Source organism: Acipenser ruthenus, chromosome 2, assembly GCF_902713425.1.
Source record: "Acipenser ruthenus chromosome 2, fAciRut3.2 maternal haplotype, whole genome shotgun sequence".
Lineage (NCBI taxonomy): Eukaryota > Metazoa > Chordata > Actinopteri > Acipenseriformes > Acipenseridae > Acipenser > Acipenser ruthenus.
This window is the reverse complement of record NC_081190.1, coordinates 1382777-1454865: the sequence shown is the minus strand read 5'-3', so window position 1 is coordinate 1454865 and position 72089 is coordinate 1382777.

The window sequence follows — 72089 nt, the reverse complement described above, 5'->3', positions numbered from 1 at the left end:
AATACCCGCATGCGCGTCAAATAATTGTATTATACTAAGAATGAATTGCAGCCAGTCACTATTTTTTTCTGTTTGTTAAAATTCAATCGCCCATATTATTCTGCAAATACAATCAAAGCATCATCATCTCGTTGCTGTATCGATAGATTAACTATTCGTTCATTAAGATCTGATCAGAAGCAGCTGATCAGTGTGAATTGTTTGCTGCGCACAAGCAATTCCACCACAGCAGGATTAATCTCAGCAAAGGTGGAGCTCATTTATACATGAATTACTTTCAGTTTAGGGGGAATTTTGAAATCCCAGTCTGTCTCAAAGCATCCGGTTAATTTGGAGCCATATGGTAACCCTATTATTTATTTCTTAGCAGACGCCCTTATCCAGGGCGACTTACAATTGTTACAAGATCTCACATTATTTTTACATACAATTACCCATTTAAACAGTTGGGTTTTTACTGGAGCAATTTAGGTAAAGTACCTTGCTAAAGGGTACAGCAGCAGTGTCCCCTTCCAGGGATTGAACCCACAACCCTCCGGTCAAGAGTCCAGAGCCCTAACCACTACTCCACACTGCTGCCCCTGCACGTATGTAACGTGTCATATTACCTCATAATTGACAAAAGTAATATTATGACAGTAACCTCTTAAGAAATGAGTTACCTGAATTCTGTTAATGGTTCATCAACATGGGGGCAGTTACAGAATAAATTAACTAGGGAGTACATGAAGTTTAAAGTCCTGATGATGTGTGTCCTTTTTCAAATTACTGATACACTTTCTATAGCCTTCAACTCTGCATGAGCTTTAAGTGTCTACTTCCTACATTTGTACCATATTCAGCTCTTCCTAACACATGCCCTAAAGTACTTCTGCACTATTAAAAAGGAGATTTTAAACACATGAATGTAGGACAGAGATCGAGCTTATCTTTTTTTCTTTCATCAGACTTCAATCATCTGTTCCAATGCACACTCGTGTACCGCAGTGTGTGGTTAGCGAGATTGGGAGTGGTTGTGGAGAGTTACTGATAAGGAGAATGGATCTTATTGGTTCCCTTTGATGTTAATCTGTCTGGGTTGACAATTCATCACATCATTCCGATGAGTGTTGTATGCTTATCTGCATCCGGCTAACGTTGCTTAGACATGACTCTGAGGAGCGTCAATGGAAACGTCCTTGCTGAGGACATTAGTGCTTATCTCTGGGAGCCTGTTCTGATCTAGCCGGGGAGCTGAAAGTTATCAACGGAAATGCATCTCCTTACTGTGGGTGCTGGAACTGGTTTCTACAGTTTTCATGTAGTAAGAAGACAAACAGTTTGAGTCAGTATTGAAACAAAAGCACTAAAACTTAGCGAAATCTTTGACTAACCTTTTGACAAGAAAACGTGAATGTTGACCTGAATTAACCCAAGTCACTACTGGAAATTTAGCACAGAGAGTAGAATGGAAGAGCATAAAAGGAAGTAAGTTTTACATGGATGTAAATAGACAAAAATGACTGGATCTTAAATACTAGGAACATTTAAAAAAACAGTTTGATTCTGTCCTAATAAATTACATGGATCAATTTTAATAACAACAGCTCTAACCTGGAAATAAAATTATCTAAATGTAAAAACTTGATAAGGTAGACAAAATAAATAAGACATAGAAGCACAAAAACAAAATCAGGGCTAAACATGACATTCTTCTAAGTGGTATCTCCACTCCAGTTTCTTCAGCAGAAAGCAGAAGAAACCTATTTACAAAATTATGCTCGCTAATCATAGTTCAGGAGGAGAGACATCCACAGTGCTTTGTCACTACCCTCAGAATACATTTCCCAGTATTCCAGTCAGCCTACAGCTCTCATGCTAGCCTCAGCATCCCTCATCCTTCCTCTTCTCCACCTCTCCAGCTGCCCCCAGGCTTATAAATGTGGGGGTCTCCAATCGCACTTAAATATCTATTGGGTGATCCAGCGGGCAGGAGGCCAGCTCTTGTAACAATACCATAAATTGACATTTGCATCACAGACATAAACAGGCACGCAGAATATTCTATAGTGTACTGATAATTGACAGAGACTATTTTGGGGTTTTAGATAACTTCCCTTACAAAGATCAAAAAGCAATCTGAAGGCTGAGAAGCTTGACGTTGCACTTCTTATTTACAGCCCAGTAGCTCTGTAATCCCTCTGACTAGTCGCATATCACCATAGTAATTAAAGTAACAGTGTACCCCCCATGATAGTTTGTTACAAGATTGTTGAGATTTAACTTGTCATTTTATATACTTCATTCCTGGACGCCGCCATTTTCCATTTCCCTTTCAGCCTTTGAGTGACTTCAGTAAATGTCACAGTGACCACCACACATTTTGTGGTAACTTTTGGACTTACATACTGTGGGGTACGAAGATTTGTTTGCAGAGCAAAATATTTTTACTTCTGTTAGAAGAACTCACATTGCAGTTATGATGCATAACATTGGCTGGATTTTGAAGGACACTACGTTAGTCAGTCTGTTATTAGCCACTGAAGGACCGTTTGCCAGTCAGTCGGTCTATTATTATTAGCTATTGAATTAGTGAGAAAATGAATTGCATGATGAACTCTGCCACAGGGTAAAGGTTATCCAGAATGGTTTTTTTTCTTTTTTCAGAAAAAGAAAAAAAAGCCACATTCAATGGATTATTGGCAATCAAATCCACTCAATTTCAATCAAACTGAAAATGTCTGGGCTCTCCTTGGAAATGACATTTGTAAGATAAAGCAAAGCAATTAGAAAGTACTTACTGGGTCAATAGACATGACTTAGAATACTGGTATTTTAAAGTGGAAACTATTCAGGAAATGATAGGGAGTGTGCTGACGGACATTTATGGATTCACGACAAGAACTGTCATTGTAACTGACAACGAGTTCTGATGTGCTCTAGTGTGGCTTAAAAATTCTACAGCATAATATTGAAATCCAAACTGAATAATAACACTTTAGTTTAAAGAGCCATTATAAACAATCATCAATGTGTCCAGAAATGTGTTATAAATTAATAGAAGACAGTTATTAATAATACTGAGAGTAAACAAGTAGCAAAGGCATTTATAATAGGCCATATACTGTATGCCTTACACTAGTACTGTGTCTCTGAAATGTTATTGTGATGAACGTGTATTCCTTGTTAATAGCCATCAAAACATTTAATAATACAGGTAAAGATGTTTTCTAAATGTATTATTAAACTTGTGTCTGTGTACAAATTTGTATAATAATTGGTAAATGTTGTAACTACAGGTGCTCACTTGCTCTACAGCATAAGGCCATATTAATACAGCTGTATTTATTAAACTGTTAAGGTGTTTTTTATAAACTACACCTTTCCGGGATGAAGTACGAAATGTCACTGGGAGAAACCACAGCATTGCAATAAATGTCATAAACACAGAATTTATTTAGGTTTTTAATAATGTACATTTTCCTTTGGAATTATGTATAAACACACTGCAGTCATGCTTTTAAATGTCAATAGTCAACTTGTTCCAGCACTTCCTAGAATCTTGCTCATTCTCCAGGTATTAACTGAATGTATCCTAGCAACAGCTTGTGAATAAGCTCAACACCACTGATCAATAGATGGGCCTGTGTAAGTAGTTCAGCTTGAACTGGTGCAGGGGAAGGTCAGGCTATTTACATGCTTGTTTCTAAGGTCAGACCTCCCCTTGTGAATGAGAGATGGGTATTTTACTGCACAATGGGCTTCAGCATTTAGAAATCATTCCACTCAGAAAAGTAAATACGGGCTGGATCAACAGAGCAGGGGCTGAGATGTGGGGTCAATTGAGGTGGACATCCGAGTATGAAACCAGCAACAACATCAACAGCAACACTGCACTTACAAAGTGCTTTCCACTGACCACATCCGAGTGTGAAACCAGCAACAACATCAACAGCAACACTGCACTTACAAAGTGCTTTCCACTGACCACATCCGAGTATGAAACCAGAAACAACATCAACAGCAACACTGCACTTACAAAGTGCTTTCCACTGACCACATCCGAGTGTGAAACCAGCAACAACATCAACAGCAACACTACACTTACAAAGTGCTTTCCACTGACCACATCCGAGTGTGAAACCAGCAACAACATCAACAGCAACACTGCACTTACAAAGTGCTTTCTACTGACCACATCCGAGTGTGAAACCAGCAACAACATCAACAGCAACACTACACTTACAAAGTGCTTTCCACTGACCACATCCGAGTGTGAAACCAGCAACAACATCAACAGCAACACTGCACTTACAAAGTGCTTTCCACTGACCACATCCGAGTGTGAAACCAGCAACAACATCAACAGCAACACTGCACTTACAAAGTGCTTTCCACTGACCACATCCGAGTGTGAAACCAGCAACATCAACAGCAACACTGCACTTACAAAGTGCTTTCCACTGACCACATCCGAGTGTGAAACCAGCAACAACATCAACAGCAACACTGCACTTACAAAGTGCTTTCCACTGACCACATCCGAGTGTGAAACCAGCAACAACATCAACAGCAACACTGCACTTACAAAGTGCTTTCCACTGACCACATCCGAGTGTGAAACCAGCAACAACATCAACAGCAACACTACACTTACAAAGTGCTTTCCACTGACCACATCCGAGTGTGAAACCAGCAACAACATCAACAGCAACACTGCACTTACAAAGTGCTTTCCACTGACCACATCCGAGTGTGAAACCAGCAACAACATCAACAGCAACACTGCACTTACAAAGTGCTTTCCACTGACCACATCCGAGTATGAAACCAGAAACAACATCAACAGCAACACTGCACTTACAAAGTGCTTTCCACTGACCACATCCGAGTGTGAAACCAGCAACAACATCAACAGCAACACTACACTTACAAAGTGCTTTCCACTGACCACATCCGAGTGTGAAACCAGCAACAACATCAACAGCAACACTGCACTTACAAAGTGCTTTCTACTGACCACATCCGAGTGTGAAACCAGCAACAACATCAACAGCAACACTACACTTACAAAGTGCTTTCCACTGACCACATCCGAGTGTGAAACCAGCAACAACATCAACAGCAACACTGCACTTACAAAGTGCTTTCCACTGACCACATCCGAGTGTGAAACCAGCAACAACATCAACAGCAACACTGCACTTACAAAGTGCTTTCCACTGACCACATCCGAGTGTGAAACCAGCAACATCAACAGCAACACTGCACTTACAAAGTGCTTTCCACTGACCACATCCGAGTGTGAAACCAGCAACAACATCAACAGCAACACTGCACTTACAAAGTGCTTTCCACTGACCACATCCGAGTGTGAAACCAGCAACAACATCAACAGCAACACTACACTTACAAAGTGCTTTCCACTGACCACATCCGAGTGTGAAACCAGCAACAACATCAACAGCAACACTGCACTTACAAAGTGCTTTCCACTGACCACATCCGAGTGTGAAACCAGCAACAACATCAACAGCTACACTACACTTACAAAGTGCTTTCCACTGACCACATCCGAGTATGTAACCAGCAACAACATCAACAGCAACACTGCACTTACAAAGTGCTTTCCACTGACCACATCCGAGTGTGAAACCAGCAACAACATCAACAGCAACACTGCACTTACAAAGTGCTTTCCACTGACCACATCCGAGTGTGAAACCAGCAACAACATCAACAGCAACACTGCACTTACAAAGTGCTTTCCACTGACCACATCCGAGTGTGAAACCAGCAACAACATCAACAGCAACACTGCACTTACAAAGTGCTTTCCACTGACCACATCCGAGTGTGAAACCAGCAACAACATCAACAGCAACACTGCACTTACAAAGTGCTTTCCACTGACCACATCCGAGTGTGAAACCAGCAACAACATCAACAGCAACACTACACTTACAAAGTGCTTTCCACTGACCACATCCGAGTGTGAAACCAGCAACAACATCAACAGCAACACTGCACTTACAAAGTGCTTTCCACTGACCACATCCGAGTGTGAAACCAGCAACAACATCAACAGCTACACTACACTTACAAAGTGCTTTCCACTGACCACATCCGAGTATGTAACCAGCAACAACATCAACAGCAACACTGCACTTACAAAGTGCTTTCCACTGACCACATCCGAGTGTGAAACCAGCAACAACATCAACAGCAACACTGCACTTACAAAGTGCTTTCCACTGACCACATCCGAGTGTGAAACCAGCAACAACATCAACAGCTACACTACACTTACAAAGTGCTTTCCACTGACCACATCCGAGTATGTAACCAGCAACAACATCAACAGCAACACTGCACTTACAAAGTGCTTTCCACTGACCACATCCGAGTGTGAAACCAGCAACAACATCAACAGCAACACTACACTTACAAAGTGCTTTCCACTGACCACATCCGAGTATGAAACCAGCAACAACATCAACAGCAACACTACACTTACAAAGTGCTTTCCACTGACCACATCCGAGTGTGAAACCAGCAACAACATCAACAGCAACACTGCACTTACAAAGTGCTTTCCACTGACCACATCCGAGTGTGAAACCAGCAACAACATCAACAGCAACACTGCACTTACAAAGTGCTTTCCACTGACCACATCCGAGTGTGAAACCAGCAACAACATCAACAGCAACACTGCACTTACAAAGTGCTTTCCACTGACCACATCCGAGTGTGAAACCAGCAACAACATCAACAGCAACACTGCACTTACAAAGTGCTTTCCACTGACCACATCCGAGTGTGAAACCAGCAACAACATCAACAGCAACACTACACTTACAAAGTGCTTTCCACTGACCACATCCGAGTGTGAAACCAGCAACAACATCAACAGCAACACTGCACTTACAAAGTGCTTTCCACTGACCACATCCGAGTGTGAAACCAGCAACAACATCAACAGCAACACTGCACTTACAAAGTGCTTTCCACTGACCACATCCGAGTGTGAAACCAGCAACAACATCAACAGCAACACTGCACTTACAAAGTGCTTTCCACTGACCACATCCGAGTGTGAAACCAGCAACAACATCAACAGCAACACTGCACTTACAAAGTGCTTTCCACTGACCACATCCGAGTGTGAAACCAGCAACAACATCAACAGCAACACTGCACTTACAAAGTGCTTTCCACTGACCACATCCGAGTGTGAAACCAGCAACAACATCAACAGCAACACTGCACTTACAAAGTGCTTTCCACTGACCACATCCGAGTGTGAAACCAGCAACAACATCAACAGCAACACTGCACTTACAAAGTGCTTTCCACTGACCACATCCGAGTGTGAAACCAGCAACAACATCAACAGCAACACTACACTTACAAAGTGCTTTCCACTGACCACATCCGAGTGTGAAACCAGCAACAACATCAACAGCAACACTGCACTTACAAAGTGCTTTCCACTGACCACATCCGAGTATGAAACCAGAAACAACATCAACAGCAACACTACACTTACAAAGTGCTTTCCACTGACCACATCCGAGTGTGAAACCAGCAACAACAACAACAGCAACACTGCACTTACAAAGTGCTTTCCACTGACCACATCCAAATATGAAACCAGCAACAACATCAACAGCAACACTGCAATTACAAAGTGCTTTCCATTGCAAAGGCACAGCACTTAACAAACCAGAAACTGCATTTCTTTAAAAACAAAATGTAAGCATTAAAATATAGAGAGAATAATATATGGGTCAGAATATATTACCACACAGTAACATGTCTCCAGTTAGTTTTAGTTTAGTTCTATCTAGGCTTGTGAAGAAGCCATCAACAGGTTTTGAAATGAATCCGCGTCGAAGCACAGTCTGATGACAATGAAAGTAAAGATCTGTCAGGTAAAATAATCCCTGAATTAATCGAGTTAATATAAAAAATATACACATTTTATTGCTATTTATTAAAAATATATACTTGTGGTATAAACAGCATGATGGTTTGTGGTATATGGTTTTTATTCCCCTTAGGAGTATGTCTTTACATAAACCACTCGCCTTTGTCGTGGCTCGTGATTTACTGGGACATCCTCCTGCAGTGAATAAAGACCGTATACCACGAACGGCCATTCTGTACCCTCTCTCTCTCTCTCTCTCTCTCTCTCTCTATATATATATATATATATATATATATATATATATATATATATATATATATATATATATATATATACAGTATATATACAGTGCCTTGCGAAAGTATTCGGCCCCCTTGAACTTTGCGACCTTTTGCCACATTTCAGGCTTCAAACATAAAGATATGAAACTGTAATTTTTTGTGAAGAATCAACAACAAGTGGGACACAATCATGAAGTGGAACGAAATTTATTGGATATTTCAAACTTTTTTAACAAATAAAAAACTGAAAAATTGGGTGTGCAAAATTATTCAGCCCCTTTACTTTCAGTGCAGCAAACTCTCTCCAGAAGTTCAGTGAGGATCTCTGAATGATCCAATGTTGACCTAAATGACTAATGATGATAAATAGAATCCACCTGTGTGTAATCAAGTCTCCGTATAAATGCACCTGCACTGTGATAGTCTCAGAGGTCCGTTTAAAGCGCAGAGAGCATCATGAAGAACAAGGAACACACCAGGCAGGTCCGAGATACTGTTGTGGAGAAGTTTAAAGCCGGATTTGGATACAAAAAGATTTCCCAAGCTTTAAACATCCCAAGGAGCACTGTGCAAGCGATAATATTGAAATGGAAGGAGTATCAGACCACTGCAAATCTACCAAGACCTGGCCGTCCCTCTAAACTTTCAGCTCATACAAGGAGAAGACTGATCAGAGATGCAGCCAAGAGGCCCATGATCACTCTGGATGAACTGCAGAGATCTACAGCTGAGGTGGGAGACTCTGTCCATAGGACAACAATCAGTCGTATACTGCACAAATCTGGCCTTTATGGAAGAGTGGCAAGAAGAAAGCCATTTCTTAAAGATATCCATAAAAAGTGTTGTTTACAGTTTGCCACAAGCCACCTGGGAGACACACCAAACATGTGGGAGAAGGTGCTCTGGTCAGATGAAACCAAAATCGAACTTTTTGGCAACAATGCAAAACGTTATGTTTGGCGTAAAAGCAACACAGCTCATCACCCTGAACACACCATCCCCACTGTCAAACATGGTGGTGGCAGCATCATGGTTTGGGCCTGCTTTTCTTCAGCAGGGACAGGGAAGATGGTTAAAATTGATGGGAAGATGGATGGAGCCAAATACAGGACCATTCTGGAAGAAAACCTGATGGAGTCTGCAAAAGACCTGAGACTGGGACGGAGATTTGTCTTCCAACAAGACAATGATCCAAAACATAAAGCAAAATCTACAATGGAATGGTTCACAAATAAACATATCCAGGTGTTAGAATGGCCAAGTCAAAGTCCAGACCTGAATCCAATCGAGAATCTGTGGAAAGAACTGAAAACTGCTGTTCACAAATGCTCTCCATCCAACCTCACTGAGCTCGAGCTGTTTTGCAAGGAGGAATGGGCAAAAATTTCAGTCTCTCGATGTGCAAAACTGATAGAGACATACCCCAAGCGACTTACAGCTGTAATCGCAGCAAAAGGTGGCGCTACAAAGTATTAACTTAAGGGGGCTGAATAATTTTGCACGCCCAATTCTTCAGTTTTTTATTTGTTAAAAAAGTTTGAAATATCCAATAAATTTCGTTCCACTTCATGATTGTGTCCCACTTGTTGTTGATTCTTCACAAAAAATTACAGTTTCATATCTTTATGTTTGAAGCCTGAAATGTGGCAAAAGGTCGCAAAGTTCAAGGGGGCCGAATACTTTCGCAAGGCACTGTATATTTATATACAGTATATACTGGCACATATTCGTCGACATGATGTGGAAATTATGAGTTACTTTGATGGTATTTCAACACATATGACAGTAAAGCATACATACCAGGCTTATCCAGTTCCTTCGAAATGGACTCCCATATATTATCTTTCATCTCTATCTTTATAATTGTGATGATCTTTGTCAAAAAGCTCTGGGTATTTTTCCACGGCCAGTATTATTTATATATATATATAATATATATATATATATATATATATATATATATATATATATATATATATATATATATATGATGATGAAGGAACCAGCTGGCCATTAGTATTCGAGCGGAAGCCCATCTGCAGATACTTTTAAGTCCTGAGTTGGGCATGTTTTGGCTTCTGTTATATTTACATTTTCTCACTTTACAAAAAAATACTGAAGCAGCTGCTTGCACATTATTCCTGGCTACAGGACTCCTTCTTTCTGCAATGATATACCTACCCTCTTACAGGTCATCACATCTAGTGATCTTGGGTATATAGCCAAACCCTGGGAACCAGTAACAAGCCTAAAGCTAATGCTGGGAGGACATTTCTAAAGTCGAAGATAGCTGAATCTCAAGAGCACCCAGGACCAGATAGCTTTTAAAAGCACGATAATGATCCGATTCTCTTCAGAGCTGAGCTGTAGGAATGTCTTTTGCTCACACGTTTTAATGTCAGGAATACACGGTGAGATGACAGAGACAGCAAAGTCAGGGTTTAAACAGCTTATTTAACAGGAAGGGATGCTCTGCCGGCACACCACAGATTCTGAAGGTTAAAACGTTACAAGCTCTTTACCTGCTTGTGCAAACTAGCCTGACTCTTGTGCAGCGGTCAAGTTATTCACTTGGGCAGTCTGTAGACATCAGTCTCCAGCCTTCCATTAAATCAGCAACAAACACCAGCAACAATGAAGCCAATGAAAACCACTTGTGCAGTGCACCATTGTAGAACAGTTAACCTACATATTGATTCATTTCTTCCAAAACCACTTGTGCTGTGGTTGTTATTTAATGTTAGGTATGATTCTGTATTTATCTGAAGACAATTAAGCATGATTAAGCAAGATGAAGTCCAATTGAAAGGGTAATTTATCCAGGTCACTGGGGGCGGGGGGGCGGGGGGGGGGGGGGGGGGGGGGCTCATGTGAAGGATGGCGCAGTGTCCAGTATATCACCTCTTACATACTTCATTTTCTGCGTTTGCTGTTTATTCCGAATTTTACAGAAAAATTACAGGATTTTTTTTTTTAAAACTGGATTTCAGTTTTTACTGATTTATACCTGATTTTTGTGTATTATTCAATATTTTCCGGGTACTATTTTCTAGGAATTACACAATATTTTGATTAAAATGCTGTTTTATTTTGACCGATATTGTAATAAGCAGCCCTACACTGTATCCTAGGATACAGCAGACGTTTAGAAGTCAGAGGATCAAATAACATTCAAACATGGTTCTCTGTCACTTCACAAACACATTATCACCTGATTACGTTGGCCAATCAGAGTGTGATTATTGTGGCAATTGCTGGGCGCAGTAACTAACTAGCTTGATCAAAAACTAAATTGAAATACTTACACGAAAATATAATATTTTTAGAGGATGAGGAATGGGGAGAAAACATAAATCGGTTTATGAATATTCAAAAGAAAATGAATGTTTAGAAGTATACAAAAAGCAAAAATAGCAGAAGTGGGTCAGATGAGGTAGAGGATGCGTAGCGCTGCAAATACTAATGCATTGAGGCAGATGTTCACGCTGACAATAAAAGAACATACTGAAAAATAAGCGACACATTAAACTAAAACAAGAAAGTGAACTGAGAGACAAGCAATATATTAACATTTTATAATGGGGGGGTTTGTAATTAGAATGTAATAACATATGAACAAGCACATCCATTAATATTACATTCAATTGAAGCAAACAATAATGTATACATATCCTAAAATGAATCAGGAATATGCAGCTTTTTTAGATATCACCAATATGAGTAAGTAGTACTGATTATGTTCACACTTGATATGAACTGAATAGGAATTACCAGTTTAATACATTAAAAGAAGGAAATCTATGAGATCCAGGTCACAGCACCAGTGTAACATGACAGAGGCTGGGCGTGAAGCGACAGCCACCATGGTTATAGAGCTTTTAAAGCCGGGTCCACACCTGAGCGATCAGTTGCACAACTTAGTTGCATGCAGCCGAGTCGCTTATACGTGGACGTCCCTCCAGCCAGTTGCGAGCAGTTGCGCAACCAGTTGCTTGAAGTAGAGCCGGGCTCTACTTTCCAAGCAACCAGCTGAGCGACTTCTGTAGACACAGGCGATCATGTGGCAACTCACCTACTCTGATTGGTTCTTATAATGCTGACTGCACGGCTTGCACATCCTGTCATAAAGAAGCGCTCATTTTCTTTTTCAATTAAAGGTTTTACTAAGTTTAGTAGTGTTTCAAATGATTGGGTGTCCATCCGTAAAAAGTTTTGGTACTTTTCTGTGTCTTCAAGCCTCATTCCCTCAACAAGGGCATGATATGCCCCATGTTTCTCCGACGCCTCAGCCACGGTTTCGTGCAGCTTTTACGTGGCTTTGTTTTTTCTTGTAGCAGGGAAACCATTCACTTATACTCGTGAAGGTGTCCCTCTCACACAGATGTTCACCATTCACTTGTACTTGTGAAGGTGTCCCTCTCACACAGATGTTCACCATTCGCTTGTACTCGTGAAGGTGTCCCTCTCACACAGATGTTCACCATTCGCTTGTACTCGTGAAGGTGTCCCTCTCACACAGATGTTCACAATTCACTTGTACTTGTGAAGGTGTCCCTCTCACACAGATGTTCACCATTCGCTTGTACTCGTGAAGGTGTCCCTCTCACACAGATGTTCACCATTCGCTTGTACTCGTGAAGGTGTCCCTCTCACACAGATGTTCACCATTCGCTTGTACTCGTGAAGGTGTCCCTCTCACACAGATGTTCACCATTCGCTTGTACTCGTGAAGGTGTCCCTCTCACACAGATGTTCACAATTCACTTGTACTTGTGAAGGTGTCCCTCTCACACAGATGTTCACCATTCGCTTGTACTCGTGAAGGTGTCCCTCTCACACAGATGTTCACCATTCGCTTGTACTCGTGAAGGTGTCCCTCTCACACAGATGTTCACCATTCGCTTGTACTCGTGAAGGTGTCCCTCTCACACAGATGTTCACCATTCGCTTGTACTCGTGAAGGTGTCCCTCTCACACAGATGTTCACAATTCACTTGTACTTGTGAAGGTGTCCCTCTCACACAGATGTTCTGTAACCCTATCGCTGGTTTATTTAACCACATGTACAGATGTAAGCCAGTCAGATGAAGAGGCTGGGGATTTATTGTCCGTGGGGTCATTATGAACACGATGCAGGTTTGTTTGGATTGGGTGTTTCACGTTGGTTGTTTAATATTCAGGGCTGGAATTTTGTCTCTGAATTATCTCTGAAAAGTTACAGCAGAGGGAAAAAAAGTAAAAGATAATTCCAAATTGTTTTAGACGTGATTCAATTAAAGGCTGCATAAAATAATTAGCAACAAATTACAATGTACTGCGGGCTATTTAAACCGACACGCTTTGTTTTAAAAGTTTCTTTCAATTACGGCTCTTTTCAGCAAAGAATTTTAAAAAATGCATAACACAGGGCTTCTGCTGATCTTCTTGTAGCAATTTAATAACTGCATTCTGTGTTTCAAGCTTCAGAATGTTTTAATAACTGCATTCTGTGTTTCAAGCTTCAGAATGTTTTAATAACTGCATTCTGTGTTTCAAGCTTCAGAATGTTTTAATAACTGCATTCTGTGTTTCAAGCTTCAGAATGTTTTAATAACTGCATTCTGTGTTTCAAGCTTCAGAATGTTTTAATAACTGCATTCTGTGTTTCAAGCTTCAGAATGTTTTAATAACTGCATTCTGTGTTTCAAGCTTCAGAATGTTTTAATAACTGCATTCTGTGCTTCAAGCTTCAGAATGTTTTTTAAGAACACATAAAACATAGTTTTGCACAATGCACATATATTTGAAGTTAGTTTTAGGTGCCATAAGACCTCAAAGTACAGCAAACAAGTGCACCTGAAGTCCAAGCTGAGACCTCCTGAGCTGGATTCGAACCCGAGCCTCCAGAGATGCAAAGCTTGTGAGTAAACCTGCTGCTGCTGTTATTTTAACAAAGCATATTAGAAACCTTACCAAACGTGTGGTTACTGGGACCTGGTTTGGTCTGACCCTACAGTGAATCTTCTGTAACAAAATGAGGATGCCTTGGTAGATGCCTTGTGCCAGTATCACATGCTGTAAAGAAGTGTTGGAACCAGCTCAAGAAACAACTCTCTTTCTCGATTTTTTTTTTTACTGTGCATACATCAATATACATATAGCATCACTTTTAATACTGTTTGTCCAGATTTGTTATTGACCTAGGGTAGCAGTTTCTGCTTCTTGAAGAAATCGGGGTTCAGAAGCAAACAGGAAAAATAATCTTAGTAGTCTTGTGTTTCTGTGAATGTGCAATATTGGTAATAGTTATTTTCTGTTAGGGGAAATGGAGTGAATTTTGGCTAGAAGAAATAAAGAACTATAATCAGGCCTATTATTTATTTTAAGCCTAATGTGAATATGCATGAATAATTTAATTAGAACATGTTGTTTTATACATGCACCAAGTTTTCCAAAAGTAACTGAAACACTGATTGTTCACAGATTGGATCCCTTTAGGCTTCTGCTGTTGATGCATCAAATGTTGTTTACTTTTGCACCAATGAGGAAATAAACTTTATTTTTGAGGAACAATATCACGGTGCAAGCACTATGATACAGACTAGGTCAAATACCAAGGAGCAAGCTTCGAATCACGGTTTTTATTGCGATTAGAAACATATACATTTAAAACTCAATTAAAACCTTAATGATTATCTTTTCTTTCTGTTTGACTTTTTTAAAGCCAGACATTTTTATCTGAGATCTCCGCAGACAGCCACTGTAGTAGTGCCCTGTAGTGGAGTTTCCTGATTGGTGAGTGTGGTCGAGCAGCTGTTGAGTGGCGTGTGTGGGGACATCACGGACCAGGAAGTAACCGAAACAAAACAATGGATAGGCGGCTGAAGCTGAACGCAACGGCGCTCAGCATTTTATTAACTAAATAAACCAAAACAAAAGATTTAAACAACATAACAAAAAGGTGATTTGGCCAAACAAACAGAAACAAGTATATTTAAATATAGAATTGTTTTTAATCTGTTTTCTCTCTCCTCGCTCTCTCCGCTCCCCGTACTCTCCTCTGTACACTCTCCTCCGAGCACGGACAGCTGCAAGTTTAGTAACAATGCGTGACTGTCAGCTAGTTAAATAATCAGTAGCAGATCAGCCACGCATCCTCACAAGGTTTTTAAAATATAAATACAAAATAATAACAAATACGCTGCGCTTTGACCTGCGCCGCAAACAAAAATACAAATAATAATACAAATATATATATATAGGCGGGACACTCCGCTGCAGTGAGTGAAAGTGCTCAGGTTTCTAATTGGAAAGACAACTCATGAGACCAGTAGTGTGTCTGCCTGTGAAGCATCATCCCTTTTCTAACTGCTCGGGGCACTATCATGATGACAGAGCCCTTATTCACAGGTCCAGAAAGGTCAGGTTTAACTGGGTTAAAATAACACAGCAAGAATTTCATATACCCCATCTTTTGACCTGTCCAATTACCAGATCTCTGTCCAGATGAGGCCCCAGGGAATGAACTTCAGTGACGTCGTCATCAGCAAGAAAGCTAAGTTTATAAATGACGGCATGCTGTCGAAGGGCTTGTCAGGTTTATTCAAGATTATTTCTCATGCATGCTGTTTCATGCACAGCTCTGTCTGTAGCCTCAGGGAGCTTCTCTTTTCACTTCCTATCTTTCTAGTTCAGTACTTCCACCTCCACTGTATTACTCTGTAGCACCCACACGACACCGCTATCTGAGGGTGCCAGGCTGCACCTGTATATATAAATAAAAAGCACTTCGGGAGGTAACAGTACAGTGGGCCACGCGGCTGCTGTTGGTCGATCATATGAATATTCAGGATTGCACTCAAAAGCAGGATTTTTTTAATGTTTAATTAATGTGGCCTACCAAAAAGGATTTCAATAAGCAAGATGTATCACAGGTGCAGTGGAATCCCCAATTCGTATCCATTTACTACCATTGCACTCCCAAAACATTCATTTTGCACCAGACTGTAGTCTGCATTGTCCATCACCATTCACAAGAGCTGCATTCAAACAGCATGGGAACTGTGTGACAACCACAAAATAATGTTTACTATACAAGCTGATTCCCCTTTAATGGAACAGTTTTTTTTATTACTTTGCATCCATTTTTTATGAGAGGAGCGCCATATTTAAACATCATCATGTACTATCTATTGGATCTCGTATTTCTAAATAGCATATAGATTACTGGAGTTGTTTAAAGATGTCGCTTTCACATTAAAAAATTAAACAATATACAAAAAACAAAATTGGGTGACCTACACAGGATTCAATATAAAAATAATACATACATTTTTGCAAGTACACACTATGGTAGTTCGATTGAAACAACTTCTATTGTAAATATTTAATTTTGGCTATTACTTGTAGGCAAAACTCTCATGTTATAGAGCCGGGATCGGAAAGCGAGGGCCCCTGGGTCACCAGCGGCCTACATGCTTTTTGTGATGGTCCAGAGCACTGTTAATTTGTTTTATTGTTTCTGTTCTGGCACTCGTACCGTCCTGACTCACTTGTTGCTGGGCAGATTTTGCACAGCAAGCACGAAATGGTTGCTAGGCAGCAGTATGCATAAGCTCAGGTAGCCAACGAACACATCACAGCAGTTTACAATTGGTTAACGTGGCAGGAATTTAAGAAGATAAGAAACTGAATTTTCTGTGTTGGAAAATGATGCTGGGCTGAGAGACCTTTACTTTCTGACAGAGATCACAGGACACTTGAATGAAGTGAATTTGTCATTGCAAGGGCGTGACAAAACAATTGCTCATTTGGCCAAACTTGTCTGCCAGTTTCGATAGAAACTGAATTTGTTTATCGACCAAATGACAGAGTCTGATTTCACTCATGTCCAGTTGTTGAGGGGTCGTGGCACTTTTGAAAATGGGTGCTATGTTACCTGGCTGACAGAACTGCAGATTACATTCTCTCATCGAGTCCAGGATTGCATCTGCCATTCTCATTTCCAAAAGATCCTTTCTCTTTTGCAGTCAGAAATGTGAAAGTTGGAAGAACTGTTATCACTGAATTGACAGCAATTTGAAAGGCACTTAGTTTCTCTGCAAGTCTCAGGTGACGTTGCTCAGTCAGACATTCTGAGAACCTGGCCTGATATACTTCAATCGGAAGATTATGCTGAAGTCAAATCTGTTGGCGCCAGGCTGTTGTCTATGTTCTGATCAACTTACCTCTGCGAAGCCACGTTTTCAACAGTGAAAGTCCTCAAATCAAAGTTTAGGAGCAGACTTAGTGAAGTCAGTCTGGAAGCACAGCTGTGCTGTGCACTGATCTACTGGCTGACTCCCAGTTTCCAGTTATTGGTGCAGAATAAGAACTCTCAGGTTTCACAGGGATAGTATACAGTGATAGAACTTCATTTCCCAGACACTGGAAACGTTTTGTTTTTCATAATGTACAATGTCTTGTACACTTTTAGCACTGTGTTTATATGTGTGTGTGTGTGTGTGTGTGTGTGTGTGTGTGTGTGTGTATATATATATATATATCTTTTTTATATATATTAGCTCAAAGAGCCAGCTGCCAGATAGTTCACTATCCACCCAACAAAGACACGAGTGTGTCGAAATGCATTGTGGCGTACAGCTATCTGTTTGTGTGCTGCTTTTGTTTTTAACAATAAAATGAAATAATTTTTAATAAGTAATTTGCAGTGGTCATGTTCTTATAAATAGAAGTTATATGATGAGTAACCAAGACGTCTCTACAAGGTCTACTATCAAGCTACAAGCCTTTGCCAACAACGATAAAAGCATCTGGATCTTTATTGACTTTTTTTTTTTCAATATATATATATATACTTTAATTCATTAATATATGTTTGGAAATGCATTCATAAAGTTAACAGCAGTAAAAATGTCTGGTGGCAGCCCATGCACCTTTTGGCGGGACGCCCTAGTGGCCCGTGGTCACATTTCAGTTCGTGACCACTATTATAGACCCTTGACCTTTTAAAAGTGATCAAAAATGACCTTGTCATGACCTTGTCATGTACAAATACAAATTGTCAAACCCAGGCTGACAAGTGTCTGTGAGGATTTATTGGTGAGAGAAACCTAATAAACAGAAAGCGAAAGTGCTGGAGCCCTGTCTGTAATGAGTTACTGTAACTGAGAGTGATGCAGCGTTTCCTTAGCGGACCTGTGCAGGAAGGATAACACTTTCACTGGGGCCACTTAGATATCAGTTTAATGATACAAGCATGACAAAAGTAATTGATAGAATCCTCCCATGAAAAAATGATGCTTGTGCAGTGAAATGGATTGAGACGAGATGCATGAGTTATACCTGAAGGAGAGCTCGGCAGCTTACTCTTACACTGCCTGAGGTCAGGAACAGTATTAGGAGCACAGTGCTGAGATAAGAAACTCCCAAAATGCGAAAATGTATTTCTACTCAAAGAGTACCATCTATTTTTTTCCTAAATGGATGACCTCTCTGAGTTGTCGGAGTGCACACATTTATAACGACTCTAGTATTAAACTCGTAGTCTTTTATTTATTTATTTTTTGCTGCCACACTGTATTACAGTACAGCCCAGAACTGGTAACAGTTGCAACGGTGCAATTCATAATTCACTGCAGTTCCAGTGTCATTGTAAATGTAGTTGAACCTGGGCACACCTGTGTAATTGTAACTGTCTTTATACCATTCTAACTGATCGATTACAGCTCAGTTGCGCATTTATTTGTCATTTGATCAGTGTCAAATAACCCTATTTGTTTGAAAAAAAAAATAGTTATATAGTATGTTGTTGTATTTGTACCTGTGACAGTGGCTTTGCTATTTAGAATAGAGTACCTGTGATAATGGCTTTGCTGTTTAGAATAGAGTACCTGTGATAATGGCTTTGCTGTTTAGAATAGAGTACCTGTGACAGTGGCTTTGCTGTTTAGAATAGAGTACCTGTGATAATGGCTTTGCTGTTTAGAATAGAGTACCTGTGATAATGGCTTTGCTGTTTAGAATAGAGTACCTGTGATAATGGCTTTGCTGTTTAGAATAGAGTACCTGTGATAATGGCTTTGCTGTTTAGAATAGAGTACCTGTGATAATGGCTTTGCTGTTTAGAATAGAGTACCTGTGATAATGGCTTTGCTGTTTAGAATAGAGTACCTGTGATAATGGCTTTGCTGTTTAGAATAGAGTACCTGTGATAATGGCTTTGCTGTTTAGAATAGAGTACCTGTGATAATGGCTTTGCTGTTTAGAATAGAGTGCACATGTTAATGTGTGGAGTTGTTTGTTACTTTATAGTGTTACTGTAATTATAATTGAAATTACTGTTGCCCAAATGTAACTGTAATCGAACACAATAGCATTGTAATTGTTATTATAAACCTGATACAATCTGAGATATTTATACAACGCAATCCTGCAGATCAACTATCTATCTGTTTATATCTATCTATCTTTCTATAAATCAGTGCTCAAAAATTCTGACATGTGATTGGTTAAAACCTCATCACATTACCAAAAATAACTATTGCTCCATGACGCTGTTTTCGGTCAATAGTTTTTTTCTCCTCCTCTCCACACGCAACAAATGTCAGACAAAACCGCATCTGGACATCGATTTTGTGACATAACATAAAATTAATTACAAAATATATTGCAAAACAAAGACACGGCAAACACTGCGGCTTCAGGCATTATAGTCCCCTGTCAGTAACTATAGTTCTTCCCTCGGGGGCTATAGTTTCCCACAATGAACCTCCTCTCCAGTCTATGTCTATATCTATATCTGTATCTATCTATCTATCTATATATATATATATATATATATATATATATATATATATATATACACTGTATACCTGTAAAGGTTGAGACATTAGCCTCTTTAAAAACCACACACTGCATCTACCTGGCATCTTTGAGTGCCATGATCTCCTTCAATGCGCAAGGTAACTGCAATGGCTCACCTGAGGATTATTTTCCAGTGATATACTGAAGAAGCGCTTGTAATGAATCTCCTCCTAGCAGGTGATGGGTTAATAATGTCTCTTGACTGCAGGGCTTTGCTCTTTAGTTGAATGGTAAGACGTTTGTCTTTGAACCGCCTGGTTTAGGGTTTGTTTCAAGACCTTGACCCTCCATTCAATTCAGTGGGCTCAGATGAAAATTTCTTGCACACTGTTTCTGAAGCCGACAACACACAGTCATAAACTAGCCATTTGCTAGAGATTTCTAATTTCTCGTCCATATTTATATGTCATCACTGCACTGGAGTGTTTCTTCTTCGCTTATCTTTTTTTTTTTTAAATGATGTTCGGTGTTTGTAAAACATTTTTTAAAAGACACATCCTGAACTCAAAACCTTCTTGCATGTTTGCATGGCAGTAGAAAGGTTGGGCACTGTCAGGAGTACCAAAAGATCTCTGCTTTTATTAGGCATGCCTGCTTCGTGTGAAGTACAAATCTATTGCACATAATAGCACACTTACTCTCTTTGAATAGAAGTATTAACTATATCAATTGATCTCAATAAACAATTCACAATCTCATTTTACTTAACACTGAAAAAAGTAAAGGAATGCCAGAAAGTAAGAGATTACAAAAGTTAGGAAGTTATAAAGCCTTCCAAAACAAAATTATTTATTGCAAAGAAGACATCAGACATCAGAACTTGGTTCATTTATTTTTAATTATCATAATTCATTTAAAGAAAGTAATTTTAATCAACCTTAAGGGCAACAATTTAAAGTTTCATCAACTGACAGTTTGACAATAACAGGAAGATATATACCAAACAAATGACTTGAGGCTATCAATCCTGCATCTATTATAATACATTAGGAACCTCAGAACTTTCATCCACCAATCAGGAATATGCATCGCAGGGCACTACCACAGATAACTTTCAGATAGAATGTCTATCTTTAAAATAAAGAAAGTAAAAGGAAATGTGCATTGGAAATGTCAAATATTTACAATGACAATAGTCTGTTTACCAGTTTTTAATAGCAATACAAGCTTCATTGTCTAGCATTACCTTTGCAGAGTATGTGGTTTGAATTTGTCTCTGCTACAGTGAATGACTTTCCTCATCACCAATGGACAGAGGTTAGTTTCTCAAAACCATCACACAATTTTTAAAAATAGGTCGTGTCTGCTTCAGAGAGGCACAGAGTGTTCAGGTCACAATTGAGATATACTTGCAGTGCTGTGAAATACAAAGAAGAAAAGAAGAATAAAATCGAAGTAAAATATATAGAGGCTACACCATGGGTGTCCATTGAGTAGTGTAAGCATTCCACGAATGAGGAGAGCCGAAGAACCCGGATGAGCACGGACATCAGTGTGGAGTAGTGGTTAGGACTCTGGATTCTTGACCAGAGGGTTGTGGGTTCAATCACTGGTAGGGGACACTGCTGCTGTACCCTTGCGCAAGGTACTTTACCTAAATTGCTCCAGTAAAAACCCAACTGTATAAATGGGTAATTGTATGTAAAAATAATGTGATATCTTGTAACAATTGTAAGTCGCCCTGGATAAGGGCGTCTGCTAAGAAATAAATAATAATAATAATAATAATGAGACCCCAAGGGTTGAGTAGTTGTTTATGGTATACTCCAGAGTGAAACAACCACAGGACTGAACATTCACAGAGTGTTCTCTATTCAAAATGTCACAGGTGTAAAAGCTATTCGTATGGTCACAGCTGTAAAAGCACACTGCCATATTCTGCTTGTCTCTAATTGCATACGTGTTTAATATCTTTATCTTTGGTTTATGTTGGGTTTGGATTCGCTGGGGATGGTGGAGGAGTGTGCTTAACTGGTACCTCTGTGCATCTTGTATAACTTGTTCTCAGTAAATACACAAGAAGCATTCTGACGAGAAGCATGGCTTAGTGGAACCATGTTTCTATTGGAGGACCAGGCAGGCTGTAAGGCTGTACGGGGCGAGAGCAGGTCAGAAAAAAAAGAAAAGAAAAGTTAAAGTACCCAACCCAAGCTGTGAGGAAGCTGCAGCCGCAAACCTTTTCCTCGGGAGACACACTTCCACCATTGAAAAGGAGTGTTTAGCCATTAAATGGGCTCTGGACTCTGGACAAAATATTAAATATTAGTAGATAAAATATTATCTACTAGGAAGATGGTTTTACTTAAAACTGATCATCGGGCCTTGCAGTGGTTGGGGACGATGCAAGACTCCAATTCTAGGATCACGCGCTGGTACCTAGCCATGCAGCCGTACCAGTTCACAGTGAAATACCGAGCAGGACGTCAAAATATTAGTGCTGATTTCCTTTCTCGCATAGCAGATGAAGGGAGAAGTTAAGGAGGGAGAGCGGATGTGAGGAAGCTGCTCCCGAACTTCATCACAACATAATAAAAATAACCACAGACTTTTGCTTTGCCATTTCCATTAATAATAACCCTCACAGACAGCTTGCAAATAAACATTATTGCAACATTAGCATGTTCCTGTTAAAATCCTAATTGGTACAGTTGTTTTGTTAAAGAATGTCATTAATTTAATTACCTGGTCTGGCTGTTGTGGGCGGTGGGTTTTATCCTGGGCTGGAGCGGTGAAGACTTGAAAAAGGGAAAAAAGAGGTTACTTGTTTATGTTAAAAAGCGAGTTATTTTTGGAATAAGGTGCACATCATTTCGAGAGTAATAACGGGGCAGATCATCTTTAAGCAAATATACCTGTGAAGGACGGAAAGGGTTTTGTTACTGTATAGCTAAAGCCAGAGTGATGAGTGAAGGCATGTTTGGGGGGGGGCTGAAATAGAAGGGATCGTGCCCAATGTTAGTATATAGAGGGGGGAATCACAGCATGGAGATGTTTTGAGGTAACAGTCATATTTTAAAAGGTATGATGTTCATTGTATGTACATGTGACAGGGATGGCTGAGTGCTGACATCAGGCCAGATGCAGGAACAAAACAAGGTACTGCGATGCAAAAGGTACTGCGACGCTGTTTATTTTTAAACAAAAATAAATAACATATTTTAACAAAAAAAACACTGCTCACAGAGCGAAAATAAATATTCAAACAAAACAAAATCACAAACACTAAACAATACAGGTCAGGCTGGGCAATCGCCTTCACTGTTCCTAGATGTAGTTTTACTTTCAGATTCTCTCCTCTGGTTCTTACTCTCTCCAAAATACTCCACTATTCTCCACTCCGAGCAGGGAAAACAGCAGGGAGATGGGCACCTTCTGCACAGGGTTTTCATGTGGATGGGGCTTCCCATCCACTCTGCCAAACTATAATAAAATTCATGGCTTCCACCGTCATACATATATATATAAATAAATCATAACACAAAATAATACAAAATAATAAAGTACACAGGGGCGGAGGGGTACCCCGTTCTAAATAAATAAACAATACTTTATATCAGCAGGGCTTTGCCCTGCCCCCTTTCATGTGCAGGGCTCCTCGCCCTGTCACAGTATATCAATGGGGTATGTTATCAGTGATGCAGGTTAAGAAGCTTCACTCATTAAATATCATTCTTTTAGTATTAGTTTACTCCAAGGGGGAGGGGTCATAGCCAGGTGGAGTATAAACAAGGGGGAGGGGGGGGTCATAGCCAGGTGGAGTATAAACAAGGGGGAGGGGTCATAGCCAGGTGGAGTATAAACAAGGGGGAGGGGTCATAGCCGGGTGGAGTATAAACAAGGGGGAGGGGTCATAGCTGGGTGGAGTATAAACAAGGGGGAGGGGTCATAGCCAGGTGGAGTATAAACAAGGGGGAGGGGTCATAGCTGGGTGGAGTATAAACAAGGGGGAGGGGTCATAGCTGGGTGGAGTATAAACAAGGGGGAGGGGTCATAGCCAGGTGGAGTATAAACAAGGGGGAGGGGTCATAGCTGGGTGGAGTATAAACAAGGGGGAGGGGTCATAGCCAGGTGGAGTATAAACAAGGGGGAGGGGTCATAGCCGGGTGGAGTATAAACAAGGGGGAGGGGTCATAGCCAGGTGGAGTATAAACAAGGGGGAGGGGTCATAGCCAGGTGGAGTATAAACGAGGGGGAGGGGTCATAGCCAGGTGGAGTATAAACAAGGGGGAGGGGTCATAGCCGGGTGGAGTATAAACAAGGGGGAGGGGTCATAGCCAGGTGGAGTATAAACAAGGGGGAGGGGTCATAGCCAGGTGGAGTATAAACAAGGGGGAGGGGTCATAGCCGGGTGGAGTATAAACAAGGGGGAGGGGTCATAGCCGGGTGAAGGGTTCAATCCCCAGTGGGGGACACTGCTGTTGTACCCTTGAGCAAGGTACTTTACCTAGATTGCTCCAGTAAAAACCCAACTGTATAAATGGGTAATTGTATGTAAAATAATGTGATATCTGTATAATGTGAAATAATGTATAATGTGATATCTTGTAACAATTGTAAGTCGCCCTGGATAAGGGCGTCTGCTAAGAAATAAATAATAATAATAATAATAAGTATAAACAAGGGGGAGGGGTCATAGCCAGGTGGAGTATAAACAAGGGGGAGGGGGGGTCATAGCCGGGTGGAGTATAAGCAAGGGGGAGGGGTCATAGCCGGGTGGAGTATAAAACCTCTCAAGAGATCATTGTGGGCTGGCTAGTGTGAGAGATGGTATCCTTGTTGTGAGGGAGCTCATTATAGCTGCATTATTAGTTTTGTTTGAGTAGCCGTGTACTCCAGAGATCTTTAATATTTTTGCTTAGTGTTATCTAGAGTTTTGTTTTTATGTTCCTGTATATAGTTTCTTCATCCTTCTATTTTTGGCTACCAAAATAAACTATTTGTTCATTTATCAACATACTGTTTCCACTATTTGCCTGATGACCTCAACAACTACCCTTTGGTTATGCATTATTTTAAACAAGTAGAGAGAGTCTTCTCATTCCTGCCCTCCTGGGGGGAGCCAATCCTGGGTCGCCCGAGATATTCAGTGTGAGTGTACTCTGATCCCGCTGTGGGGGACAAACAGGAAGCTGTTGTGGGGAAGTTCATGCTCTTTTTAATACAGTTTTTCTACAGTTTGGTGATGACTCGATGCAAAGTGACACAGGCAGAAAAGAAAATGTAACAATTTTCACGAGTGAGAAGACATCATCTGTGGCGACCCTTTTGTGAAGCCAGTACGTGGAACAACCCTGCTCGCTGTGTGAACTGAAAGCACTCTTGAAGGATGACAAGCTTGTTCCCTGGAGAATTGCACATTCCCCATTTCCAGACAGATTGCCTTTTAATGTAAACCTAGAACATTAATGAGTGAACACAAAAGGGCAATAAGCACCTCTCTCCCCCTCCACCTCTTAAAAGTATTCAAATCTTGTATCACATCAGTAATTTGTAGACTGCTTAGACTTATGTTAGGGTTGAGAAATTAAGATCCAGAAAATAACAAACAGGACCTATGGACCAGACCTTTTAAAGCATTGTGACCCAACGCAAATGGTCATGTTTGGTGTTGGGCGACAGTGTGTGATTGACAAGTGTCAATGCAGAAAGGGCACTGGGATGATGTTAAGGAAGCAATGAGAAGAATTGGGTTCCATTTCTTTAGACAGACCAGACACCATACAGAGACTTCTCAGAAACGCCATTCCAGCAGGTTGTTTGAAAGCCTATTTGGGGATCTTGTATAAAATGTTCTTTTAGCTTTCTTGTTCAGTGTTTTATGTGTAATTCCCCCCAAAAGACAAAGAGTTACATCGCTTAATTTTCAAATGTGTTCTCTGGTCTTTGGTCTCTGTGCTGCACTTGACGTGGCTGGGTTAACTTGATCAAGTCCTTTTAAGATTTTTAAAACTTCATTTAACACCCCCCTCCAAATCCTGTGTGTTTAGGCTAAATATCTCATTCCTGTAAGCCCTGGGATTACTCTGCTTGCTGTTCGCTGCACTCTCTGCAAGGCCACCATATCATTTTTGTATTGTGGGGAATAGGTTTGAACAATCAAAGTGAGGACCCCAGGGTTAGTCTGCCATTTGTACATGATTGGGGTCAGCAGCCAGACGGGCAGAGACCAGAACCTTCCTGCTTGCTCTAAACTTTAACATTACAAAACTATCCTCATATATTTGCAAGGTTACATACTGCACAGCCATGCCTCATTATCAGGGAATTGGTAAGCAATTAGTCTCAATTGGTCTCAAATGCATTTTATTGTTTTGTTGTGCTTTTTTTCTCTTTCCCATACCTATTTATGATCTATGCAATCAGGTGGTTCCGAGTTGCTCCAATATTTACCAACATGTTCTCCAAATTCTCCTTGGCTAGTAAGGGAGTAAGTTGATTGGATTCAGCACACAACATACACTCCTGATCACCACAACGTGATACAATAATGTCACCTGTGACAAATGCTATCAATAGGTGCTTGAATTGTCTATTGCACTTAATTGTTGGATGAATTGAATTATTGCACTGTATAATGAAGCGGTTGTATGTTCACTTATTATTATGATTTGATATTTGTTTTTGTTGTTAAGTGCGTGTTATGTGTATGTTTGTAACGCTGCGCTCTATTATAATTTTCTGTTTGGATTATGTTTAAACAGGGCTTTTGTTTTTGGCATGTAATGTGATAGCTTGCATTGGATTCCCAAGGAGCCAATTTACACCATTAACCACCAGGTTAATTACATCATTGCCTGTTAAGCAATTTCATTTCACCCAGGTTATAAATGGAGTAGATAGGAAGCAGAAAGAAATGGGACATGTAGGAGAACAAACGCAGGAAAGAAATGTGGAGGAGAGACGCAGAGAGAGCATTGGGGAGAAAAGGATCAAAGGAGCAGCCAGCTGTAAACACAGCAGTGGTTTTACACAGTGGATGCGGGCAACTATGGACGTTTTGCAAGTAGTAAAGGAGAAGTACTGTTTGAATCATTATGGTTACGAACGGAATCTTTTTTTCGATTGTTTGACTGTGGGGTTCAGTATGAAATGAAATATCCATACTGAGGGGAGTAAGGTGGTATTTTGTTCAAGGAAGAAGAAAGAAACCTGAATCATAGTACTATAATAATGTTTAACAAAGTGACTGTGTGCTGTTGACTCTATTACCTTTTATGATTGGAGTGCTGCTTGATCCCTCCTGCAAAGTACTGTGACCAGGGTCAGGCCAGAGTAGGTAGCACGGATAGGCCGATCCCAGTAGTGGGACCAACTTTAAGTGCTTGACCTGGGATAGAGGGGTGGGGTGGGGTGGGGTGGGGTGGGGTGGGGTGGGGTGGGGTGGGGTGGGGTGGGGTGGGGTGGGGTGGGGTCAAGAGCCAGCGGGTACTCAGATGCATTTTATTTTGTGTCTTTCCCTCCGCTGGAGCAGAAGAGGACGAGCAGCAGTGGTGCGGGAGGTTTGCGTGTGTTCCCCAGCTTTGACCAGGAGGAAACTACAGTGCGCAGGACCAGGACTGCGGGTGGTCAGGTCCGGATTAACCCATCATTGGGGCCTAGGCAAGCTCTACCCCTGAACAAACAGTCACACACACATATGCATACAAACATACACACAATGTGAACGCTTGATGTTTCAGAACAGTATTTACATGTAATACAATGAAAATGTGTTTTTAAAAGAAATGGTTGTATAAGGTTACTTTAATCAAGGGTTTGGTGTATTGAGCAACGCAGGAGGCTGAACGTACTGTATATCTAGAAAATCAGTGGTGTTAAATGTGCTGTTTTATTTTGCCACATAATTAGTTTTGTCTTGTTTACAAAATGTGTTGCAAGCTGCAGCAGAACTCAATGGAGAACACAACGGGGCTCGGGTACAGAAATATCGCGCGTGCACGTCCAGCGATCTTTTAAAAACTGCACCTGCACAAGCATGGAATAATGTGGGGATACACAATTCTATGGGGTAATGTTACAGAAATCTGTGTAACACCTGTCAGAACAATTTGATTTTGAAATGCATGCATGCAAACTAGTTTGAAGTCTGGTGAAGTGGAGCCAGAGTACAGTACATTGCGTCCCTCCTATTACTGATGCTAGTATTGTGTTTCTTGTATTATTGCTGCTAGTACCACGTGACTATCCAATTGCTTGTATAATCATGTCTCCCATATTATTGCTGCTATTATCGTGGTTCTTATACTACTGATGCTATTACTGTGTGTCTGCAATCACAATGTCTTTCAGATAGTATTGTTATAGTTATGCTTGTATAGTGGTACTATGATTTTTATTTAAGAGTCGGTGCTACTGTACGTTGCCTTAGGAGGGGGGCTGGTAATAGAGACATTGCTGGTAAAGAGTAGCACATTGGGGCAGTGAGATATTGCTCGTGAAGTGGGGTGGCTAGGTTTTGAGGGTGTCTGCTTACATGCTGTGAATCTAGAAGATAAATTGATCTTATTATAACTGGGTTGTTATGCAATATTGGTCTATGTAAACTGTGTTCATTATTTTATACTGTGTATTTAAATAATTTAACATTACCTGTCTGGTGGTTCCTGTTCATCTGGGTGTGGTTTGTGGTGCTCCAAGGAAAGGAGAAAGAAAACCAGGTTGACAGTATATTACAATATACTTACCAGGGCTTCCCTGTAGTCCTACATAAGAGTAGTGGTGACAATAACATAGAAACTGTAGAACCTTTTCGTGACTGTGTTATGTAGGAAAACACAGGGGCAAACAACAGTTTTCTACATGCACAGAGAAGTTAAAAGTCATTAAGGTAAGTCTGTGACTTAAAGGTGTGCTTATCACGAATGACTTGTTATTGGCTTTATTAACATAACCTAGAACCTAGGCAGTTGATTGCATTTCTGGTGTCAATTACCACTGATTTACAGAAGTCTAATCAAGTTGAAAATGAAGACCTGCTGCTCTTGACTAATATTCAGCAAGGAAATTGCATTAATTTAAATGAAAACCGGGTTAATGCAACTTTCATTAAAGACAAGACAGCATCATCTGTGTTGCTGGGAAGTTATCATAGACCCTCATTAAAAATAAAATATTAGATATCTGCAGATAGATAAACGACCACTCATTAAACGGAAGGCTTCATTTCATTTGCAGAGTCGAGTGTCAATCCCTGGTGGAAATTAGCTGCCATCTTGTATATGCAGTCACTGACTCAAAGGGAATTAGAGAAATTATTTAAAGTCACACATTAATTCTAGAAGATTATTTATCAACTCCTGCCAACTCCCGTTATAATTGCTTTGTCAAAACAGACAGTTCATTAGACCATACTTCAAATGCTTTTCTGTGATAATAATGATTTCATGTCAAACTCATCTCCTCTTTTTCCATTTGTTTTTGGATGTTACTGGAGGTACACAAAACCTTCAAAGTATCTGGTTTAGCTGGTTTAGCTATGTGGTTGATCAAATCACTGGATAAGGTAATTGCCTGCCCGACCACTGACCTGTGTAATTTTTCATTGTTCACAGATATTTTTTCTACAACCTGGGGAAGTGATAATAGCCTTACAAGTTCATGGAAGAGGGGACTTTCTTAGGAATAGAACTAGCCTATATCTGCTATCGATCTTCGCTGACATCTTTTTTGAAAAAAAAAACCAAAAAACTCCTCAACGTTAAGTACAATAAATGATGTCATTATCAGTTTTAGATAAAGTCCAGGTGGACTGTCCTGTTGGACCTCCTTAATCTTGCTTGCGACCCACGTGGGCAGAAGGGAGTTGTTCACTGGAATGTTTGTCGATCTGGCCATGGTGTTAGACCTTGCAGATCACAGTTTAGTTTCTGAGAAGCTTTCTATAATACTGCAGCGATGCACTGGGCTTTAGAAGAAATCCCAGCAACTACTTTTTCTATTGACCAGAAATTGCTTGCAGCCTTGATAAGATTTATTTTTCGGGCTGAATCATAATGCGTAATCGTCAGAAAGTTTGGAATTATTACAGTGGGACTGCTATCGGTTCGCTGGGGCTAGATAGTGTAACTGCTGTGACACTAAATCCTTGTTACTGATGAAGAAGAGGATGATGCTGGGGCATCTTCTATTCAACTGCTGAGCCATGTTGTTGATGCTGAATCATTGTGATCCTTTAAGACATGCCTTGACAAACTTTTGGAATCTATCAGCTTCTTGGAGCCAGACTAGTATTGAAGGTGCAGGTTGTGTCGGGTACATTGACCAGTCTGTCCAGTTTTCAACATTAACAGAACAGAATGCATGCTGAAAAACAAAAGATTGCACATTTATGTATTTTGTTTATCTCAAGCGAACCCCATTAAGAGATAGGAATCTGTTTTCACCAGTGCTTTACAGTACAATCTAAATAATTAAAGTAGATCATGCATCAAAATATCAACAACATGATTTATACATTTTGGTTCAACATCTGCATAACTAGTATTATTTTCACAGTATACTTTATAGTATTTAAATACCTGTCGTAGCCCATGCAAGTTTGTATGTGCAGACATTAAAAGCTTTAAGGGATCAGTCAAGTAAAAGGCAGTATTTTATTTTTAAATCTGAATGTTGTACTGGCAACCCTTATTTTTATTAAAGACGGGATGAAAACACTCTTTCATCCGAACTATACAAATGCAGCAGGGCAGAGATTTAGAGGGTTAACAAGCAAACACTGCTGCGTACAGCACCACACCTTTTCTAACAATGTAGCCGCAGTTGTTTTTGTATAGGCCACTTTTTTATTTCTCAATCTAAATGTTAATGATCCAATATAAAAGACTGGATTCCTTGTGCCTCAGAAAAGCTCAGTTTAATTTTGAGGGCAGAAGAAAAATAGTATTGAATGGCCCCTTGGTCAAAGAAGGCATTTTCTTTTGGGATTCCAGGCGTTGAGATAAATTAGGTACATTCTGGATCAATAACTGTTTTTCTCTTCATAGCTCAAGATGGGATTTGTCAAAATAGGAACCAAGTGCGTCTATTGAGTTCAGTGTCTAAATCCTTTTAGGACTCCAGCTGTAATTTCAAGGAAGCTAAGAGACAATTGTGCTGGAGGAAATCGAGGAGGGAGGGGGGACACTCAGCTGATCAGGATGCAGGGCTGAAGGGCTTCATCTGCCACCCTCTTCTTCTGCAGCAAGGCTGGGTGATGAGGGGATTTCTAAAATGCACCATGAAAAAAATTAAAAGATTACTAAATTAAAATTAGCACTACAGCAATGTTCAGAATATTACATGCATATTTTAGTCTTTTCCTTCCAATACACCTTATAAAAGTTGCCTATCAAAGCAAACTATAGTAAAAACAGGAAAAGCACAGGTGGAACATATTAAAGACAGTAGACAAACCAAAGTAAACTATATCCATGGGGAAATTATGATGAAATTAGTGTATCATAAATGATATTATACCCATAAATGATTCATGAATTAGTTTATGTTCAATCAAATTATTTCATGATGATTTCGGCTGGGCTTCATTACTGTATGTTGTAAGTCTGTGGAATACAGAACTGCTGTGACTTCCACTACTACTACTGCTGCTGCTGCTTGCTGTTCTTGTTTTTCCTCTGTTGAGCGAAGGTCCACACTTGATAACCATTGTCCAGAATGGCATTTCAGATGAGCATGCTGAACAGTGCAGCAAGCAGGAAGGTTCAGGGCTCATGAAGAAAGCATTCCCCCAGAGATCGCTGACACACTGGTAAAGGGCTGAACAGTGCAGCAAGCAGGAAGGTTCAGGGCTCATGAAGAAAGCATTCCCCCAGAGATCACTGACACACTGGTAAAGGGCTGAACAGTGCAGCAAGCAGGAAGGTTCAGGGCTCATGAAGAAAGCATTCCTCCAGAGATCGCTGACACACTGGTAAAGGGCTGAACAGTGCAGCAAGCAGGAAGGTTCAGGGCTCATGAAGAAAGCATTCCCCCAGAGATCACTGACACACTGGTAAAGGGCTGAACAGTGCAGCAAGCAGGAAGGTTCAGGGCTCATGAAGAAAGCATTCCTCCAGAGATCGTTGACACACTGGTAAAGGGCTGCAGGGATGAGGCAGGTCAGTGAAGACTCACCTGGCAGACTTTTTTCATAAACATAGTGCAGTACTTATTTACAGGGCAAGCTTCTTCAACGTGGAAGCAAAGGACTGCAGTAGATACAGCAACAGAGAATGCGCCTTATTAAAGTTTACTGCAGCACACCACAGTAAAGCCATAGCAAAGAACAGTACATTATTATTATTATTATTTGTTTATTTAGCAGACGCCTTTATCCAAGGCGACTTACAGAGACTAGGGTGTGTGAACTATGCATCAGCTGCAGAGTCACTTATAATTACGTCTCACCCGAAAGACGGAGCACAAGGAGGCTAAGTGACTTGCTCAGGGTCACACAATGACCCTGAGCAAGTCACTTAACGTTTATTGAGAGATCACATGATCATTTCAAAACATTTATCACTTTAAAATGGGTCTGCTTCCAAATGTTTGTCAAGAAAGGTTGAAGCTGAAACCTGGAGGTACTTACTGTAACAGAACTTCCTCAAAAAAAAAACACGGAATAGCATTCACCTGCCATCCTCCAAACCAGCAGCATAAGAAAAGATAACATTTCAAGGTAACGTGAGGTCCTGATTAATGTCTTTCTATGTTTTTTTTTTCATTCTGGAAATAATCATCCCTGGGGACCTATTACGTGCTGGCAAAATAATTGAAGTTTGAAGAGGTGAAACAGAAGGTTCCAGTTCCCTGCAACTTGCTGTGAACACTGAGCTGTTCCAGTGACCTTTAAGAGACAGACATCACAGCAAATGCACTTGCATTAGTAATCAGGGACCTAGGGTTAAAGTTGCCCTGACAACCTACCTGCATCTCCAGGTTCAGCTGCATCCTCATCACTTACAGAACCACAGTGAAACCTCGACAGGAAGTGCATCCTCATCACTTATAGAACCACAGTGAAACCTCGACAGGAAGTGCATCCTCATCACTTATAGAACCACAGCGAAACCTCGACAGGAAGTGCATCCTCATCACTTATAGAACCACAGTGAAACCTCGACAGGAAGTGCATCCTCATCACTTATAGAACCACAGCGAAACCTCAACAGGAAGTGCATCCTCATCACTTATAGAACCACAGTGAAACCTCGACTGGAAGTGCATCCTCATCACTTATAGAACCACAGTGAAACTTCGACAGGAAGTGCATCCTCATTACTTATAGAACCACAGTGAAACCTCAACAGGAAGTGCATCCTCATCACTTATAGAACCACAGCGAAACCTCGACAGGAAGTGCATCCTCATCACTTACAGAACCACAGTGAAACCTCGACAGGAAGTGCATCCTCATCACTATAGAACCACAGTGAAACCTCGACAGGAAGTGCATCCTCATCACTTATAGAACCACAGCGAAACCTCAACAGGAAGTGCATCCTCATCACTATAGAACCACAGTGAAACCTCGACAGGAAGTGCATCTTCATCACTTATAGAACCACAGTGAAACCTCAACAGGAAGGCCAGTCAAGGGACCAACCGCATATGCATACAGATTTTCAAAGCTTTTTAATCAAACGCATTATTTGGTATATTTATTTATTTCATAAAAGGGGAAAAAACACACCAATTATTAAAAACTAAAAACTAAAACAACAGCGATGCCCTTTTATAAAAGTCCTACTTTGTAAAAGCATAGCAAAGTGTAATAAAGCCAAATGAAAGCATAGTAAAGTATAGGTGAGCATTGCAAATAACAGTGAGGTATGGTAAAGCATATTAAAAACATGGGAAATGTGTAGTATAACCATGTGAAAAGCATGGGGGAAAAGTGAAAAAATAAGATGCAAAAAAATAGTGATAAACATTTATACCGGTATGTTCAAACAATTAGCTAGGAGACAAGTCAAAAAACACTGACAAAAAAAAAACATGTCAGTCAAACTTAACGGCAGGACATGGAAATGAAGTGTTTCTTTCACGTTACACCTGACGGCTACACAGCCAGTCTTGAAAGGCATGTCAGCCCAGCAGTGCTATCATAGCTTCTATTATTTACTTGGAAAATATGATAATTTGGAAATCAAAGCTGTCTTCTAAAATGCCATAATTTGCAATTTGAGTTAAGTCTTATTCAGTTAATAAATTCAGACTGATTGCATAACTTCAGAGGCTGAAATGTGTGTGTTTTTTTTAATCAGCTCATTTTAATTGAGGTCCCTCACCTATTGCAATTAGAAGGAAGTTAGAAAAACTGCATCTCATGTGGTTGAGGAAATTGAATTATTGTTGAAGTCTGCAGTGATTGTAAACAGACATTACTTCTATGGGCTTTCATGATTATTTCTTCCTATTCACCACTCACAGAATAATTAAAACATTAAAACTTCTTTTTTTTCTGTGAATACTTTATTTTGCTATGGTAAGAAAATAAACAATTTTATTTTCTATTAAATTCACATTCAGTGGGGACTTTAGTATATGATAACACTATTCATATTGCTATTACCGATATCATAATTAGATGCAATTGTTTACTGGAGTTTACAGCCTTATGTGTGACAAATGTAAGAAAGCAGTAACACAATATCTGCACGGGGTTGTTCTCTGATATAAGGGAAAGCCAAGTGCTGTTTAACAGCCCTGGCCTGCAGATGCTGTACCATATTTAAGCATCCTGTAAGAGTGTGTTATTGCTCTTATAGAATGAAACCTCCCAGAGAATCAAAGAGTGGTTCTGAACATTCCAAGCTGAGCTGGTATGAGATTGCTCTTTTAAAACTGTAGTTAATTACCTCCTTTCAGTAGATCATGACAAAGACTGTCAAATGAATGGTATTTATTTGATGAGTATGGAGTATGGTACACGACGAAACATTTGGCCTGAAACCCACTTGGTTTGAAGGTCCACCGGCTGGCCGTTTGGATGACACAATAGACTCCAGTGGTTGACCACAGGGTAATTGAAGAATTAGGACAGAACAATAATGCATTTGTGTTAGTTATACAGTAATCCGTCGCGCATCCACCCGTCACATATCCGCCCTAACCGTTTATTCTCCATGATCACGCTCTTCAGCAATGTTAGTTTATTATTGAACAGAGAAGATTAGTTCAGATACTGTAGATCTTACCAAAGTTTCTGTGCACTGCCATTGCTGGTAGTGTCTCGTGAGCTGTTCAGTGTGTTGACTTGATATGTAAATACATCCTGTTCACCTGCGGGGGGCGTATCAACTTCAACCTCCGTCTGGATCTCCTGCCTGTCACTCAGCAGTGAATGCACGCAGACACGCTGCAGACGGCTGCTCTGTCACAAGCATGAATACACTGTATCTTTCTAAACAAGGGATTTAGGGGAGCTCCTCAATACAAGCTGAATCTCAACACAATCATTGTGTGAATACAGTAATTGTTACAGCTGTGCATAATAGTATTTAAAACAGGATTCATTCATCCACCTTTTTACATATCCGCCCTTACTCTGGTCCCACCGCAGTCGGATATGCAACAGATTATTGTACTACATTTGAAATGTGAGTCTACGTCTCTAAATGACAGGTTTGAATTAATGTAGGTTTGCCTTTGGACTGTTAAGGTTCCTGTATATTGATTGGGGTTGACCTTTATGTAGGGGAAGTGAGAACAAAAGAGAGAAATGTGAGTGAGACTTGTCATCAACAGTAAACAGCTGCACTATCCCCTCTGCTCTGTGCTCCTCCTAACACTGTGTACTCTCCCAGTAAAGCCATTTGAACCATTTATTGTGCACACAAGCCTTACACTACCATTTGGTTTCCAAGCACAACACTTGATCTGCAAAGCACAGACAGTCCTCATTTATAACTGCTCCCTGAAAGTCTAGCTTTAAAACCAACTACTCAACTGTAAGAAAGAAAAAAAACAGGACTGCTTATGATTCATAAAGAGCCACCCGGTCAGTTTAAACTGAGATTTGCATCGACCCTTTAATTCTGCTGTTTTTTAATGATAAATATGATTGCACCGGCAGAGGTTCCGACTACGGGATAATATGCCCTCCGGGTGATAACAAAATCATTCACAGTCATATCTGACCTGATGTCTGTTTGACAGCCTTGGCTTACCGGCACTGCTTTACTCTTCACTGATTCCCTATAACACCCCCTCCCTGCCTGTGTGAGTGGCTCAAACTGATAACACTAGATACCTTTCCTCCTCTCATCAAAACTGTCCTCGCCAGCCAAAGCTCCACCGGGCTTGATCAGCATCAGCCCAAGTCAGAGCTGACTCAACAAGGCATGATCCAGGAGCATTAGGGAGGCCTTGGTTACAAGTGATTGATTATATATTTAAAACAACAGCAAAACAAAATGCAAGAAAAGGGGGCTAGGCAACTGTGGTCCTAGAGACCTGTTTCATTGCAGGTTTTACAGGGTTTACTCTATAAACCCTGTTTCATTGCAGGTTTTATAGGGTTTACCCTATAAACCCTGTTTCATTGCAGGTTTTACAGGGTTTACCCTATAAACCCTGTTTCATTGCAGGTTTTACAGGGTTTACCCTATAAACCCTGTTTCATTGCAGGTTTTACAGGGTTTACCCTATAAACCCTGTTTCAATGCAGGTTTTACAGGGTTTACCCTATAAACCCTGTTTCATTGCAGGTTTTACAGGGTTTACCCTATAAACCCTGTTTCAATGCAGGTTTTACAGGGTTTACCCTATAAACCCTGTTTCATTGCAGGTTTTACAGGGTTTACTCTATAAACCCTGTTTCATTGCAGGTTTTACAGGGTTTACTCTATAAACCCTGTTTCATTGCAGGTTTTACAGGGTTTACCCTATAAACCCTGTTTCAATGCAGGTTTTACAGGGTTTACTCTATAAACCCTGTTTCATTGCAGGTTTTACAGGGTTTACACAGCAATACTTTAATGATTTAGTGCTGTAGGACACAGTTCTGGGGTTAATTGGTTCAATTTAATAATTTAATAAATCAAGGAACAATAACCAGGACTGGAATTGTTAAGGCTGCCTACCCCTGGCCTCTTTAACTCGCTATCTGACTTAAACATAAAAAAGCATTGAAAATAGTGAATTAGTAAAGATCCCTTCCACGGTAAAATATAGGATATGTACAATTTACTGTCAACGTGGCCTTACTGTGAATTAACCGAATAAGTGAATTATCGAATCGGGAAACACCACGAGAACATGTGCTTTTCTTCCTCCCTCTGCCACACTACAGCATTGCTTTTCTGGTGATATTAATCTTTTTGCTTTTAACTTTTCACTTTGATCCTGTCACGGCACCATACCGTCACTTTCTGACCTCACCACAGCCTTGCACCAAGTTTGATTTATTTATTTATTTATTTATTTATTTTGTTGATGTTTTTTAAGTAAGGCAGACCCACTAAGATGCCAAGCTCCAGTTTACAGGAGTTTGAAACTTTTTAAAACGTTTGTTTTTCTGAAATAAATTTTTCCCTCCTTGCACATCCATTTTCTCTGGAGGTCTCAGATGGGTAGGGTTGAAAGAAACACATTTATTTTAATTTTAAAACATGATTTCAGGTACTACACTAGGTTAAATAAATATCTGTTTGCAAGACATGGTTTCAGATTGTCTTGAACGTCCCTGGACAGTGAAATTCTCCCCGCCCCTTCCGGGCCATCTTTCCTGTGGGAAACCAACCAGCTGCTTCCCGTAATGACTGACATGCTTTGCAGCCAGTAAAATGCTTTGCTCTGAAGACACTGTTAGGGTAAAATGACCCAGGTAGTAAAGCAGTATCAGACTTCCTGGAAGGCATGGCTGGCAGAGAGCTTTCTTTAAGCTAGTGTAGTACTAGATGTCATGTTTTAAACTCAGATACATGTTTGCTGTAACATGTGTTTCATTCAACACATTGTACACGTAACAGGCAGTGTTGTGTGATGCACTGCCATGCCATGGCGCTACAGCCATGTTACATTTGCCAGTTGTTTTACTTGTATTTAAACTCAGCTAAGGAATGTCTCACCAAAACACAGCACAGTGTCTCAGGCCCTAAGACCCTGTGACAGGGCTTTGCTTCAGTTCAGTCTCAGAGGGAAGCGCGTCCCCTGGGGCCACGAATAGCATTTCATACAGTGCAGTGACTAATAGCATTCATCTGTGTTAGTAATTACTGGATTTGCCTTGTCCCACGACACTGTTCAGAGTAAAGCTGTGCATATCTAATATTTACCATGCCAATTGCATTACATTGTACTCTATTAAAAAAAAAAAAAATGATATACAGTATTTAGTGCATGTATGAATGCATATGTTTACCATAGTGTAATACACTTGTGAAATGTTTCAATAAAACATGGTTTACAGTTTACTCAGAAGTAATTTGTTTAATGACATGTTCAGTTTATTTTGTTAGTTGTTTGTGGGGCTTTGTCTTTGTTGTGATCCCCAATGCATGTACAGGATGCGCTGCATGACAGATAGATTTACCAGCTGATTCTGACTCCTCCCTCACTGGGCAAGCTTACCTTCCAGTTTTGTGCCTGTTAGGGCCACATCATACTCTCATAAAAGTTTACCACAGTAAATGTGCACAGTAATTTCACAGTTTTGCCATGCTTTTTCCATGGATATACTGTGCATTTGCCATAGTTTACCATGATTTCCTTGGTTCTTAAATATGCTTTAACACATTTCTCTAGGCTTTACAATGCTAACCCATGCGTTCACTGTGCTTAATACACTTTGCTACAATTTTAATGTGGGGTACTTTTATAAGAGAATAAACAGGACCATCTTTATAATATGTGGGTGCCTTTGCTATCTCTGCAGTGAATAGAATCAATGGAAGTTCATTTGTTATCTTAAATCTGGTGACATTTATTTTTTTAATGTCTTTTGTACGGAGGAAAATGGGAGACAGGCAAAGTGTGGGGAGTTAATGGTTTGAAATTGCACTGCCGAAGAAAGTTCCGATGACAGCTGACAAGAGCGCTTTCCTGTATGAGAGAGGCAGAGAGTGCAGCAGAGACTGGTGTCAGTGTTATAAGATTGTTTTTACTGATGTGAGTTTACACCCTTTCTTGTGTTTGATGGCCTGATAAATTAATCTGTTTCCACTCTGTTGCACCAGTTCTTTTTGCAGAATAAATTAATGCAGGAAGCACCTGAGTAATAAACATACCCTGTGCCAGCCACCCAGAGAAATCATATCATTTGTAAATTGCCTTTTATTTTTCAAACTGCTTTTCGTTGCCATCACAAATCTGAGCAGAAATGTTGATATAGTGTCCCTAGACCACACTGCCCTCCAAGCCTAGTCTCTAACCACTAGACCCCACTGCCTCCTGGCTCCCAAGCGTCATCTCTAACCACTAGACCCCACTGACTCCTGGTTCTCAAGCCTCGTCTCTAACCACTAGACCCCACTGCCTCCTGGTTCTCAAGTCTCGTCTCTAACCACTAGACCCCACTGCCTCCTGGTTCTCAAGCCTCGTCTCTAACCACTAGACCCCACTGCCTCCTGGCTCCCAAGCCTCGTCTCTAACCACTAGACCCCACTGCTTCCTGGCTCCCAAGTCTCGTCTCTAACCACTAGACCCCACTGCCTCCTGGCTCCCAAGCCTCGTCTCTAACCACTAGACCCCACTGCTTCCTGGCTCCCAAGTCTCGTCTCTAACCACTAGACCCCACTGCCTCCTGGCTCCCAAGTCTCGTCTCTAACCACTAGACCCCACTGCCTCCTGGCTCCCAAGCCTCGTCTCTAACCACTAGACCCCACTGCCTCCTGGCTCCCAAGCCTCGTCTCTAACCACTAGACCCCACTGCCTCCTGACTCCCAATCCTAGTCTCTAAACCACTAGACCCCACTGCCTCCTGGTTCTCAAGCCTTGTCTCTAACCACTAGACCCCACTGCCTCCTGGCTCCCAAGCCTCGTCTCTAACCACTAGACCCCACTGCCTCCTGACTCCCAATTCTAGTCTCTAACCACTAGACCCCACTGCCTCCTGGCTCTGTCCTTAGCACTAGCCACTATTTCAAACTGCCTCCTATTCCATAAAGTTGTCCAATAGATCTCTCTTTCAGTACTGTTTCAAATGAAAACAATCTTTCTGTATGCGCTCATCCCTGAGCCCAAAAAGACTCTAAATTATATGTGTCAGAGAGCACTCCGCAGTGCTGCATTTTTATATATTTTAAGAAGATTGATCTTGCACTCTCCCTTAAAACGGGCACTTTTATGAAGAGAACAAATAGAATAGTGAATAATAGAGAAAGTAGACAGCTAATGGTTCAAAATTACCCCGCGGATACCTCTGATAGCAGCTGTGGAGACCTTTTATTCTGCTTTATCTCTGTCCTCAGAATCAGAGTGCTGGGCTGCAGTGTGGGGCTGTGAGGCTGGATTCAAACTGTACTCTCAAGTGGCCCTGTACCACATTGGAAGTATTTAAAAAAATAAATAAATAAATAAAAAGGCTGCATTCGTGTCATCCCAAAACTGCTGCTTTTCTAATCCCTGGGATTCATTTCTGATTATTTGTAAACTAATAATTACTAATTATGTAGGTTCATGTGAAAGAATAGATATTGCCTAGCATGGCCATTCCTCCATCCCAACCGCACACACTCACTTCATTAGCTCGCAGTACAGCACCCTACTGCAGAATTACCATCTCCTAATCACAACCCCCCCCAGCTGAAAACTTTCATGACCCCCCACTTTGAGAACCATGGATATACAGTAAGAAACAAATAGTTTGTCCTTATAAAATATTACTCTGGTATGTCAGATAATGATTGAAGTACTGAGTAGCATTGAAAAGCATGAAAAACACATGGCTAACCATGGTAAATGTAAAGCATAAGAATTAAAAGCCTTGCAAAACTGCACATTTAAACCTGCCATATTTGTAAGGCACTGTAGTTAAAGACAGTGCTTTGTTTTTTTTGTTTTTTATGTATCATCTTCATCACCATGGCAAGGCGGCAGTCATCATGTTTCCTCCAATGCATTGTTAATGTTGCCAGGAATGCCAGTGGTTTCTTTTAACTGGGAGCCCATAATAGCACAACAAAAAAACTAATATTTCAGCAAGCTGAATAGCCCCAAATCTTATGGTATAATTATAGTTTCGGGGGCATGGATTTCTACAATTATGGCTGATTAAAAATAACTGCATATGCCTGCTCACTAATTCCATTTATAACACAGTTTTACCACATAGATGGTTTCCTTAGATAATTGTTAACATTCCTCATTAAAATTAACAAGCACATATGTGGCTCTACGTGCTTCAAGGGGCTCCAGTACAATTCGCTGCCTGCGAGACCTGAGTGGTGTGGAGGCCAGAGAGAGGATGGAGACATGAAAGGAATACGGAAGAGCAATAGTCTTTCAGTCCCTTTGAACAGTGGCCATTTTACTGTCTTGTGTCTGTGAACACTGAAGCAAGTCTTAACACTTTCCATTAACAGTCTCTAACTAAACTGTAATGGCACTGTAGTAACACATCCATTACACACACACGGTTGTGTAGTTGCAATGCAACAACATAAATAACTGCAAACAAAAAGAAAAAATGTTGGTGGTGTTTTTTGTGAATGCTGCACTGTTCAGCTATAGAATCTAGAATTTTAGGAATGAGACATCATTTAAAAAACTAAAAACTATATGAGCATAATTAGATATTTTATAACATCATGTAATCAAAGAAACCAAAAAATGAGATTGCAAAAGCCACATTTTTCAACTGTTGTCAGTTTATAAGTATATGGAAAATGACAAAGCAGTGTGTAATTCAATATGTTAACATAACATTATTCAGCAGGTTTCATTCGACTTTATGAAGAAAAATTATATCTGTATGTGGTTGGTGGAAAGAAACCTTATCAGAAGGATTGAGATAAGTCCCAGTTATTTAACTATTGGGGCTAATCAATGAGGGAAAAAGAGGGGCTGCCATCGCATCTCTATAATAGTGACAAGCCTTGGATTAAGGAAATGTGCTGTTGTGCATTTTGTGTTTATAGTAAGTTAATATAAGGTAACATATTTAACTAATACAATACTAAATCATAAAATAAAGCCTGCTCCCTTTGGCTCAATGACATGATCGAATTGAAGTTGATCCTGAAGTAGGGGTCTGATGTTTGCTGAACAGTTTTAGCAGCTTTTTTATTCATTTATAATAAGTTGCTATATATAATAATAATAGCATCCATTAACATAACAATGAGCAGCATCTGTTTTAGCATGTTAGTCAGCTAGTTGTTAACGCTTGCTGTGTAACGGGCAGTGTTGTGTGAGGCTGACCTTTGCAGACGAGATCAGGTTTAAAGCTCGGTAACCACACATGCATTGTCCGTGGACACTGTGTAAACTTTCAGTAATTCAAATATACATATCTATAAACTATCACATTTCCTACTGAAGTAAGCATCAGGAAACTTTTAATACTTGCTCATGTTAGTTTTATAGTGTCTATTCATTCAGTCACTCGATGAATGCATTGAAAGATCAAAGGTTTTTTCTTGACTATGATTAACTACACACTGCTACACATATATTTCTTTTAAATGCTACACCGCCAAACATACTTTTTATAGGGGTCTGTGTTGTCAAATCAAAAACACAATAACACAAAGAGTGAAAGTATTAAGGCACAGATAGCCCTGAGGGTGCAGGAGGGAGGGAGCGTGCAAGAACCATGGCTCCATGAATTAGCAGCAAATGAGGACGAATGAGAGAAATCAAAGTGAAGGGTGTGGGCAGCACTGTGCTGACACACAGCTGTGCGGTGCTGCATTCAGTGAGAAGCAGAGGGGACATCTTGAAAAGAACTGCTGTAGGAAACGTGTGTAGAAACATTTGAAACATGGACAACAGCATTACTGTCTCATCACAAACTCATCATGGGTGCTATAAATGTTATTTATTTCCTGGCTGCCAAGTTAAGGTTTGAAAAATGCGGAACAGAGATTGCTACAGTGCTCCTCCAGAAACACAGAAGCAGACACTGCACTCTCATAACTGCAATTAAGCTCTGTTGAGCTACTGCAAACAGACTGCTACAACTTTATGAATATGCAGTACTGTATTACTGCATGTTTTAAAATACAAAATTCATTTATGTAACAATATAGGTGGAATCAATTAAAAATATAACCATATTGCATTCTGCCATGCTCTTTAGTTCACTACATTTAGATCTCAAATGTGTTTTGAAAGAATCGCAATATTAAAAAAAAAAAAACAGATACAACAGAAGGTACTAGTCTGTGTATTGATTAAAGAGACCTCTGTTTGCAAGCCTCACTATCATGCAGTCTTGCACTTTCTAGATCATTTAAAGCTGGAGAGTGAAACGCCTTGTTAATATTAATTTATCAACCAGCTGCTTTCCCTATTAACTGACACGCTTTGACCCCAAAGACACCGTGGATATGAAATTACTTTCCTATTTTGTATCACATAGTGTGATTACCTGTTGAGTGTCCAATAATGAATATTTGATATGAAATAATAATAATAATAATAATAATAATAATAATAATAATAATAATAATAATAATAATAATAGCTGCTGGGTCCCATGAAAGCCTGGACCCTTGGTTACGAAGCTGTGATGCCTGTTTGTCACACAGCACTCCTGACCATCTTCCGATGACCTGCCATTGATTGCTGTTGAAAACATCACACTGTGATTCAGCACCATGATTAGCACTGTAATCCAGTCCGCATGTCTCATTATTCATTGAGACAGTCATTTCAATCTCTGTGCTTGATTTCTGCTGGGTATATGAACTTATACCTGCTTCTCTCCTATTAACACCATTTGAAACCTGTTGTTAGAGAACTGGAACTGGGGGCTATATGAATGCCGCTCAAAGACAGTTTATTATTTAAATCCCCACTGGATCTTGAAGATCAATATCTCCAGGAATAGATCTTTAGGTCCCCTCTCTATTATCATCATTCTTCTGCCAGGTTTAAAGCCAGCACCCTCCTGGTGCCAAATCCCGAAGAACCAGCTCGATAACCACCCAGGGTGAACCAGTGTGCTTTATTTTTGGAGAATTCCCTAACGGAACTACACTTTGGTCCTACAGTACAATATCTCTCATCATCCTCAAATCTGTGATAATGTACAGCTAACCGCTGCACAAATTGTCCCCACCTCTTCAAAACCTTCCCTCCTGTCAATAATCAATCACCTGCTCCTCTATTGGACAATTACACTCTTCAAGTGACCAAGGACATGCAGGACAACCTAAAACCTACAGAGCACTGAGCAAATAGACATGCAGAACAGGCAACTGGTAAAACTGATCCAAACAGGCGGGCAGAACAGGTACAAAAAATACATTATTTAGTTAGCTGCAGCATGCTTTAATGGTGTTTTTAAACTTTTCAGGGAACATTCTTTGCAGTAAGGCAGGACTTATTTATATTCACAGACGGCTTTGGATAGCCTCCACACATCATGAGTGAGCTTGACAGTGTCATGGAGAAACCCCTCTCCAGCCTGTTCTCCACAGAGTCCTCTGCCAGCCCTGCTGTTGTGTCTGTGCTCAAGTGTGAAATCACGCACGTGTGGGTTCCCTGGATCAATGGACACACATTCCAGCAAGCTGGCACTTGGCATGGAGCACCATCTACTCGGAAAGCTGGTCCCCAGATGATAATCAGGTGTTTTGAAAACTGATTTTATAGTAAAGAATAAATACAAATAATGCTATTCAGTGTTTGGTAAATTTATAGGGTGTTTTTTTCCTTTCCAAAACACTTGGATTTGTGACAATTTGGAGTAAAGAGCTTTGTGAATCTACTGCGGAACTTGACAAAGCTGTCTCTTTGTTCCTGTAGGCTGAAAAGAAAATATGGAGAGCATATAGTGCCGTGGGCTGCAGTATTTTGAGTAAAGATTATACTATGACTCTTTGACACAGTGAAACACGCTCTCTTCTCCTCAGTGATGGAGCCGAGGAAGGGCACCGGCATGGTGAGTGACAGCGCTCATCAGAGACAGTTTAGTCACACGCCAGCTGGCAATTAAAGCTCATCAACACTTTAAATTGAATGTCTTCAATAAATAATGCATTACCGAGTAATTCCACATAATCTGGTCATTAGTTAGTCAAAGGTGCATCCATTATTTATGAAGCCAAATTGCCCTTTAATAGCTGCCAAACAGAATGGTACTGAACTGCCACACTGGTTTTTTGGGTGGACTTTTACATGAACCATAATTTTCTAAGTTTATGATGCTGGTATTGTATTATAGATTAGAGCCCACCATTGTATCATTGTATCATTAACTTCCTCATTAAGCCAGCCTATGAATTTCCTATCCACACTACCTAAATAATGCATGATCAAAATGTGCACATCATTCACAACGTTATGAATGAGCATTATAGGGGTCCTCAATTACATTGCTCATTCTTTCTTTCTTTCTTCAAAATCACGAGTCTGGCCCTACTAACACATCTTTAACCCATGAGCTATTTGTGTGTATTTATGAATACAATACAGTTGGTAATTAAATGGTTCTAGGCTGTATCTGGCTTATTTAAAGGACACTCTAGAAGTGTGTGACGAAGTGCCCGCTCCTGTGTGTATTTTCTGTTATATGTTGCGTGTTGTGTGTTAATGTTGGTGTATAGTCATTGGTACACAGGATATAAATGGGTCTGTGTAAAACGAGTTATTTAAAAATGTAGATTTGTATTTAGGCACGAGGATGGCACAAATCACTTCACGTGCTGGTTAAAATGTAATGTGTGGTCACGGGAGTACACTTAATTAATTCACGTGCAGTTGTACCGAGATTCCAATTGAATGATTGATTAGCAGTCGAGTCTCGGTACAACTGCATAAAAGCAGCATGTTTTCACTCACTCGGGGTTGTGTGTTCGGTGAGTGGAGAACGGATGAGGAGAAGGAGGAAAGAAGTAAAGGAAAGGAAAGTAAAGTAAATTAAACTAAAATAACCATTTATTTCACTCACCGTGTTTGTTTGTTTGTTCGTTTTTGTTTACCTGTTTATTTTTGGCCGCAAGTGCCGTGTCCTGTTTTTGTGTTCTCTTATTTTGTTTATTAAATGCTGAGCACAACCAAGTGCTCAGCTTCACCAACCTCACTGTCTCTGTCTGTTCTGTGTTTCTCCCGGTTTCTGGTCTGACATCACTCACTACAGCCGTCTTTGTGACAAAGTGTCATGAATATTTGTGTTTTATTAATGAAAACAGACTTTGAAAAAAACTTTCTCTAAATAATCCAACTTCAGTGCATACAGTAGGGCTCTCTGCATATCTTGGTTTGTTTGTATGTTTGTACTCTCACCCCTCTTATAAAATGTGTTTTCATTTAATGATGAATTAAAGTAACTCAAGTGAATTAAGAGTAAAGCTGCATGTTACTTCAGCCCTATAAACTTTTCTGTATTGCAACGCAGCAGTAATGACACTTCCTTCAGGGGACTAAAATGGGACTTTATTATTCTGTTTACCAGGGAAAGCAGTCGTCTATTTCTGCAATAAAGGTACAAAAAAAGCCTTGAAGGCAAAACAAAGCTGTAATATATTTAATCACAACCTGTACTGATATTGCAAAACATGCATAAACATTTACATTTCTATTCTCACAGAACATGCTCGCATTGAGAAATGATTATTAATATTAAATACAACTTCTGCCTCTGGCACTGATTACTGAAATTGTACTTTTTCAACTGGAAAATAGAGAAAATATTCTACTATTCATACTAGATAATAGAATTGACCTTTGTATTTTCTGATACTTCTTACCATGACCGTCGGTGGTGGGGAGTACACTTGTCAAAGCAAGGATAAAGAATATGTATATTATATTAAAGCCATTCTAAACCCTGACGGTTTTCTGTTTACTTTATAAGGCTTCTTCAGACTGACGGGGGGTCCTTACTGGCTTACCTTTCCCTACACTAATGAAGTTATAGTGGCTCACAACCAAAGCAGACCGAGCAAAAACAATCTGCCCTCCCCTGAATCGATGCAGAGTCTTCTGCTCCAGAACTGTACTTGCATACCAGTGCTTGATGGATTGCCTGCACAGGAAGTGCAGTGGTCCCTGGGTCTGCTGTTGTTGCTCTGTGTTGAACTGATAACTTTGTATAGTCCTGGCAGCAGCTCCCCTGGAAATGAGATGACTGGCTCAGTCTGTCTCACCTCCCTGCAGACACACCGGCTGCCTGGGTTCCCATCTGAAGCCAAGCAGGGTCATCCCCGGTCAGTGCCAAGGAAGACTTGCACACAGTCAATATCTACAATTGATCCTGTCTCTTATGGTATGGGGGGTCAACTGTACATATTACCTTATTCTAAGCATGTTTTAATTAAAAAAAAATAACACCTGCCTGGGTTGCTTTATTTAAATCAATGCAGGTATTTTCTAATTGAGTTCACTGCAGCCTTTGACTTTGCCGCGATGCCTCCCAGAATGCCATTCCGTTTCCCATGCAATGCACTAACGGTTTGAACTCTGGTGCCTTCAAACTTGAAAGCAGACAGCTCTAAGAATGCCCTTCTAAAACGTAGTTATCAGTTGTGTCAGTGTAGGCCTGTTGGATGTCTGCAGATGTTTTTGAAAATGTAATAGGAAGTACTTTTTTAAATCAGGATCAAACATGTGAACACATTCTCCTCTTGAAAGGTCAAGCCTTCAATAAGCTGACTTTCTTCAGAGGAGCAAGACTGCCCAGAGTTTTTTTGTTGATTTTTTTTTTTCATTTGGAAGGACTTCTAATTACCTACTTCTTAGGATCTGATGTCAGGTTCTAGTCAAGCAACATCATAACACACCTTCCTCTAAACCAGGGGTCTCCAATCCTGGTCCTGGAGGGCTGGTGTCCCTCCTGGTTTTTATTCCAACTGTACCCTAAATTAATTAATTGGACCAATTAAGCTTCTAATTAGCATTTAATTGGTCTAATTAAGCAATTTAGGATACAGCTGGAACAAAAACCAGGACGTACACTGGCCTTCCAGTACTAGGATTGGAGACCCCCCTCTAAATAAATCCTTTCTCAGACGTCAGTCATACCAGGATATCTCTTCCTTTTGTCTTACTTACGAGAGTGTTCAAAAACATAATTATTTAAACAAATGAATACATATAATGGCCAGCCCCTGACATCACAAACACCAGCCACCCAAGAAGAGTATATTTTGAATGAGCAATTTGAATTACAACATTAACATGTCAGTTACTTTTTCCATGCTAGCCGGTGCTGTTTAGGTTCAGAAAGATTGCTTTTAAAAAAATCAGTGTTTTATGAGTAGGGTAAACAGAAAACTAGATACCATAAACCTCTAGAACAGAGGGGGCAGTAACTAAAGTACTTATGCAGAGTGTCATCTCACGCAGAGTGGGTGAGAGGTTCTGGTGGCTCAAACTGTGCAAAATAAATGAACACCAGGCCACACACAACATGATCACCTATTATAAATCACAAGAAGAACAAACTCAAGAACTTCAGTTACACTTAAAACAAGACTTGCATGTTCAATCCCCAGGATTAAATGTACTAGAAACAGTCATTGATTGATTTCTCATGCTTTATTTTAATAATCAGAACATATTTTCTTCACATACTTTGATTGTTTCTTTATTTAATTGCAGTCCTCCCTTCAAGATCTCTAAAGCAGGCTGAGCATGGTACTGACAGTTTGTCTCCATGTTTAAGATCACAGCTTGAAATTCAGATCAGTGCTTTTGGCATTCAGTGTCTCCCTGGCTTTAATACTCCATGACACAGTGCATCGGTGAGGCCCTGACAGCACAGCACAGCAGCTGTGCCCCACAATAAAACACAAAGAGAAGGGTGAGAGGGAGATGCACCGACAATGACACAAGCTGCCAAACACATCTAGACCTGACTTTTTTTTATCAGCCTGACAGCTGTATTTTAGGGCATTTTGAAGCTGATGAATCATCCTGGATTGAATCAACCATCTATCTCTGGCTGTCCCAAAATTACCCCTAAAAATAAGTGGCTGACGCAAATCAGAGGGATTCTGAGGCCCTGTAACCTGCTCTAAGAACACAGCTGGGGCCCAGCCTGGAGGAGTATACAGTCATCAAACTAAACCTCATAGATTCTTATAGTTTGTAGCTTTTTAGGTTAGTAAATATTCTGGGCTGCAGTGTGGAAGGTGGTGGGTTTGAGTAACTCAGTGGTTAAAGTGTTGGGCTGCAGTGTGGAAGGTGGTGGGTGTGAGTAACTCAGTGATTAAAGTGTTGGACTGCAGTGTGGAAGGCAGTGGGTGTGAGTAGTTCAGTAGTTAGAGGCAGGGCTGCAGTGTGGAAGGTCTGGGGTTTGAGTAACTCAGTGGTTAGAGAAAGCGCTGGCCTACAGTATGAAAGGTCCTGGGTTTGGGTAGAAATGTTTAGCACTATAATATGACAGCAGTTATCTGAGGGAGGACAGACACCATCAATCATTAGCTATTGAACCTTCTGCAACAAAAACACAATTGTTTGATTGCTTGATCTAAAGGAAAAGTTCAGCTAACTTAGGTCAACAGGTCATTTCTTAACCTTAACCTGTATCCACAGGTCTGTCACTAGCTGCTATTGACCTATAACTGGCTCTATGTATCGCAAGGACTGAACACCCAGGGGACATCTACATTCACTGAGAGAGCTGGTTAACAAGACCGCCACTCTCTAAATTACATTTGTTTTCAATTTATTTTGCTTTTTATCATGAAAATGAAAATGTATCCGTCCTTGAATAGTAACCTTGGTTGGCAATGCTGGAATCACACATTCCTGACATAACATTCATAAATACACAAATGACCAGCAAAGCGGCTGCTATCTAAACTCAATGGGAAGCGTAACGGGACATTGACCAGGAAGCATGGGGCTCAACAGCCAAATGATAATGGAGGAAGACAAGGCTGGGCGCTTTAGCCAACCTTGACACATAAATGGAGGATGAGAATGAATTTGTTTTAAATCTCCTAGGATATAGAGACTGCACACTACAGGCTAGTGTGTCCCTGGTAAATCAAGTGACCATAGCTAGTGGTGAGAGCTGAGGACTGGGAGCCCGGAGGCAGTGTGGTCTAGTGGTTAGAGCTGAGGACTGGGAGCCTGGAGGCAGTGTGGTCTGGTGGTTAGAGCTGAGGACTGGGGGCCAGGAGACAGTGTGGTCTAGTGGTTAGAGCTGAGGACTGGGGGCCAGGAGGCAGTGAGGTCTAGTGGTTAGAGCTGAGGACTGAGAGCCAGGAGGCAGTGTGGTCTAGTGGTTAGAGCTGAGGACTGGGAGCCAGGAGACAGTGTGGTCTAGTGGTTAGAGCTGAGGACTGAGAGCCAGGAGACAGTGTGGTCTGGTGGTTAGAGCTGAGGACTGAGAGCCCGGAGGCAGTGTGGTCTGGTGGTTAGAGCTGAGGACTGGGAGCCAGGAGACAGTGTGGTCTAGTGGTTAGAGCTGAGGACTGAGAGCCAGGAGACAGTGTGGTCTGGTGGTTAGAGCTGAGGACTGGGAGCCCGGAGGCAGTGTGGTTTGGTGGTTAAAGCTGATATTCTTGATCATTTGTAGTGTCATTTTTAATATTAGGTAACTGTGCAAACATACAAATTCATCCAGTTCTATTTATGCAGCATTAAGAGTAAAACACATTTAAGAGGCCTGTTTATTAGAAAAGGCACTAATAAAGTTCACTCATGCATAAACTCTCCACCTTGTGCAACGTAACTATGAAAAGAAAACACCTGCAAAAAAGCACTAACTGTATGTCCAATTTCTTTCCATCTTTACAGCTGTTCAGCTTACCCTTAAAATGACCTACCCAGTGGGGCAATGTGACAAGCGCTCTGACAGGATATATTTTACCCGTCACTAGCCACCACCAAAACATCACAACAGTTCTGAATTTCAAGTGTAAATCAGGTTTCCAAGCACAATGCCCTTTCAGTCTTCTTCTGTTATTTCTAATGTGCATCAGTTACAACTGCACTGAACAGAAAACTGAATTTCACTGAAAAGGATGTATGCTTTAAAACAAAATAGGGAACTTTTGGACAGCCCCTAAGGTTTTGGTATCCATTAAAACAGGCAAACAAGGGTCTGGAAGGGACTCATGATTATCAATCTCATGAATATCAGCCCTTCAGTCTTTAAAGAACTGTCACAAAGACGGCTGTAGTGGCAGTGACCAGAAAGGAACACACAGACAGACGGTGGTGATGAGAAGCTGAGTGCAAATGGTAGCACTCAGCGTTTATTAACAAAGTAAAAGGTTTAAACAGAACACAAAACATGACACGGCACTGGAGCCAAAATAAACAGACAAACAAAAACATACTAACACACAAAACAAGCGGACGAACGTTAACAAGTACAGCACGCTGTAGCAGTTGTTATCTTTTTAGTTTCTTTTTAGTTCTCCGCCTCTCTCTCCCATTCTCCACTCACGAACACCCAACCCCTAGTGAGTAAAAACGTGCTGCTTTTATGCAGTTGTACCGAGACTCGATTGCTAGTCAATCATTCAATTGGAATGTCGGTACAACTGCACATGAATTAATTAAAGTGTACTCCCGTGACCACACATTAAATTTTAACCAGCACGTGAAGTGATTTGTGCCATCCTCGTGCCTAAATACAAATCTACATTTTTAAATACTCATCCTGCACACAGCCATTTATATCCCGTGTACCAACTACTTATACACCAACATTTACACACAACACACAACACGTAGCACACAAATGCACACAGGGGCGGGGCACATTGCCACAAGAACTCATTGAGCTTTGGGGCCCAATAAGATAAAACAAAAGGAAAACAAACATTGATTTCTTTTGCTTTCCTGACTATAAAACACTGAAATGTAGCAGGACCTGGTACACATGTGCTACATAAATAAAGTTTGGTATTAGGTTAAGAAAGGAATATCAGTTTTTTTAGCATGCCTTCAATAAGAATATCTTACATTGAGGAAAACTTGTGATTTATTCTTGTTTATTTTGAATAACAAAACATGTCCATATTATGAAAGACATGCAGATCTCTCATCCATAAACTGAAACAGTCAAACAGTAATCCCAAATTCTAAGTCCCTCTATCCTGCCTGTGTAGTTTGTTTGAAAGCGGTTAAAACTATACTCTGTGCAAGATTGTTTAGGCTGTTGGTCTGTAGCTCTGTTCGTTTTTCATTTTTCTGGAATGCTATTGCACAGCAAAATGTCTATTAACCAACGTGTGCAAAACATTACACTGGAAAAAATAACACTGCAGCCCCATTAAAATCAAATCAAAAGCTTTTCTAAACATAAATTACAGCAGTGCGTGTAAATCAATGTTGTACAAGCACTCATGAAAGCAGTAGGAGTTATTAACACTGAGGGAAACTAATTAAATGTGTATCCTTTGGATATGACCAACAGCATCTGTATACAAACTATACATATCATGATGCTTCGGGTGCTGAGTAATACATGTAACCTCAGCACTAAGTGTTATTCTACACAAATACAAATTTAAAAATCCTATTCATCAGTTGTGCTGCACAAACTGATTATTCAAAAATTCTGATTGATCGATGATGATTGATGCTTTTCTTAGACTGTGTGGAGAACAGCAATCCACACAAATCCAAGCAGCTGCTTCTTCACGTGTTTCAATTGGAATGGTCAATCAGCCCAATCAACACCAATGAACCTCATTTGATTGTCAGCACCTGATTTTTGTAGAAAACTCAATTTGAATAATCGAATATTGTGCAGAACTTTGTGCAGAACTATTCATCAACTAAGATGTTGACCAGGAATACATGTAGAATGGACATGACTTTAAACATGGTCATTCTCTTACCCACGTGTCACTCATGTTATTATGGACATGACTTTAAACATGGTCATTCTCTTACCCACGTGTCACTCATGTTATTATGGACATGACTTTAAACATGGTCATTCTCTTACCCACGTGTCACTCATGTTATTATGGACATGACTTTAAACATGGTCATTCTCTTACCCACGTGTCACTCATGTTATTATGGACATGACTTTAAACATGGTCATTCTCTTACCCACGTGTCACTCATGTTATTATGGACATGACTTTAAACATGGTCATTCTCTTACCCACGTGTCACTCGTGTTATTATGGACATGACTTTAAACATGGTCATTCTCTTACCCACGTGTCACTCATGTTATTATGGACATGACTTTAGACATGGTCATTCTCTTACCCACATGTCACTCATGTTATTATGGACATGACTTTAGACATGGTCATTCTCTTACCCACGTGTCACTCATGTTATTTGGCTTCCAGTTCTTGCCTTGTTTCTGTTTTTCATCACAGCATTGAAACTGTTTAAGCTCCGCATGGTTCAAAGCCACATGCCTTGCTGCTGAAAACCATTTCAAATAGACTTGGTTCAGAATCCCACAGGAGCTTTTTGCATCATCAATGAACTTTTAAGTCTCACCCTCTACACCTGTGCAAGCTTCCATGCTTACAATTGCGTTTAGTTTATTGCTGCTCTTAATGTAAGGCACTTGTCAGAAGGGAAGCTCACACAGATTTTGAAGGTGAGGCTAATAATCAAATTATTCTCACTCTCTAACCTTTAGTCTCACATTCATAATGCAAAAATGTCTTGTGGGACACTGAACTCTGGATATTTGAAGGGGTTTTCAGCAGCTAGGATTTTAGCTATGGGCCTTGCTGAGTTTAAACTTTTAATATCTAATGAAAAATAGAATTGCAAACCAGTGAGCTATCTGTATGAAGCAGTCAGCACCGTGCTACAGTGGAACAGGCAGCAGGGCACCAGTGAGCTATCTGTATGAAGCAGTCAGCACCGTGCTACAGTGGAACAGGCAGCAGGGCACCAGTGAGCTATCTGTATGAAGCAGTCAGCACCGTGCTACAGTGGAACAGGCAGCAGGGCACCAGTGAGCTATCTGTATGAAGCAGTCAGCACCGTGCTACAGTGGAACAGGCAGCAGGGCACCAGTGAGCTATCTGTATGAAGCAGTCAGCACCGTGCTACAGTGGAACAGGCAGCAGGGCACCAGTGAGCTATCTGTATGAAGCAGTCAGCACCGTGCTACAGTGGAACAGGCAGCAGGGCACCAGTGAGCTATCTGTATGAAGCAGTCAGCACCGTGCTACAGTGGAACAGGCAGCAGGGCACCAGTGAGCTATCTGTATGAAGCAGTCAGCACCGTGCTACAGTGGAACAGGCAGCAGGGCACCAGTGAGCTATCTGTATGAAGCAGTCAGCACCGTGCTACAGTGGAACAGGCAGCAGGGCACCAGTGAGCTATCTGTATGAAGCAGTCAGCACCGTGCTACAGTGGAACAGGCAGCAGGGCACCAGTGAGCTATCTGTATGAAGCAGTCAGCACCGTGCTACAGTGGAACAGGCAGCAGGGCACCAGTGAGCTATCTGTATGAAGCAGTCAGCACCGTGCTACAGTGGAACAGGCAGCAGGGCACCAGTGAGCTATCTGTATGAAGCAGTCAGCACCGTGCTACAGTGGAACAGGCAGCAGGGCACCAGTGAGCTATCTGTATGAAGCAGTCAGCACCGTGCTACAGTGGAACAGGCAGCAGGGCACCAGTGAGCTATCTGTATGAAGCAGTCAGCACCGTGCTACAGTGGAACAGGCAGCAGGGCACCAGTGAGCTATCTGTATGAAGCAGTCAGCACCGTGCTACAGTGGAACAGGCAGCAGGGCACCAGTGAGCTATCTGTATGAAGCAGTCAGCACCGTGCTACAGTGGAACAGGCAGCAGGGCACCAGTGAGCTATCTGTATGAAGCAGTCAGCACCGTGCTACAGTGGAACAGGCAGCAGGGCACCAGTGAGCTATCTGTATGAAGCAGTCAGCACCGTGCTACAGTGGAACAGGCAGCAGGGCACCAGTGAGCTATCTGTATGAAGCAGTCAGCACCGTGCTACAGTGGAACAGGCAGCAGGGCACCAGTGAGCTATCTGTATGAAGCAGTCAGCACCGTGCTACAGTGGAACAGGCAGCAGGGCACCAGTGAGCTATCTGTATGAAGCAGTCAGCACCGTGCTACAGTGGAACAGGCAGCAGGGCACCAGTGAGCTATCTGTATGAAGCAGTCAGCACCGTGCTACAGTGGAACAGGCAGCAGGGCACCAGTGAGCTATCTGTATGAAGCAGTCAGCACCGTGCTACAGTGGAACAGGCAGCAGGGCACCAGTGAGCTATCTGTATGAAGCAGTCAGCACCGTGCTACAGTGGAACAGGCAGCAGGGCACCAGTGAGTTATCTGTATGAAGCAGTCAGCACCGTGCTACAGTGGAACAGGCAGCAGGGCACCAGTGAGCTATCTGTATGAAGCAGTCAGCACCGTGCTACAGTGGAACAGGCAGCAGGGCACCAGTGAGCTATCTGTATGAAGCAGTCAGCACCGTGCTACAGTGGAACAGGCAGCAGGGCACCAGTGAGCTATCTGTATGAAGCAGTCAGCACCGTGCTACAGTGGAACAGGCAGCAGGGCACCAGTGAGCTATCTGTATGAAGCAGTCAGCACCGTGCTACAGTGGAACAGGCAGCAGGGCACCAGTGAGCTATCTGTATGAAGCAGTCAGCACCGTGCTACAGTGGAACAGGCAGCAGGGCACCAGTGAGCTATCTGTATGAAGCAGTCAGCACCGTGCTACAGTGGAACAGGCAGCAGGGCACCAGTGAGCTATCTGTATGAAGCAGTCAGCACCGTGCTACAGTGGAACAGGCAGCAGGGCACCAGTGAGCTATCTGTATGAAGCAGTCAGCACCGTGCTACAGTGGAACAGGCAGCAGGGCACCAGTGAGCTATCTGTATGAAGCAGTCAGCACCGTGCTACAGTGGAACAGGCAGCAGGGCACCAGTGAGCTATCTGTATGAAGCAGTCAGCACCGTGCTACAGTGGAACAGGCAGCAGGGCACCAGTGAGCTATCTGTATGAAGCAGTCAGCACCGTGCTACAGTGGAACAGGCAGCAGGGCACCAGTGAGCTATCTGTATGAAGCAGTCAGCACCGTGCTACAGTGGAACAGGCAGCAGGGCACCAGTGAGCTATCTGTATGAAGCAGTCAGCACCGTGCTACAGTGGAACAGGCAGCAGGGCACCAGTGAGCTATCTGTATGAAGCAGTCAGCACCGTGCTACAGTGGAACAGGCAGCAGGGCACCAGTGAGCTATCTGTATGAAGCAGTCAGCACCGTGCTACAGTGGAACAGGCAGCCAACATCATCAGTACAGCGTTATGTTAATCAGTTGGGTGGTGTACAGAATTCAGTATTAATCCACCTCTTCTCTTTGATGGGATTATTTACACGTCTTAATTACTGAAAGGTTTTTTTTTTCAGATTTGACAAAATAGAATAATAAAAATGACACATTGCTCATGAGGCTGTCCCTCAGTTCCGAAGGAGATAAAAAAAAATTAGAGCTCGTGTTGGAAGCAAGGCTGCCTGTTGTTCTTTTCAACTCCTCCTGGTCAGTCAGTTATTTTAAATTTTTTATCAGGATTTGGGAGGATAGTCTCACATTTTAAATCATCTTCATGCAGACTATGGTTTCGAATCCCTGTGGAAATGCTGACAGAGTGTCAATGGCGACCACACTCTGGCTCTCTACCATTGTAAAGATTGTCTGTCGTGGTTGAATTAGTGACTCAGCCATTGAATGAATTGATGAGTACTACAGCAGGGCTGGCCAACCCTGGTCCTGGAGAGCCACAGTCCTGCAGGTTTTCTGGGTACCTTTAAATCATCAATGGCTAAAGACCCAGAAAAAAAAAGGTTAGTGTTGACCAATTAAGAAACAATTGGTTTAATTAATAATTGAGAACTCAGGTGGAATGGAAATCCGAAGTCGGTGTGGCTCTCCAGGACCAGGTACAGGTCACCCCTGTACCTAAAATCAGTCTAGTAATTAATACAATCAGTCTGGTAATTCATACTATCAGTCTGGTAATTCATACTATCCAGACAAAAGTAAGTTTCCAACACTGCTCTGAAATGGTTATAAATCTGCGCTGTTATTAACTGTTAACGTATACATTACTCCAACACTGATGTACTCTAGCTGCAAAAATCATGGTTCCTTTACATTTATAAACTTTGGGATACACTGACAGGCTTGCCAAATCACTTTCTAAATATCCATTAAAAGAATATGCCTTCCTCCTATTAGTTTCACCATCAGGATGGTACCCAAAAATTAAATAATTGATCAATTAAATGCCCCTACAAGGTCTGCCACTGGCAATGGCCTTTTCAATAACCCTTAAAAAACATGTTTGAAATGTCATTAAAAGGCATAAGGTTGCCGAAGTGCCACAAGGTTGCCATAGAGACAGGGTTGAAGGTTGCTGAAGAGAGGAAAGGCAAAGTTAATGAAATGGCACAGTACGAGATCACTCAGGTTTATTACAGAGTGAACAGCTGACAATTAGTTTCATCAGCATTCATTAACACAGGTCTTTCAGCTTTAATTGTAGACTGTACATTCAAGCCTTTTAATTCAACCCTTTTGCAACTGACCAGCATTGCACAACTTGGTATGCTCTGTTCACAGCTCTCTGTTCTCATTTTAAATTCTAGTATTTATATAGAGGAAATGATGTAGTGTTTGCTGTAAGGAGAGTTACAAATAAATACATAAGGAAGCTTTACAGATGTGTCACAAACCTGCAAACCCTTTTTACTTATTTATTAATTTATTTATTTACATCTTGGTAAATTTGAATGTCTCTTTTTTACCATGATCAGGCAGCATATGCAGCCAAGATAATGTGGCCTGGAGGCAGGGACCCAGTCTGGGAAGTGTCCTCTTGGATATCTGGTCAATAGGAATCCCTGAAGAGGAATACCTCCAGCTCACCTTCCTCCCTATACAGGCAAGATTGCAAAGACCAGTTTAGATCCCCGGCCAAAAGATAAGCAACGAGTAGAACCACACGGGCATGACTCAGCCTGTTCTCTTAACGGCAGGGCTATAACTTAGAAAAGGCCATTAAAAGAGTAAACCAGGGATCAGTACACATTGTACCATATTGCTGATTGAGGTGTTGTGCCAAATTCAGCAGATATTAGCGGTCCAATTAATAACATTTTAATGTTGATGAAACTTCTCTAGAGTGTTCTTGGCTTGTTTGAAAACCACCTTGAGAAGCTTCTTGGACACCTAACATTGTAAAACAGTCAAAAGGTTTGAAATAATTGATGATTTAGCATGTCTGTGAATAGGGCCCACTTTCTCACATGAGGCCCATGTACCTGTTTCATAAATCATACAGTACCTCATATCATCCACTCCCAGAGTCAAGCTGAGACCACCTGAACCAGTTTACTTAACCCATTAAGTACCAAATGAACTGGAAAAATCTGAACACAAGCTCTATTTATGTAACTTCTAAATGAGAATGAGACCAGTGAAATTTCACACCAGCTATGGAGCTCAACACATAGAAAATCATCACTGTGGATAGGAAAACAGCAAGAAATGTATCAATTCTAGGCTTTAGTTTCTTGTTTTATATTGAGGCATCATAAAAGCATCTGAAGGGATATATCTGCAGAATTAACAGTTACATTCAGACTTAACTTTTTTCAGTTAACAAAATTAAAGTTTGTTATGACAATATAGTTAAAGAGAAAATGTAAATAACAGGGAGATGCCAGTCAAATGAGGACAATAGCACTTAATGAGTTCAACCACGTTTCCATCTGCCACTGGCATTGACTTGAAGAGACAATTTGAAGTCAGTCTTGTTCATTTTATTCAACACCCCTACCAGCAGCAGTAGCCTTTCTCCATCTCCCAGTGACAAATGCACCTCTTAAAGTGTGATGTATAACACAATAAACTCTTATTATTCCGCCCTGTCTGGCTATGTTTTTAATATACCAGCAAAGCTCAAACAATAAGTCTCCACCGCAATGGGTCCTATCAGTCACAATTTTCCTACAGGCCTTTCAGCATTGAAATTCATTCAGGAATTGGGAGTAGCGAGCCCTGAGGAGGACGAGTCTTATCAGAAAGCGTATATTATTCTGTGTTCCCGCAATGATGTGTTTATGAAAAGCCTTTAAAAGAAATCAGAGAAAGACATTTCACTTTTTTTTTTCTCTCTCCCCAAACCGGCTGTATGTTTAATGCAGTGAAAGAAAGAAAATACAAAGGTTTTTAATATTTTTTAAAAAATGAGCGGATTTTGAGTGACAAAAATAATAGGAAAAGATGCCGGCTGTGCTTGCGAGCTAATCCTCTCCCTGGTAGCTGAATGCTTTAGCTGTCATAGTTGTGCGTGTGTGTGTGTGTGTGTGTGTATGTGTGTGTGTGTGTGTGCGTGTGTGTGTATGTGTGTGTGTGCATGTGTGCGTGTGTGTGTATGTGCGTGTGTGTGTGCGCGTGTGTGTGTGTGTGCGTGCGTGCGTGTGTGTGTGTGTGTGTGTGTGTGTGTGTGTGTGTGAGTGCGTGTCTGAGTGTGTGTATCCGGTATATTATTGTCATTTTTCAATGAGATCTTCATTTCGCTTGCTGCAATTTTTTTATTTCTTTTTTTATTATTGCATTCATTCTTTTTTTCTCCTTAAACTGCTGTGGTGCAAATGAATGCAGATTTGATTGTTATTTATTGCACCTTTTAAAGAACACAAAGCAACCCATCTGCGTTCCTCTTGAAGAGCGCCGAGGAAACCAGGGAAAGCTGGGAAGCTGCCAACTCTGCTGCTGTGACAACCTGAAATCTTACCAATAGAGCACGCTCTGAAAATACTGCCACCACCGCAGCTGTTTCTTACCTCAGTCGGATATTAGTTTTGCAGCTTTTGATAATAACTAGTACCTGCTGAGAACTAATATATATATAGATATATGTGTGTGCGCGTGCGTGCGTGCGTGCGTGCGTGCGTGCGTGCGTGCGTGCGTGCGTGCGTGCGTGCGTGTGCGTGCGTGCGTGTGTGTGTGTGTGTGTGTTTAAATATCCATGCTTCGGATGTACATATATTATGTGCCACTATATTGCTTAAATACTTAAGGCTTTCAGATTGTAATATAGGAATTTACTATACTTGATTGTATCAGTGCTCTGCTTCATCAGAATCCAGATACTGTTGGCTTACCAGTTTGTTTCCATTACTTCAGGTAGTTTTAGTTGTAGGCTGCAGGCACACAAGCTTCGTCCCTCTTTGAAGCAGCAATCCCCCGATACTGCATGCAGCAGCAGGGGCTTATGGATACCATACGTAAGCACCGATTTAGCTCAGAGAAGCAAAATGAAAAAATGTAAACAAAGGAAAATATATATCTATTTTGTTCTTTTTTATTTAAAATGTTCAGTTTTTTTATTCTTTTAACATTAATAATAAAATGAAGTGAGGCAACAACCTTCTTAAATATGTAAAAGCATATTTGCACTGTACATTTCTACATTTCTGAAATACGCATTATAATGAGCGAGACAATGCTTAAGATAACTATACAGAATGTAATATAAAAAAAGCAGGAATATATCCTTAGAAACAAACCAAGCAACCACGAAACCAAATATTACAAACAAGACTGGAAACAGGCAAACAGCTTTAAACACAAAAATCTTCAGCTCTGTATCTGTCTGAGTGAATTGTCTGACTCCTACACTATTAGCATGGAGGAGAGTGTAAAAAATGCAACATCCACAGATCCATGCATCATTAGAGCCCCTGCCAGTGAGCTCTCTCCTGGTCCCCTCATAAGACTGCAGGAACAGGAGCATTGAGAATGGAAGTGCCATTTTAAATCAAAATCCTTCCTTCCTACCTTTCTTTCTTCTTTCTTCTTTCCTTTTTCTCTCTTTCTTTCTTTCTTTCTTTTAAACACAAGTATAATTTATACATTTAGGAACTTCTCTAAGAGGAATCTTTATATATATATTTTTTTTTTGGGGGGGGGGGGCCTGCAAACAAGCAAACCAGCAGCCCCATTCTGTTTTGCATGTTTTAGCTTTGGTGTGTTTTATGGACTTGTTTCTGAACTACTGTATGCCAACAATAAAACACTGCATCCTTCAATCGCACCCCGAACCCTAATAAAATCTCACGCCCAGTTTGGAATGTGATTCAGGACTAAACAGTAGCTTGGGCTTCCAATCAATGACAGTTTAGGACTGAAATTGTGCAGCGCTGTTTAGTATTTAACCGCTCCCTTGCTGGCTACTATACAGCTATGGCCAAAAGTTTATGCTGCTGTTCCAGCTCTCCGTTTCCCAGCAGCGTGGTCAAGCAATAGGAATTCCAGCTAAACTTTCCTGCTCACGCATCCAGCAGCGTGGTCAAGCAATAGGAATTCCAGCTAAGCTTTCCTGCTCACGCATCCAGCAGAGTGGTCAAGCAATAGGTATTCCGGCTAAGCTTTCCTGCTCATGCATCCAGCAGAGTGGTCAAGCAATAGGAATTCCAGCTAAGCTTTCCTGCTCACGCATCCAGCAGCGTGGTCAAGCAATAGGAATTCCAGCTAAGCTTTCCTGCTCACGCATCCAGCAGAGTGGTCAAGCAATAGGAATTCCGGCTAAGCTTTCCTGCTCACGCATCCAGCAGAGTGGTCAAGCAATAGGAATTCCAGCTAAGCTTTCCTGCTCACGCATCCAGCAGAGTGGTCAAGCAATAGGAATTCCAGCTAAGCTTTCCTGCTCACACATCCAGCAGAGTGGTCAAGCAATAGGAATTCCAGCTAAGCTTTCCTGCTCACGCATCCAGCAGAGTGGTCAAGCAATAGGAATTCCAGCTAAGCTTTCCTGCTCATGCATCCAGCAGAGTGGTCAAGCAATAGGAATTCCAGCTAAGCTTTCCTGCTCACGCATCCAGCAGAGTGGTCAAGCAATAGGAATTCCAGCTAAGCTTTCCTGCTCACGCATCCAGCAGAGTGGTCAAGCAATAGGAATTCCGGATAAGCTTTCCTGCTCACGCATCCAGCAGATGGCAATGTGATCCGGGTGGATGGGAGGTAATAAATGAAGGAGTAAAAGAGAAGAAGCCTTAAAATGTAATATCACAAAAACAATAAATTGCATGAGAAAGATTAAGTGCAGCGGGCAGAGCAGTGCCACTGAGAGTATGAAATGAGGCATATGAGTTGCAAAGCTGCACCAAGTAATCAACTGCAATACAGGCTTATTGATCACCCTTCTAATCAGAGCTCTTAATTACTCAGCCTTAAAAGTCAGAAAATCAACCTGGCAAGCTGGGGAGTGCGCTTTTACTGTTTTTAATAGCATTCCGTGGGGTTAACATTGACTGGTGCATAGATTTTTTTTTAGTATGGTAAATTTTGAGCCTGAAGATGATTTTAATATACGAAGGCATCAATACTGTATGAGCGTGGCTATTTGGTGTTTGCTGGAAAGAAGCCCATGGCTTAGTCAGCTTTACTCTGTAAAGGTTTGTAGTATACTGTATATTATTACAGCTAATTGAAAAAGACACCTTGACAACAAAATGAAGAAACCTTTTATCGATTTGGTTTATATTAGTGGGTATCACTCAGCATTTAAGCAGTTGGCCCTCACTCTTAAGGTGCTGCAGAGATTGCAGGCTGGCCAATTTACCAAGACAATGTCTTAATGTGTACCTTTCTCCAAGCAAAGTGCACTTTTTTATCATCCACCATCCTTTAAGAGTGTGTGCAGTACACAGGGTTCAAATTTGCGAGCTGTGGAGTGTCATGGACGCCCAAAATTTGTCTCTGCAATCACATTGTCTCGAGCCGTGCACTTGTGTTTTTGTGCTCTATTTCCACTGTGTTTGTGTAGTGTAATTCCTGCTGTAGTTGTGTTCCCTCCCCGCTCTGTATTTCCACTGTGTTTGTGTAGTGTAATTCCTGCTGTAGTTGTGTTCCCTCCCTGCTCTGTATTTCCACTGTGTTTGTGTAGTGTAATTCCTGCTGTAGTTGTGTTCCCTCCCCGCTCTGTATTTCCACTGTGTTTGTGTAGTGTAATTCCTGCTGTAGTTGTGTTCCCTCCCCGCTCTGTATTTCCACTGTGTTTGTGTAGTGTAATTCCTGCTGTAGTTGTGTTCCCTCCCCGCTCTGTATTTCCACTGTGTTTGTGTAGTGTAATTCCTGCTGTAGTTGTGTTCCCTCCCCGCTCTGTATTTCCACTGTGTTTGTGTAGTGTAATTCCTGCTGTAGTTGTGTTCCCTCCCCGCTCTGTGTTTCCACTGTGTTTGTGTAGTGTAATTCCTGCTGTAGTTGTGTTCCTCCCCGCTCTGTATTTCCACTGTGTTTGTGTAGTGTAATTCCTGCTGTAGTTGTGTTCCCTCCCCGCTCTGTATTTCCACTGTGTTTGTGTAGTGTAATTCCTGCTGTAGTTGTGTTCCCTCCCCGCTCTGTATTTCCACTGTGTTTGTGTAGTGTAATTCCTGCTGTAGTTGTGTTCCCTCCCCGCTCTGTATCTCCACTGTGTTTGTGTAGTGTAATTCCTGCTGTAGTTGTGTTCCCTCCCCGCTCTGTATTTCCACTGTGTTTGTGTAGTGTAATTCCTGCTGTAGTTGTGTTCCCTCCCCGCTCTGTATTTCCACTGTGTTTGTGTAGTGTAATTCCTGCTGTAGTTGTGTTCCCTCCCCGCTCTGTATCTCCACTGTGTTTGTGTAGTGTAATTCCTGCTGTAGTTGTGTTCCCTCCCCGCTCTGTATCTCCACTGTGTTTGTGTAGTGTAATTCCTGCTGTAGTTGTGTTCCCTCCCCGCTCTGTATCTCCACTGTGTTTGTGTAGTGTAATTCCTGCTGTAGTTGTGTTCCCTCCCCGCTCTGTATTTCCACTGTGTTTGTGTAGTGTAATTCCTGCTGTAGTTGTGTTCCCTCCCCGCTCTGTATTTCCACTGTGTTTGTGTAGTGTAATTCCTGCTGTAGTTGTGTTCCCTCCCCGCTCTGTATTTCCACTGTGTTTGTGTAGTGTAATTCCTGCTGTAGTTGTGTTCCCTCCCCGCTCTGTATTTCCACTGTGTTTGTGTAGTGTAATTCCTGCTGTAGTTGTGTTCCCTCCCCGCTCTGTATTTCCACTGTGTTTGTGTAGTGTAATTCCTGCTGTAGTTGTGTTCCCTCCCCGCTCTGTATTTCCACTGTGTTTGTGTAGTGTAATTCCTGCTGTAGTTGTGTTCCCTCCCCGCTCTGTATTTCCACTGTGTTTGTGTAGTGTAATTCCTGCTGTAGTTGTGTTCCCTCCCCGCTCTGTATTTCCACTGTGTTTGTGTAGTGTAATTCCTGCTGTAGTTGTGTTCCCTCCCCGCTCTGTGTTTCCACTGTGTTTGTGTAGTGTAATTCCTGCTGTAGTTGTGTTCCCTCCCCGCTCTGTATTTCCACTGTGTTTGTGTAGTGTAATTCCTGCTGTAGTTGTGTTCCCTCCCCGCTCTGTGTTTCCACTGTGTTTGTGTAGTGTAATTCCTGCTGTAGTTGTGTTCCCTCCCCGCTCTGTATTTCCACTGTGTTTGTGTAGTGTAATTCCTGCTGTAGTTGTGTTCCCTCCCCGCTCTGTATTTCCACTGTGTTTGTGTAGTGTAATTCCTGCTGTAGTTGTGTTCCCTCCCCGCTCTGTATTTCCACTGTGTTTGTGTAGTGTAATTCCTGCTGTAGTTGTGTTCCCTCCCCGCTCTGTATTTCCACTGTGTTTGTGTAGTGTAATTCCTGCTGTAGTTGTGTTCCCTCCCCGCTCTGTATTTCCACTGTGTTTGTGTAGTGTAATTCCTGCTGTAGTTGTGTTCCCTCCCCGCTCTGTATTTCCACTGTGTTTGTGTAGTGTAATTCCTGTTGTAGTTGTGTTCCCTCCCCGCTCTGTATTTCCACTGTGTTTGTGTAGTGTAATTCCTGCTGTAGTTGTGTTCCCTCGCCGCTCTGTATTTCCACTGTGTTTGTGTAGTGTAATTCCTGCTGTAGTTGTGTTCCCTCCCCGCTCTGTATTTCCACTGTGTTTGTGTAGTGTAATTCCTGCTGTAGTTGTGTTCCCTCCCCGCTCTGTATTTCCACTGTGTTTGTGTAGTGTAATTCCTGCTGTAGTTGTGTTCCCTCCCCGCTCTGTATTTCCACTGTGTTTGTGTAGTGTAATTCCTGCTGTAGTTGTGTTCCCTCCCCGCTCTGTATTTCCACTGTGTTTGTGTAGTGTAATTCCTGCTGTAGTTGTGTTCCTCCCCGCTCTGTATTTCCACTGTGTTTGTGTAGTGTAATTCCTGCTGTAGTTGTGTTCCCTCCCCGCTCTGTATTTCCCGCTGCTGTTTGTGTAGTGTAATTCCTGCTGTAGTTGTGTTCCCTCCCCGCTCTGTATCTCCACTGTGTTTGTGTAGTGTAATTCCTGCTGTAGTTGTGTTCCCTCCCCGCTCTGTATTTCCACTGTGTTTGTGTAGTGTAATTCCTGCTGTAGTTGTGTTCCCTCCCCGCTCTGTATTTCCACTGTGTTTGTGTAGTGTAATTCCTGCTGTAGTTGTGTTCCCTCCCCGCTCTGTATTTCCACTGTGTTTGTGTAGTGTAATTCCTGCTGTAGTTGTGTTCCCTCCCCGCTCTGTATTTCCACTGTGTTTGTGTAGTGTAATTCCTGCTGTAGTTGTGTTCCCTCCCCGCTCTGTATTTCCACTGTGTTTGTGTAGTGTAATTCCTGCTGTAGTTGTGTTCCCTCCCCGCTCTGTATTTCCCGCTGCTGTTTGTGTAGTGTAATTCCTGCTGTAGTTGTGTTCCCTCCCCGCTCTGTATCTCCACTGTGTTTGTGTAGTGTAATTCCTGCTGTAGTTGTGTTCCCTCCCCGCTCTGTATTTCCACTGTGTTTGTGTAGTGTAATTCCTGCTGTAGTTGTGTTCCCTCCCCGCTCTGTATTTCCACTGTGTTTGTGTAGTGTAATTCCTGCTGTAGTTGTGTTCCCTCCCCGCTCTGTATTTCCACTGTGTTTGTGTAGTGTAATTCCTGCTGTAGTTGTGTTCCCTCCCCGCTCTGTATTTCCACTGTGTTTGTGTAGTGTAATTCCTGCTGTAGTTGTGTTCCCTCCCTGCTCTGTATTTCCACTGTGTTTGTGTAGTGTAATTCCTGCTGTAGTTGTGTTCCCTCCCCGCTCTGTATTTCCACTGTGTTTGTGTAGTGTAATTCCTGCTGTAGTTGTGTTCCCTCCCCGCTCTGTATTTCCACTGTGTTTGTGTAGTGTAATTCCTGCTGTAGTTGTGTTCCCTCCCCGCTCTGTGTTTCCACTGTGTTTGTGTAGTGTAATTCCTGCTGTAGTTGTGTTCCTCCCCGCTCTGTATTTCCACTGTGTTTGTGTAGTGTAATTCCTGCTGTAGTTGTGTTCCCTCCCCGCTCTGTGTTTCCACTGTGTTTGTGTAGTGTAATTCCTGCTGTAGTTGTGTTCCTCCCCGCTCTGTATTTCCACTGTGTTTGTGTAGTGTAATTCCTGCTGTAGTTGTGTTCCCTCCCCGCTCTGTATTTCCACTGTGTTTGTGTAGTGTAATTCCTGCTGTAGTTGTGTTCCCTCCCCGCTCTGTATTTCCACTGTGTTTGTGTAGTGTAATTCCTGCTGTAGTTGTGTTCCCTCCCCGCTCTGTATTTCCACTGTGTTTGTGTAGTGTAATTCCTGCTGTAGTTGTGTTCCCTCCCCGCTCTGTATTTCCACTGTGTTTGTGTAGTGTAATTCCTGCTGTAGTTGTGTTCCCTCCCCGCTCTGTATTTCCCGCTGCTGTTTGTGTAGTGTAATTCCTGCTGTAGTTGTGTTCCCTCCCCGCTCTGTATTTCCACTGTGTTTGTGTAGTGTAATTCCTGCTGTAGTTGTGTTCCCTCCCCGCTCTGTATTTCCACTGTGTTTGTGTAGTGTAATTCCTGCTGTAGTTGTGTTCCCTCCCCGCTCTGTATTTCCACTGTGTTTGTGTAGTGTAATTCCTGCTGTAGTTGTGTTCCCTCCCTGCTCTGTATTTCCACTGTGTTTGTGTAGTGTAATTCCTGCTGTAGTTGTGTTCCCTCCCCGCTCTGTATTTCCACTGTGTTTGTGTAGTGTAATTCCTGCTGTAGTTGTGTTCCCTCCCCGCTCTGTATTTCCACTGTGTTTGTGTAGTGTAATTCCTGCTGTAGTTGTGTTCCCTCCCCGCTCTGTGTTTCCACTGTGTTTGTGTAGTGTAATTCCTGCTGTAGTTGTGTTCCTCCCCGCTCTGTATTTCCACTGTGTTTGTGTAGTGTAATTCCTGCTGTAGTTGTGTTCCCTCCCCGCTCTGTGTTTCCACTGTGTTTGTGTAGTGTAATTCCTGCTGTAGTTGTGTCCCTCCCCGCTCTGTATTTCCACTGTGTTTGTGTAGTGTAATTCCTGCTGTAGTTGTGTTCCCTCCCCGCTCTGTATTTCCACTGTGTTTGTGTAGTGTAATTCCTGCTGTAGTTGTGTTCCCTCCCCGCTCTGTATTTCCACTGTGTTTGTGTAGTGTAATTCCTGCTGTAGTTGTGTTCCCTCCCCGCTCTGTATTTCCACTGTGTTTGTGTAGTGTAATTCCTGCTGTAGTTGTGTTCCCTCCCCGCTCTGTATTTCCACTGTGTTTGTGTAGTGTAATTCCTGCTGTAGTTGTGTTCCCTCCCCGCTCTGTATTTCCCGCTGCTGTTTGTGTAGTGTAATTCCTGCTGTAGTTGTGTTCCCTCCCCGCTCTGTATTTCCACTGTGTTTGTGTAGTGTAATTCCTGCTGTAGTTGTGTTCCCTCTCTGCTCTGTATTTCCACTGTGTTTGTGTAGTGTAATTCCTGCTGTAGTTGTGTTCCCTCCCCGCTCTGTATTTCCACTGTGTTTGTGTAGTGTAATTCCTGCTGTAGTTGTGTTCCCTCCCCGCTCTGTATTTCCACTGTGTTTGTGTAGTGTAATTCCTGCTGTAGTTGTGTTCCTCCCCGCTCTGTATTTCCACTGTGTTTGTGTAGTGTAATTCCTGCTGTAGTTGTGTTCCCTCCCCGCTCTGTATTTCCCGCTGCTGTTTGTTTACCTCTGTCTGTGTCTGTAATTCTAGCTACACGTGGTGCCTTTTGTGTCTCCCCTGTGATTGGCTGTTGTGTGTCTGTCCTTATTGGTTGTTGTTTGGGCCCATTGGTCGTAGTGTGTGGCTGAGGACCAATGGGATGTGTGTAAGCTCCGGTACCCTATTAGAATAAAGGGGCGGAGCTAATGTTATAAAAGGTGCTGCGCCGCCATTTTATGTGTTGTTGCTGTTCTGGTTGCCATGGTTGCTGTGTTCCTGTATTTTGTTGTAATTGAATCCCGTGTTGCTGACAGAGCTGTGCTATCTGGTCTGGGTGCTCAAGAGAGTGTCCAGCAGTAGAAATAAATAAATAAAGGATTTGGAAAAAGAACCAGCATCTCTCTGTTTTCTGCCTCCTGCAAAATGCTACAATATATTAATTTGCACTCGCCATAGGCTACAGTGGGGGTGGGGAGGTTGATACATAATTAAAATGTGGTTTTGCCATGTGAAAAGACTTATCGTGTACATGCCACTGCCGTGAAACACTAACGACACTTTCCATGTCACGTTCTCGTTGCTATGTAACTGTTGACATCATGTGAGCCACCAGAACTAAGTACACGTCATGTGACTAGGGCTGTGGAATGTTGAAAATGGCATCAAAACCAATTCATTATTTTTTTAAAAGGAGCTCAAGTGACACAGAGAGTGAAAACATACCGTCAATTCAACTGAATCCAAAAAAGCAATGCACTCAAGCTCCGACAATCTGAAAAATATAAAACCACTGGTTTCATACTTAGAGCTGGATGGAAAAAGAGAAATCATCCAATGGCCCTGTTCTCTTATATAACCTGTGCATATCCGCTGGAGAAAAGTTCGCGGGTAAATCGAATATGCTTACCGCCTGCACTAGGTTTAAAAAGGGTACTCTTGACAAATATTACAACAGCAATAAGCACAAAGTTGTGCATATTCCCACAGGGGTGAAGGGAACTAGGAGGGTGCCTCATGTCAGACGAGCTCTGGACGTGATGTTGCACAGTAATTAGGGAAACATGATAACTGACGCAGGAAAATTTGCTGCTATTAATACACACATGGAACACCTTGCATCACAACAAAGCAGAGATAAAAGGAAGAGCAAAAAAGGTGAGTTTTAACTTCTTATATATAATAGTTAGAGTAATGAAGTATGGGGGAGAACATCTTAAACTTTTTTTTTCAATCTATGTTATCTATACATATAGTGTATAGTGCCGAGTGTGAGCGAGCCTTCATCAGTGCTATGAATCGAATAAAAGCAGGCGTGTTGTTTGAGCAGCAGTACTGCATCGAATCTGATTCGAATTGCAGCTGAAGGTACAGTGGAGGCTTGTGACCCTGAACCAGCTGTAAAACTGTGGTGGAAAAACTCTGAAAGGGCAAGATGATGCAACTACATAAGTTGGCCCACATCTGAGGAATGGTGTATGTATGGTACGATGAGAGGCTGTGTGGTCCGGTGGTTAAAGAAAAGGGCTTGTAACCAGGAGGTCCCCGGTTCAAATCCTGGCTCACTCACTGTGTGACCTTGAGCAAGTCACTGAACCTCCTTGTGCTCCGTCTTTTGGGTGAGACCAGGTTGTAAGTGACTCTGCAGCTGATGCATAGTTCACACACCCTAGTCTCTGTAAGTTGCCTTGGATAAAGGCGTCTGCTAAATAAACAAATAATAATAATGAGAGGGAGGGAGCACACAAGAAAACTGGTGCGCTGAAGATGATAAAACCTGATGCACCTTAACTATATTTTCTTTTTTTTCAGCTGCCGAACAGTGTACAAAATGGCTGTAGGATAACATCACTAGCTTTCAAGACCTCAAAAGTCCCTTCTTCAGGTGTAAGTGGAAATGTTAAAAGAAACAGGTGTTTTGTTATAGCACACAAAACATTCCATTCTAACGGTATCTGAATGGGTTGCTGAAAAGGTTGTCTGAAGCTATATTCTTTCTTTCTTTCTTAATTTGGTTTTGATCAATTTAATAATGCTTGGTGTTTATGATGTCTTTATAGATGGTATTTTGAGAAAGGGTAGTTGGAGCTATACACAGTATGTGTGGCTGTAATGGTGAGGCAAGTGTGTATTAGAAATCGGAGGTTATACATGGAGACAGCTGGACGTATTTATACAGCAGCAATTGACAGGTGCTGTTTAGCTGCTCAGTTTTCAAGGAGCTTTTAGAAACACAGCCGAGCTTTTAAAACAAGACAAACAGCAAGTCAAGTTCAGGTCACAGAGTTTAAATAAAGTTATTGCCAAAGTAAACTTAACATCAAGCTCTTCACTTCCCCTCATATTTAATTTAGAATGCTTCTATTCCTTACTGTTCCCTTGGCAACATATAATGTAGGCCAGGGGTCTCCAACCCTGGTCCTGGAGAGCCCCAATCCTGTAGGTTTCATAGGTGTCTTTACATCATCAATGGCTAAAGATCTGGAACACATGTTAGTCTTGAGTAATTAAACCATAATTGATTCAATGAAGTAGCTGAGAACTAGGTTGAAATGAAAATCAGAAGACCCTGTGCCTCTCTGAACCAGGGTTGGAGCCCCCTGATGTAGGCCCTTTGAGTGCTTTCAAAAAAAGGCCCTAATTTTCATGCAGTAAATATTACTTATAAAAGTTTTCTGAAATGCAATTCTTATTTCAATAGTCATATTGCTTCACTTGTGCAGAGGGCCACATCCAGCAAGCAGTAATGATGCAAACTACATTACTGACTGCTTTACATTTTACAGGTAGACTGTTAGCAGTCAGATGTGTGTAAAATAGTGTTTACATTAAACAAACTCTTAATGTTCTGTTTTACACAATCATATCCATGTTTTTCTTGTGTTTCAAAAACACTTCTAGTGCCATATATATATATATATATATATATTAGCAGTACTGGCACTTGTTTTTGCCCTAGTCTTGGTGTGAGATGGTAATTTGATTGCCCTAGTCTTGGTGTGAGATGGTAATTTGATTGCCCTAGTCTTGGTGTGAGATGGTAATTTGATTGCCCTAGTCTTGGTGTGAGATGGTAATTTGATTGCCCTAGTCTTGGTGTGAGATGGTAATTTGATTGCCCTAGTCTTGGTGTGAGATGGTAATTTGATTGCCCTAGTCTTGGTGTGAGATGGTAATTTGATTGCCCTTGTCTTGGTGTGAGATGGTAATTTGATTGCCCTAGTCTTGGTGTGAGATGGTAATTTGATTGCCCTAGTCTTGGTGTGAGATGGTAATTTGATTGCCCTAGTCTTGGTGTGAGATGGTAATTTGATTGCCCTAGTCTTGGTGTGAGATGGTAATTTGATTGCCCTAGTCTTGGTGTGAGATGGTAATTTGATTGCCCTAGTCTTGGTGTGAGATGGTAATTTGATTGCCCTAGTCTTGGTGTGAGATGGTAATTTGATTGCCCTAGTCTTGGTGTGAGATGGTAATTTGATTGCCCTAGTCTTGGTGTGAGATGGTAATTTGATTGCCCTAGTCTTGGTGTGAGATGGTAATTTGATTGCCCTAGTCTTGGTGTGAGATGGTAATTTGATTGCCCTAGTCTTGGTGTGAGATGGTAATTTGATTGCCCTAGTCTTGGTGTGAGATGGTAATTTGATTGCCCTAGTCTTGGTGTGAGATGGTAATTTGATTGCCCTAGTCTTGGTGTGAGATGGTAATTTGATTGCCCTAGTCTTGGTGTGAGATGGTAATTTGATTGCCCTAGTCTTGGTGTGAGATGGTAATTTGATTGCCCTAGTCTTGATGTAAGATGGTAATTTGATTGCCCTAGTCTTGGTGTGAGATGGTAATTTGATTGCCCTAGTCTTGGTGTGAGATGGTAATTTGATTGCCCTAGTCTTGGTGTGAGATGGTAATTTGATTGCCCTAGTCTTGGTGTGAGATGGTAATTTGATTGCCCTAGTCTTGGTGTGAGATGGTAATTTGATTGCCCTAGTCTTGGTGTGAGATGGTAATTTGATTGCCCTAGTCTTGGTGTGAGATGGTAATTTGATTGCCCTAGTCTTGGTGTGAGATGGTAA